Genomic DNA, 72,089 nt, shown 5'->3' on the forward strand with positions numbered 1-72,089 from the left:
TTTTGCAAAGAAATCGAGAACAAGTGAAGACGTGCTATTTGTCTTAAGAGCTCCATAAATCACAGACATGATTAACTGGGAGTAGACCGTGAACCCCACTGGTATCAATGGGAAATTTTGTAATGGTCAAAGGACTGGAGAGCCTTCCAAATGAAACATTCACTGGGGCTCTTCTGGTGAATCACCTTCCTAAAATATTTTTGAGGGAGCATTTGGAGGTGATATGAGGAAAAAGTTTCTGTATAGAATTCCTTACTTGTGTTCATGTAATAAATAGAAAACAGTGGACTGAGTTCTGTATTAACCATGAATCTGCGTCAAAGGCTGAAAATACTCAATAATCCAATTTACAGTTCCCTTTGGTAAGTCTGGGTAGAAAAACAGCAGCAGCACCATGGGCTCTGAACTGATTCACTGACTCAGCCAAGGATTCAGCAGAGAGTGGACAGAAACACTGTGGAAGTCACCCTGAGGGTCAGTCCCAGAGATGCACTTGGTGGAGCCTGGGCTCCAGTACTGCTATGGGTCACAGTGCGAACGTGCCTGTACAGACTGTGCTCTAGCCTGCCCAACCAAAGACAAACAGGTTCTGGAGTGCTAGCATTGCCACGCTGAAAGCTTGCTTCGCAAGACAGCGCTGTTTGCTCCAAAAGGCAAAATGCCAATGGATGGCAATATAGATCCCAGAGAGCTCTGGGCCCCAAAATCTTCATTTCTATCATGTAAAAAGAGTCTGTGTTCCACAATAAAAGGCTTCAAATGTAACTGTGATCTTCTTACCTGTCTCTTAGTCCGAAATTAAGAACAGAGTTGCAAATACCTCAGCTCTGACACCCCTGTGCCTTCCTGTTGAACACAGCTTCAGCTGAAGAGGGTTTGTCTGTGAAGACATTTGTTCAATCTGAAAAGCTTATTTCCATTGCAATGGAAATGAGTGTGAGACTTTCTGGTAGCCTTCTGCAATGGTAGATCATTGCATCATCTGAAGCTGAATATGTTCTGGTAATAGGCTGTGAAACGTGATCATGGAGACATATTTCCAAACTCTAAGAGACGTTTCCAAGGCATTTTTATCAGGACCAGTAATAATTCTTCCTAATTCTACACAGTATCATGGTGGAGACTTGAAATACTTTCTCTTCTCATGTGGATAATGTTATAGTAAAGCCAAGTGTTATGCTTATTATTGGTGCAATATTATTCTTCCCTTGTTACCAACATACACGTTTTAGTTTTCCAAGTGGATTTTAAGAGTGTTGGGGTTCTCACAAATACTGTTCATTTATTTAAGTGGAGAAATACTTCTCGGTCCTTCTCTTAAAAACAGAATGTTTGAAAAATTGCAAAGCCTATGCAGGAAGATACATTTCAAAATGCAAGATCGGGCAAGCTGGACCCCGTGATCCTGCCAGCTTTGACAGGGAACGATAGCATTGTATTCTAGCATGCTATAAATCAAGGTTTCTTTCCTGGCATAATTCTGCTTTCTTAAGGGGCAGCTTTTTCAGCATCAACATATTCAACATCCTGTATCTCCTCATTGTCTCAGCATCAGCACACACGTAGCCATGTTGGTGGCGTTTTGTACTTGGCTCTAAAAAAACAGTGGTTTATGGGGCAGTAGCAGGAGCATTATGTGATTCTGCTTACTGTCTATACCATAGCCACAAAACCAGTGAAACACTATGATTTTTATATTACAGTTTTTTTCATTCTCAAGTAGAAGGGCCCACATCCTGTTAAGCACAAAGCTCCATTTCTCCCTTACTGTGAAGAAGAAAAGCAACCTTAAAACAACACTCGGAGAACACAAAGAAAAGGTTTCTTTTTGCCATATGGCTTGGACAACTGTAAAGACTAAAAAAGCTGTCAAAACTAACAACCAGTATCAAAGGAAAGGGGGCAAGCTAGGGAAAACAGCCATCTCCGTCTGTAGCCTGAGGAAGGAGAATGGGAAGTGTACTGTTGTAGTGTACTAGCTCTTTTTCTCAAACAGGAGGCAGTGTGGTCTGCTACAAACAGCTCCAGAGCAAGGACCGTGTGTTTGTTTCCCAGCTTCAAAGCTCCCTGCTGACTATCTCGCTACAAAGATCTTGTCTTAGTTCTCTTAGTTCTCTTCTCCGGAGACTTCTGGGTGAAAAGTAGTAGGTAAGGGCTGTGAAAAATAAGCAGTAATATCTAGGTTGTGTTGTAGAGTGTGACATTATTTCAAGAAGACGCTGTAAAGAGGATCTTTATTTGGGAACCTCTCAATGGCCATTACTGGACTTCTCCCCTCATTTATAGCCTTTAAAAAGCAAAATATGCTCACCCACACTACTGAGCCCAGAAATAGTCATGAGAATACCATTAATTGAAACCCAAATGAGTTTGGTACAACCCAAAATGTAAAACTTGACTGAGAACTATCTAACCACAAACACTTCTAGAGAAGCTCTTAAGCAGTCCCACAGAGGAGCTAATACCCCATGACACGAACAAGTACAAGACCAGTTACTAATGCAGTTTGGACTCCATGCGTGAGGAGCTTAACACAGGCAGAAAATAAATTAATCTCTGTTCTACAGAGGAGGCATTTTTTAAGGAGCATTTAACCAGGGACTGGTCAGGAGCAAAGCCAAACTAGTTTCATTCTAATTGAATACATTGGTTTGGGGGCATGCTTTTATTCTGTAAAATGCACTTAAAAATTATCAGGAGCATTTCTTCTCACTATTGAAGACTGATTCTCTGTACTATGCTTTATTTTATGAAGTTTCCTGGAAAGAGTTTCCTGGAATGTGAGATCATTTCTTCATTTCTCCCATGGGACGGACGGACGGACGGACACACACACACACAAATAATAATAAAAAAATGTGTGATGGGTATCTCCTGTAGAAACAAACATGCTGCTCCTGGTGTGTACTTTCATGTATGCACGTAAAGGAAACAGACCCAAGTAAACAAACTGTGTTCACAACAAAAAGTAGAGAGGGCTTGAGAGAGCCTCCTCTCCTGCATGGTGGCAAGGAGGGAATGGAGACAGCAGCTCTGCGGTCCAGCCCCAGCATCCAGGAGGTTCACGCTGGTTACCCATTAATCCCTTTCATGCGTTTTTCCCTTTCCCTGCAGTGAAACTCCTGGTGCACACCAGAGAGCGAAGTTGTTTCATCTGTCCTGGGCAAGCCCAGATCTGGATAAACTGCCACCCAGGTGCCCTCAGTGACCGAGGGTGGGGGGTGGCTGGCTGGCTGGCTGCTGACTGCCCTTCTATTTGTTTTGCTACATCAGCAAGAGTGGACTTTCATGCCTTCGCTCTCTCCTTTTCCCCGGGCTGGTTTTTGCTGTGCCTTCAGTTCTGTCCCTCCTCCCCCACCTTCCTCCTCTCCATTTGCAGAGCGCCCCTCCTCCTGGGCTGCTACCCCTCCTTTTCCCCTCCTCTTTCACAGTCAGAGGCTTGAAAACTTGTTAAAAGCTCTCCCAGTGTTCCAAGTTAGAAAAAACTTTTACGAGGTATCAGCACTTTTCTTTCATTAGGGGGGAAGGAAGGATGAAAAATACAAAACAGCAGTAGACTTTTAAAGTTTAAATAGACAGGTCTGAGTGCCTGAACGTGCTCTTCCATTTTACTTTAACCCTCCAAAGAAGTATTCTGATCCAGTTTCACTGCTGAGCAGCAAGGGTAAGTTGAAAGTTTTCCTTTTTCATCTTTTTGTGTATCACTTCTTCTGAAAACACTTTTTTTTTTTCCACCCGAAGAATTTTGTGTTACAGCGCTGATAGTTGAACTTGTTTAAAAAGATACCTCTATAAAAGCGTAAGTTCTTTTAAAGTGCTAAGTTCAAACTTGTAGGCAGTCTTTGCTTTCTTTTGTGATATTTCTATACATTCCTTCACATATTACACTTCTACAACTTTTAACCATGTTCCACTGAAGGGAAAACTGCGGTGAAGTTGTAAGTGCAGGGCTGAGTTGCAGACTTGTTGCTAGTGTTTGGGTGAAATCGCTCCTCTCTACTTGCCTCAGACTAAATGAGCTCCTTTAAAGAAAAAACCGAGGTGCGCTTCAGTCTCCTCTGTTGTACCGAAATTGCATCAGAAGTTTGTAACAGGGAAACCTTGTCCTGAGTGCGTCCCGTTTCTGCCCCACGCTTTTTGCTTTCCTGTGGGAATCCTGATTGATGCCTAATGGTTTGTGCAGAGCAAGGTTCTTAATTAGGTGCTTTGTTAAATGCTGCAGCTGCTAAAGTGGTGACTTACACGTGGTCTTCCTGATAAGTTTTTCCCTTTTCTTTTAAAATAGATGTGATAAAATCCAGACGTGGGTTATGGATTTTTAACCTGGTTTGTGTATAGTTACTCTGTTTTAGCAACCTCGGTGAGGGATTTTAGGGAAGGAATGTGAGATACCATGATATGCCTTACCACGTTGGCGATGTCTGTGAAAGTCTTGGGTAGATATAAATGAAAGTTGTCCAGGAAGAACTGTGCAAGAATATCCACAATATGTGTCATATTCCAGTATGACACATTCCCTTTATATTACTTTGAAGACTTAATACCAAAACGCAGAGGAAAAAAAAATGCTTGAGCAGCATCTCTTGGAGAGCTAAAAAGCTTTTTACTTTGCAAGACTTGGAGTGATTCCTTATAGCAATTGTTACTTGCTGCTTGCCAGTAGTTAAAGAGCAACACGAGGAGGCAGGAAAAAGAGCCTTCAGCTGAAAGAGAAGCAGAGAGTCTATCTTATCGAGTAACACGTTCTCCTCTTAAACAAGAATATTGTGTGCTTATGTGTGTCCTCACATTTTGCCTTGAGATAACCAGTGAGCCTCCTGAAGTGGCATATTTCATCTGAGGAATTCCTTTTGATTTTGGATGTGAGATTTCTGATGAAAACCCCTGGTAATGGGGGCAAAAATGGGCTACGTACACCTTGTGCTGCACTTCTGTGTGTGTGTGCGCACATAGGGAGCAAGCTGGAGGACTTGCGTGAAGCTTTCATCCTGCCATTTTTAACATCTGGACAGCACACTACACTGCAGAATTTATGCCTCTAGTCTTTGGGATGTTTACTGAAGTGTTTCCTTCAAAAACTTCAAAGCCAAACACTGGCACTGACCCATGATACCTAACAAGCATACAAATGGGAGAGGGGTGAGCAGCAGGCTGAGTTCAGACGAGGGAAGAGAGGGACACAAGGGATTTGGTTTGGACGTAAATCTGAATGCTTATACACTCGGCAGCGCAAACAGATTCAACCCTGAAGTTATCTCAGCTCTCATATTATGCAAGCCTGAGAGATTAATTTTATTTGAATCTGAAATGAACGTCAGTTTAGGCCAAGGATTCCTGTGGGCATGAGGAAGGTTAGATGACGTTGAGCAATGTATCTGTTTCATCAGGTATGTTGCTCTTTCCCCCAGTCTCTGGTATCTCCTCCCCAATGTTACCCACTGAATTTATCTCTCAAGGAGACACCTGGTCTGTTTATGCCACACGTATGTTTTAGAAATCCAGATTTCAAAACCTGCAAGCAGAACCATCAGAGGGCCCGAGGACCCCTCAGGGAATTCAGCAATTCTTCTCTTAATTCCAAAGTGAGTCAGGAGGGGGATGAATCTGGGCAGTAACACAGAGGGTAGACCCATCTTGTACAATGAGAAAATGTCTAAGAAAGTGCTTACAGTTGCTTTGGGTCCTTTTGCAACTATACTTTAGAATTAAATTGGGTGGAGAGGGTACAATACAAGGAGAGACAAAGGCTTATGGGGTAGATTCTCTAGCAGCTGACCACCAGCAATACTAGCAGTTGTGACACTTTAAATTCTAGTTACTGCAACCATTTAGTGCGTCATCTTTGTCCAGTGGGTGAAATGAACTGAAGATCATCTGCAGAGCTACAAATGAACAGCACCTTCCTAGGGGAATGGCTGGAAGACATTTGATTTTTGTAAGATTTCAGAAAACTAGCCTTCCCTGTTCCAACCCATCCAAACCCCATCAGTTGTAGACCTCAGCTGTTTTCTCTGCAATGCTGGTTGCTTTTGGGAAATAGTCAAGTTGATTGATGTTCAAGAGCCAGAATCTTCTCTTGGTGCCTATTTATGTGTGTGTGAGCACACTGAAAGTAGGAGAGGTAGGAAAACCAAAGCTTTGGCCTGTTTCCCAGCTGCTTCAGCTGCAAAATCCCATTTTAGATCCCACTCTAACCCTTACTGCTCTTCCGTCCACTAGCGTATGTAACATTGTACTCAGACCTGGGCATGTTACCACAGCACTGAGTTTGCATTATTCTTCCTGGAAAATATGAACCAGATGACATGATGAATGCTGTCCATAAAAAATAGTTCTAGAATTTCTTAATTGTGGCTTACAAATCAAATTTCTTATATGTGGTCATCCAAAATGCACGCAGATGAATGCTGTCATATCTCCTGCTGCTCTATGGCTTTTTTTCCTGTCTTTACCCACACACAGTAGGGCCTGGAAGAAATCCATCTTAAAAGAGCTTACTAGGCCAGCCTTAGTCTGTTTCAGAAAAAGGTTATAATCCTGTAAAGTAATAATCAGTAAGAATTTAAGAAACACATGTACTCATCATCAGCCATATTCTTAAATTTCCGAAGTACTGAAATTGTGCAAATCGATCAGGTTATCCTGTGTCATTCAGTGAACTCAGTTAAGGGGTTTGGAGGTATTAAAAAGTGTTTAAGTCCAGAATGCTGAAGAAGTGTTTTTAAAGGTTATCTGCCATCGATTCCAAACTATTTACAAAGCTAGGATACTTAAATAACTGTTTGATACAAAACCTCTTTTTGTACGTACTAAACAGATATTGTAAGCAGTTAATTAAAATGGTCTTTTGGTGTCCTGAAAGTAAACAAGTTAGATCCAGTGAATGAATTTTTTCTACAAGAAAACAAAGTACTGTGTTTCATAAAGCAGCAGAATCCACTTAAGCAAAGGAATGATATATTTGTGCCACCACAAGGTTATCTGATTAACAGTACAATGTTTTGAATTGACGTGGGGGTTTTTATCACTGGCGAAGGCTAGCGTGTAACTGATCTCTTTAAAAAAAAGTTGCTTTTCAAAACTATGTATGAGTAATTCAGGCATGGAATGTTTCCTCCTGGAGTTTATATTGCCAGAGGACAAATGAAACTTAGCAATTTTGCATGCTGAAGCAAATTAAAAAATAGGTAGTAAATTCTCAAAATATTGCAGGTGTGGGATTAAGTGGGTCAAAACTGAAGTAAATCACATTGCATTAATGGACCAGAGTGGAGTGTAATTAAAAAACAAACAACACGTAACTGCCTAGAAATAACATGTCTCTGTTTTCTTAATCAAACTTTCAATCTGAAATAACATTTAGATGGTAAAATTGAGCCTGAGGAAAGTCTGTTAATGCAGTAGTTTCAAATCATCGGAAAACTGACTAATTAAATCAAGAAGCTGTTACTTGAAAAAGGCTCCTTCTGTCCACTTCCACTTCTAGGACATGGAGCAAACAGCTTGCTTTTAAAACAAACTTCACGTGTTGTGTAGTTACAGTCTGTTCTCTGTTTAACAATCCCAGCCTAAGGAGGAACGTGGTCACATTTCATTCCAGACTTTCCAGAGACCTCCGCGCTCGTGTGCCTGACTCCTTCTCTGCCACCCCCAGCCCATGAACACAAACTAGCCTTTCCCGGGAAGGACTAAAGCTGGGGATGGCTGAAGGGATGTGTCAGAGACAAACATGCTGTGTAGTCCTCCCAGCGGAGGCTTCCAGATTTAGAAGTGTGAAGCAGGTCTGATCCTTTGATGGGGCTTCATTCATATGAAGAACTAATTACATGAGGAAGGGTCTGCGCGCTGCAGTAGGTAAACTTCAGAGCAGCTGACTGAGCGGACTGAGGAAATGGCCCTGGGATATTTTTCAGGGGTTCAAAGATAATTGACATTTTGGAGCTATCAGAGCGAGTACTTTAAACACTTGTCTCCCATGACTCTCTCAGACTCTTTCCGATGGCAGGAACGGTGTGTTTTTATTTGGCATCTATTGTTACGACTGAGTTTGCCAGATTGACAATCTTGTGTTTCCAGTGACTCACTGCTTCTTGAAAGAAAATCTCCTTGGTGCTAAAATTTCCTATTTTATGAATTATCCAAAAAGGGCTTTTTCTATAAATGACCTTTGCTAGGGAATATATCCATGATGCAATGGGGAGGAAATCATTTGGACATCATCAAAACTATTAATACCAGGAAGGGATTACTCAGCATATACATAACAAATATCTGTACCTGGCAGCATCTACTTTAAAGGGGAAACTGTGATTATTTTTACTTTTAAGTGCCCGATTGCACATGCTTGTTCATGTGAGACAAGTTAAAATTTTTATGCAGATAAGATTTCTGCTCTCCAGTTGATAAAAATCCTATAGTAAACTATGGTTTTCCTAGGAATCTAGAACATCAACTAAACCATTTAGTTTCTTTTATCTCATCCTGTGTATTTCCAGATATCCGTGAGAAGCTGCCTATGTCCCACTTTAAAACTCTAGTCAAGAGAGACAATTTAAACTTGGAATGCAAACTGCACACCAGGAGTTGCCTTGAAAACAGAAAGAGCTCATTTACCTTTTTTTCTAAATCTTTTTTCTTTTCAAAACAAAATGAAGGAATTTAAATACAAAAAGATGCAAATACAAAGCTGAAACTACAATAAATTAAGCAAGCCCACAGATAAACAGGAAACCAGTTCCTCCAATGTGGTAACATGAGCCTAGTGTGCTTCATGTATTTACTATTTTTGGTTCCTTCATAAAACTATAGGTAAAGAATACTAACTTTGATCTTTGTGCTGCAAATACTAATGTATAAACTTTATTTAGATAGCAAGTTTTTTCTGAAGTTGAGTATCATTAGGAACTATACTGTTAAATGTATTACACATAATGTAGTGATATGCAAGAGCTCAGTTTAATGTTGCTGTAGGAAAAATAGCACGTGTTTTGCACTGATAAAATTTTAGGTATTCAACCCTAACATTAACTTAGTGTATAACCTTCTGTCTTTAGGTTATACTATGGTTCGCTTTCTTATTCTCTTAAAGAGTGAACATAAAAATTACCATGAACGGACCGCACTGAAAGAGAGAAATCTTTCACATATTCCTAGCATATTCAGGCAGTGGTACTACATACTTCCACACCCTGCTTCAGCAGTGTGTCACAGCAGTTTTCTACCTGAGGCAGGTGTAGATCATTGAAGTGAGGCTGCCACCAGTGAAGCTGAGCCAACCACAATGACGACTGTGGGTTGTCGTGGACTTCTTGAAAACTGGAGTGAAATTAGAAACCTCTTTTTTTCATTGTGCTCTGAGACATGATATGTTACTTTCTCTTTTCAGTTTCTCTGACTTCCTACTCCACCTGTGGACTAACCAAAACTCTGGTTTCTCTTCAGGTCATGTAAAACGCACAAATTAAAACAAAGCTGACATCACTGCTATATTAGCATTGATCTGTAATTCAGTGTATCAAAGGTGTTATAGCTCTGTCTTAACCATCACTATCTTTTTTTCCTTTGTGTCCTTCTTTAGCCAACATCCTGTGAAGATGGGTGATTGGAGTGCCTTGGGAAAACTTCTTGACAAGGTTCAAGCCTATTCTACTGCAGGAGGGAAAGTGTGGCTGTCTGTCCTCTTTATTTTCCGAATCTTGCTGTTGGGGACAGCAGTTGAATCTGCTTGGGGAGATGAACAGTCTGCTTTTCGGTGCAACACTCAACAGCCTGGTTGCGAGAATGTCTGCTATGACAAGTCCTTCCCCATCTCCCATGTACGCTTCTGGGTTCTGCAGATCATATTTGTGTCTGTACCTACCCTTTTGTACCTGGCACATGTGTTCTACGTAATGAGGAAAGAAGAGAAGCTGAACAAAAGAGAAGAAGAGCTCAAGGTGGTCCAAAATGATGGTGTGAATGTGGATATGCACCTCAAGCAAATAGAAATTAAGAAATTCAAGTATGGGATTGAAGAGCATGGCAAAGTGAAGATGCGCGGGGGGCTGCTCCGTACCTACATCATCAGCATCCTGTTTAAGTCTGTCTTTGAAGTGGCTTTCTTGCTGATACAATGGTACATTTATGGGTTTAGCCTGAATGCCATCTACACCTGTGAGCGAGATCCATGCCCGCACAGAGTGGACTGTTTCCTCTCCCGTCCAACTGAGAAAACCATCTTCATCCTCTTCATGCTGGTCGTGTCCTTGGTGTCCCTGGCCTTAAACATCATCGAGCTTTTCTATGTCTTCTTCAAGGGCGTCAAGGATCGTGTCAAAGGGAAAACTGACCCTTACTCCCACAGCGGTGCCATGAGCCCTTCCAAGGACTGTGGCTCCCCCAAATATGCTTATTACAATGGCTGCTCCTCACCGACTGCCCCCTTGTCTCCCATGTCTCCCCCGGGGTACAAGCTCGTTACCGGAGACAGGAACAATTCTTCCTGCCGTAACTACAATAAACAAGCCAGTGAGCAAAACTGGGCCAACTACAGCGCAGAGCAGAACAGAATGGGGCAGGCTGGCAGCACCATCTCCAACTCACATGCCCAGCCCTTCGACTTCTCCGATGAGCACCAGAATACTAAAAAACTTGCGTCAGGACACGAGCTGCAACCCCTCACCATTGTGGACCAGAGGCCTCCCAGCCGAGCCAGCAGCCGAGCCAGCAGCAGGCCTCGACCTGACGACCTGGAGATCTAAGCTTCTAGCTGCAGTACTTGCTCAACTATGAAACGACGTGCATCGGAAGATGCAGTCAGTGCTGATCTTGTTCCAGTGGAGGTGGTACTTAACAGTCTCAAGCAGGAGATTTTAAGAATCATAAAAACAAGCAAACAAACTTTTAAAATACTTGCTGTTTTGGGGGGGATGTGGGGCTGGTGTGGGGTGGTACAGTACACATTGGTATTTAATGTAGCTGGTTTAAAGAGTTTAAATACTTAAAAAAAAAAAAAAGGAAAAAGGTAGTCAGTACTAAGGTAGGGGGTTGTTTTTCTAGAAAGGCTGTAAATATCTGAGTGTATGTGTATGTGTGTACTATCATGTTTGTTTCAAAAGAATCTTCTGTAATACTAAAACCCAATAATAACTCACATTTGTCAGGGTGAAGTGCTGCCTGAAGATGAAAACATTTTTCCTATTCAACAAGCAGAAAAAGTCCAGGATTGCCTCTGATCATTTCCCTGTCAAGAACATTCCATTCTTAGAAAGTGCACTTTGAAGGTAAACTTTCCCATGTGGTCCTCCAGGTTGTCAAAAGGCTCCTGTGAGGACAATCTACAGCCTTTGAATCATTCAACCCAAATTTCAGACATGGCCCACCAAGAAATACTTTGGTCACCTGCTTTTCCAGCCTGTCACGCAGGTAGATTTTGTGATGTGCGTAAATGGAATGGCTCCACACTTGTAGAACCAGCAACCACACTTTCTTGCCCACAGCGATGTTCGTGTCCTGCTGCTCACGTACAGTCTAATTAGCATCGTATAAAACCCAGTTTGCTGCCACTTGCAGATTTAAGCCTTAAGACAGGCAAGCAACTGCCTTTAGTGAATTTTATCACACCTTTATGTGTATTAAAGGTGTACATATGTGTGTGGATGTGAAGGTAAAAGTATACACAAAACACCCTCAGAAGCATGCATTGAGAAATAAGCGCACACAGATTACTTGCAGCTGACACTTCCTCATGGATATTGTGAAGATGTGGGCCACTATGGTGTTTACATTCTCTGATTCCTTCAATGCAAGTGAAGCACATGTCATTATATTTTTTTAATTCTATAGAATATTTCCATGTATCCTAAATGGATGCTTTTTTAAAAATAAAAATTAAAATGGGCCTAATCCTGGATGTCTTGCTCTGGAAAATCTCTCTTTTAAGTCAGTGGGAGTTTTGCCTGAAAAAAGCTACAGGATCAAGCCCAAGATGTAGCGAACCATGTTCTTGCTGGCATGAATGATTTTCTTTTGTAGAAGTTAGGGGTGGAAAAGACCCATTAGGTCATCTAGCCAATCTATCTCCCTGATAGGTAATAATGATGCTTGAATGATAGAATATGTAGTACTGTAAGCGAGCTTTAGTCTTTTATGTGAGAAACTTAGAAGAAATGCTTTGTGCTGGATTAATAATAAAATATGCCTACATGACTTTTGCAGTAACTGGTATTTTTCTTGTTCTAAGTATTCACATTTACTGAACTGTAGTGTCCACTCCGAGTTTGACAGTTAGGTCCTTCTAGATGGTTCTAGCAACTTTAGTGTTTATGCTTAGATTTTGTTTGAATTGCAAGTGAAGTTGAAAGGATTTTTAAAGAGTACAATTCTAGCTAATTTATTTGAAATATATGCTAAAGAAATCTACCAGTTTCTTCAAATGCATAGCCTCTTAGCTGAACACAGATTGACCAAGGAGATACATAGCTTGGTTTCATTTTGCAGCAACACAGATAAGTTGTTTCATTTAATACATTATATTAATTTGCTTGACATTCCATGTTAAACTACTGTTGTGTTCAACTTCATTGCATGTATGCAACCATAGTCCGTCGGATCATGTTGTCTGGAGAACATTAGTCAATAAAGTTTTAATTTAGTATAAATATATTTTCTAAATGTCTTTTACTTGTTTATATATCCGTATATCTTTTGTTTCAGTCATATAATCCAAACTTCTTCCTTCCCTCTTCATTTTTCCCCAGTCACTCTGCATTTCAGCAGTATTCTTGATTTAATCCATCTGGATTTACTTTGAACTGAAATTTCACAGGACCAGATTCAGATACCCTCACAACACTGGAAAAACAAGCATCATTTATGCCACTCCTGGAACAAAGTCATACTCAGCGTGAACTACAGTAATTCAAATCTTGCCATGAGCCTCAGAAAATACATAACTATTTGCAAACTATTTTAAAAAAGATAGTACTAAGATGCTATAATGTAATTTTTCAAGCAATTTTTACATACGATCTAGATTCAACATTATGAAATTATTGCCTCTGGTTTACATTTCCCCATGTAACCGGAGTGCTTGACAGACTTCAGTTTCTGGAATTAAATCCTCATTCCTTCAGCGTCAATGCGAGACATACTGATTTTGATAAGACTGGGATTTCACATACTGTCTACTGCTTCACAATTTAGGTCCCTGTCAGTAACGAAGACTTTCCAGCACTAGACTCTAAAGGAAAGATGGTTTCAACTCTTTTTTTTTTTTTATCTGAAAAATCAAAATATAATGGTCATGCAGTTATCATACAGCTTTCTACTTTCAAATTCGCTTATCATTTTAAGTCCAAATTCTTCTCCCTGCTGTTAGTAAAGAAGAAGAAAAATAAGCAGGACAGTGGTAGTGGATTTACAGCTCTGAGAGATACTACACAAGCACCAACACAAGGAATGACTCCTTGAAGTATTCCTTAAATAATAACAATGAGTCATATTTAAGCTGGCTTGTCCTAGTTTGTCGGTACAAAGGGAAGGGCATTAGAAGAATTTTGTGAGGATTGTGCCCTTGGGAAGGTGGATACAGAAAACATCCAGAGAAGGGATTACCCTGAGACAAGATCTAGTGTCTCCTAGACAGGCTGATTGTTCGGTATGTCCCAAGTTAAGGACTCAGTTCCTTGGGGCATCTGAGACAACTGATATAAATTAGAGCTTCAGTGCCAAGGCACTCTTGAGTGATTTTTTTGGTGGTAATGCATGTGTGTGTGTGTAGAGTAAAGACATTCCATGGACCGTTTATCCCACCTAGATTTATTTCTGTGGAATGTATTTATTACACACTTAAAAGTCATCACCGTGACATAATTTTGTGTGCCATTCATCCAGTTCTTTATATGCTTTCTCCCAGTGCGTCTCTGCAGCAGCAGTTGCGTTATCTGCAGATGACAAAAAATAACGTGTGATACAATGCTAGTGCATACTTCTCAACCTCTGTAGGATTTGTTAGATATTGGATTCAAACTGGAAAAAGTGTTGTAAAAATACACGTCTCTGAAGGTACTTAAAACAAAAGCAGGGTTACAAACAACAGCAAGAAAACCCAAATTCCAAACCTAATAAGTATTTAAAATTTGTGTTGATGTTTTGTGTAGAAGTATTTTGAAAAAAGGCAAATTCATCCTAAGGCCCCCACCCTGCCCAATTACTTTGAAATGTTTGTAGAGAGTAAAGTTAGAAGGACAAGTTACAGACAGCCTAAAATCTATATGCAGATCATGTAATTTCAAGATGTTTTAAATACAGTGAGCACACACTGAAGGTTATTTCCTAATTTAGAAATGAGATTTCCATATTTAAAGTGGAAACTACAGTAATAGTTTGAGAACTGGAACAAACTTTGTGAATGTACCTGTCACAGCCCCTGAAATTGGTAATTTTTAAATGGTGTCCTTGTCTCACCATTCCAGAACCACGGCTGTCTGCGGTGCTGCTGTGCTACACAGCATCACTGGCTTGACTGTGCATTACCGCTGTGCTGGCATTTCCCTCGGAATTTCTCTTCAGCAAAAAAGTAGTAATGTAAGGAATAGAGTTTTGCAACTCAGGTCTTGAGTTGATCCAGATCTGAAGTTACCTTGACTGGTTAATGTGGAGTTCTTGGTATGTCAGAAGAAAACCCCCTCCAGTTTTGGTGGCAGCTGTTTCTACCCCACTGGGTCAGACTACTTTTAATTCTTCTTGTAATTCCTCCATGATTACCACTGCTCCCTTTTCCAGAATTTAAACAAAATAGGGCAGAAAATAGGATTTACCTTCCTCCTGTAGAACTTTTTCTATTTACTACTGATCCAAATCTGTCAGGACTGAGCCTTCTACTGAGCTCATGAACTACCCTGATATACAATATTTTTTTAACAATATTTTTTTTATCTAACAGATTGACCATAATCTCTTTGAAGATGTCTTCCTTTCCTTCTCATGCTATTGACTCCAGCCGTTTGCAGTTAGATCTGCCAGAGGACTCTATGACGACTGAGGCTGGGGCGCATGGCCGTTGAGGATTTCTCTGGGGAAAAAAGCAATCCTTAGATGGTACAGAGCTGTTGAAGCTACTCCTACATTACTTTTATTTCTACTGCCAACATGTACAATAAGGTCAGAAGCATAAGTCATGTCTGAGGAACCACTACCTAGACATAGTCTCTGGCTCAGTCCCTTGAAACTAGTTGAGGGTCCTCCATTTTATTCAAATTTATTGTAACATAATGGCTCCAGAAACACAGGGCTGTAAGATCAGCTCTGCAAAGAGATGACTGCCTTTCCCTGACTTAAACCATGTGCTTTTAACTGTGCCCAAGGACATATTCACACCCAGACTCTGTCAGTCCTGGAAAGTGTGTCAGATGTAAATTACATGATGCTAGCACATCACTAGATTGAAACAGGAAGAGCTTATTGGTTCCTGTACTTATTTAAAAGGTATTTTGATAGACACAAAAAAGAATGCTTGTCTTAAACTTGTCTTAAATACTTCTTAACGTACAGCACTACCAGGAGACCCTATGAAGCAATACAGATAAAGTGCATGTATACATGGCAAGTTTGTCTATGGGTACTATGTCTAGAAACGCTTTAAATAGATAGAGCTGCTTAGTAATTTGGTAAGACCAACCATCTCCAAAATGGCTGCCCTCACTGTTTGCTCATGGTAGTCAAAATGCTGCACCTGGCTTACTGGCTTGTTGGAATTTGCAATGCAAAGGCACGTTGGGCAAAGACAGACATGTTTTTACAGTGATCCTTTTGCATTAACTCCTTTTAAGTGCTGAAGAAGCATAGTGCTAGAAGCTAGAGGCAGAGAGTCTGGGACAGGCTATACTGGGTTAGTAATACACAGTCAAGGGAGTCAACCGGTCAAAAGTAATGGCTTTTTTGGTGACTGTGGGCTCTGCCATCACTTAAAAAGACCGAGTCTCTGCTACTATGTTGAGGAAATGTGCATAACAAAATGAGACATGTGAGCTTAGACCAGTATAAAAGGGAAAATGTTCAGACATTTAAATTGCTCCTTGAAACAAGCCTAGACCACAGTTGCATACTTCCCATTAGAACTGACAGAAAATGCTCACATGAGTTCCAGGGTTTCAGTCATTTAAATCAATGTAAAAGTTCCTCTCTATTTCAGACATAAATAGATTGGATCCAGGAAGATATATTATGACAGCTAATTTTCATTGATATAACTGCAAAGGGAAAGCTTATGGGTGTAAGCTACAAAGTCTTGAATGGTGACCAGTTGAATATGTGTAATCATACTATTTCCTCACAACTTTCTTTTTACTGTAACTCAGTGTAGAGGCGAGTTTATGAAAAGTAATCTAAAGGTTTGCTTTTTTTACAAACAGACGTGAACTCTGTAAAAGTAATGAAATACATCTATGTGATGTCCATGTCAAATTTACACAGGACTACATAAGGGAGTGTAGGATGCTCTATAACATGCATCTAACTCTGCTGGGTTGGGCAGCTGAGGAGTGAAATCTTCACTTTGACTCTCCTCATCCCTGTTAGAATGTTTTTCATATCCCAAACACCTGAGCAGTTTTTCCGTGCTGCTGAATGTGCCTCTGTTCTCAGTATCTCTTCTGTGAGGTTTGCTTGGGTAAGAGTCTTTGCATCCTCCTCTTTCTCCTTCTTTTTCCATCTATAACATAAACTCTGTAGGGGAAACCATGAGCAGCCCCATATATGTGAGGAAATACAATGACAACTGATAGCAAAACAGTACAATCATGTAATATGCAGTAATTCTCTTTTATACATCTGATACTAACTGAATAGGAAACAGCATGGAAAATAGCTTAAAGGATTAGAAAAGCCTCTGGATACTTTAGCATCTTAAACCCACCAGTCCTTGCTGAAACAGGCTTTTTCAGTCTCAGCTTCTGCTGAGTCATAGAGTTTGCTGCCTTTGAAGGTTGAAGTAGCTTGGCTCAAAATTGAAGTTGTTCTGGAAAAGTTCAAACCTTCACTAATGACCATATTTGCATGCTATTCTCAGTGGTATTAACATATAATAGGACACCCTCCACAGGGAGGCCTCTTCAAAACACAGGCTCTGCTTACACTTTGAATTTCCCTATTCAAAGGGGAATCTTCAAAATTATCTATGCATCATTACTTCAAAGTGTTTCACTGGGAGTACTCTGTCATATATTTGGGAGACTCATCATAGTTGTTTGAAAGTTGAATATATAGCCAACTGTAAGATTGTCACCTGGGTTTTGTGTGTGGAGGCAATGAAGTATTACTCAGGCAAGAATCCTACCTGGTCTGACCTGGCATACTTCTGTTGAGGACAAGTAGTTTCTGTTGCATGACTTGAGATGAAAACCCTGCTCTGAGCTTTACTTAGCACCTTCTTTTATTCAAGTCCCTGTAGTGTTATTTCAGGAGCACACAGAGGATCCAGCCGTGAATCCATGGACCTTGTGTAACTTGCCGAGGTCTAGGACAATCTCTCAGGAATTTCTTCTGCCTCTATGTTGGTTGTTGGTACCCCCAGCTCTGTGGACTTTGGACAGACTATAGCACTCAGTCCCTCAGTGGTAGGGTGGATGTTCAATTAGTGCTGTCAAAGGATGTGCAAATAGAGAAAGTGGGTCTGGATTTCTTCCTGTAGCATTTCCCGTAGAATTGAGACAAACTAGTCCGTTGCCATTTCTCGTCCTGAAAAGTGTAGCTGTAAAGGTGTGAAGGGATTTCTACATGGATGATAGTGAAAACTGTAGATATTCATCCCTCTTCCATTCTGGCTGGGGCTTCAGCTGGAAGCTGTAATACCCTGTTAATCTTCATCTTCTTCTCCACTTCTCCAAGGCAGCCATCCTCTCCCACTGCCCACTTCTTTTCTGCATATCACTTATGCAACAGGTATTTAATGTTTTGTACTGAAGAAAGCTTTCTGTGGTGATTATTTTTTCCTTGCATCATGTGGTAAGGAACACTCAAATATCTTAGAATATCCTGCTCCATTAAATATCTATTAATTAACAAGCTGGTGTTTCTCCTATTTCATTCATTCAGAATGAGTGAATTAATTCTATTAATTGCATTCAGAATGAATCTTACAGGTGTTAACTACTATAAGTTTTGTCTGACAGCTTAAAAGTAATTTTGTATCTCACCTCATAGGAGTTCACATTGCTTCAATCACTTTCTTTTTCATAGTATTTTATAATTAAGGAAAACAGCAGACAAATTCAGAATGCTAGTTATCTACCTTTACCAGATGCAGTGAAAGTGCGAGGACATGGAGTTTGTCCAAATCTTCCTCCCACTTTATTCCCAAAGGGACTTAAAGCTAGGCTTCTTCTAATGGTTATGTATGCTATATAAATAATAATAATACTTGGAGTTGCACCGATACAGCACTTTTCATCTTCAAAGTACTTTGAAAACCCTATATAATTAGTGTGCTATAGAGTCATCTCCTATGATACTGCATGAACTCCAGTACTACCCACTGTGGGAGCCAAAAAGCGAATCTGAACAGCCACAGAGATTATACATAACATCCATTATCACTACAACATGAAATCAAAAATGCTGAACAAGGGTATTTTAGTACTTCACGCAGGAGGAGGATCCACAACTAGCAGGAAACCAGTCTCCCTAAGATAAGGAAACAGGAATATTTTCTCTGCTGGTAATCTACTACTTCAGATCTCTAAACACATTTTACCTTGAACTATGTCTCAGTCAAGCTGGCAGCAGATCATAGGTAGATTATCTCATTACATGGAGTCTTCATCTTCATGCAACTAGAATATATCCATCTTTTTTTTTTTTATTAAAAAAGCTTCAATTTCATGCAGCCAAGAGGGGTGCAGACATAATATATATAACATTAAATAGGTTTCTACAGACTTTAGTGAGACTCCAGGGGAGCAACTTACCTGGGGTACACCATTGGCAATTAACAATCCAGCTGAGCACAATTTAAAGATTGTAGTATCTTCCAAGTATTTCCAGCACAGTTACAACAAGTCCTTGTGAACGTTCAGGAGCTTGCTCTTTAAACCATTTTGGCATTTGATGGAGATTATCATCCCAACATAAGTTTGCAAACAGCCTTTTCAAAACTACACCATTAAGAAAAGAGAAGAAGAAAAGAGCATTAGCAGCCCATTCAATATGGCAAACATAACAGTGCAAAGGAACATAACATTCTGGGTAAAGCAAACTTGGAGTATTTCTGAACTTTAATAATTTCTATCTTCCTCAGGTTTGCAAGCTGACTAGCATTCATTTTCTCAACAGAAAGACTAATGTGCTTTATTTGCCTTTTTCAAAAAAATTTTTCTTATAGACATTTAACAGGACAAATGGATACCCTTTTAAGTCATAGTATTATATTAATGGTCATCTGAAGAATAGTCTTGAGACTAGATTTCAAAAGTTGTTATCAGGCAGAAGTAACTCTGCTTCCCATGCAATTAATGGACACATGCATCCATATGCCTTGATTTTTGCTCCATTTTAAGATCAGTATATTTTTTAAAAAAAATGGTGTTCTTCCCTGTTATATTTAAATATCACACAAAACCATAAACATAACCATATGTCAGAATGAGGTTTTTGCTGATGAGCGATGGTTTGGACTCAGTCTCTTTGCTTTTATTTTTACTGCTTATTCCATTTGCTTTAGGTGAAATAGATTCTCTCTGTGTGTTATATTCAGCATATTTTTAGCTACTTCTGGACTGCTTAAGAAGTCAGCAGATGAATTCAAGAATATGAGAGGGACCTCCTAAAGCTTTCTTTTCTCTTCCCCATGGTACATCAGAACAGTTTCATCAGCATGGCCACAACAATCAGCTATCTGCAAATAAGAAATAATGTTTTGGAAAAGCAGCAAAACAAGAAAAGGGCTGAGGAAGAGCACCAAGATGAATTGTTTGGGCAGTCCTTCCACATTTCAAGCAACCACAGCTGTCTCAGTTCTCTAACATGACAACTTAGCCTTCCACACCAGCTATTTTTACCGTGGTGGAGCTGAGCAGGAGGAAGGAAAGGGAGTGACCAGGCACAGCTACATGAGAGGTGGTGTAGGAAAAAAAGTTGACAACCGGGAAACGGATGTTTGAAAAGAAAGAGTTGCACTACAGTAGCAGTTCTGTGATCTTCCCATATGCAACAATAGAGGAACTTTGAATTTGAGATTACAGCGTGGAAGGTGTTGGAGGTGAGAAACTCAGAGCTTCAGAGTCTCCAGGAATTCATGGAGTTTCTCTGGGCCTGACAGGGCACTCTTTTGAAACATATGATGAATACATATCTCAGCATACATGTGGTTTGCTTCACAATTCTGTCAAGCAGCATACAGCCATGCTGAGGCATGCTGTCCAGTTCAAGGGTAGGAGGAGGAAACTTATTCTCTTTTTTTTTTCTGGATTCAGATTTCTCATTTTCAAAACCATTTGTACAACTGTGTTTTCACACTGCCACTCCCTGTTGGAGCCCTGTTTGGCCCTGCTTAGTTTATTATTTATCTATCATTGCTTCCTTTTTTTCCTCCATTCAGTGGTCAGGTACACCCTGCATGGCTGAGCATGGTACAACCATTCAGAGGTACAGCCAACACTGGGGCAATATTTCCACATCCTAGCAATGTTGTGGATGACTCAGTGTCTCCAACAGAGAAGCTGATGCTACTCGTCGGGGCTGGGTGCCATGGCAGCATGGCTACATCACTTCTGGAGCTGTCACACCCTGCTGCGCTGAGTCACCAGGATGCACTGGCCCAGGCTGCTGCTGGCTCAGAGGTGGGCAACCTCACAGAGCAGCACCAGGCTGTTGCACACAGCAGACCTGCCCGGCATCTTCTTCTATACTGCTGGCATCTTCTTCCATACTGCTCCTTCCCTTAGGTTTTAGTTATACTCTTTAATCCCATCTGCACTCTGTGGCATCTCACCTTTAAATGCCACTAACTGTTCTCTTCTTTGTTCTGTTTTCCATTGCTCTGGGACATACTCAGACAAGTTTTTCAAACTGTGAGCTTTTCAGGCATTCCCTATCAAATGTAAATAGGACATTGGCAGTGGCATGCAAATTGAGTAGTTGGTTTGTTAATGGGTAGATGTATTGGTCAAAGGAGGAAGATTTATTTTGCAGGTTTTTAGATCCAGAGTATCAGAGAAATTATTCTTTTGGCACCTGCATGCTCTTGGGCCCTTCAATAAATTTAAAAGTGAATGAACTGGAAGTCTTATGTAGCTTTCTCTAGGCAATATTCATCATGAATGTACATATTGCTCATAGATTTTTTCCTTCCTTTGTTCACTCCTCAAAAACTTAAAACTGACATACATTTTCAAAAGTCTTTAGTAAAATTTCCCAAGGTGACCTGATGTCACCCATGACACTTAACATCTGAACTGTGACTTGTCTGAGCCAATAGCAGTGACCGCGGCTCACTGGAAGAAGACTCAGGAAATCTCAAGTCTGTGACTGAATGACCCTAGTGCTGGATTTCCTTTCTGAAAAATACTGATTGTACTCCCATCCCTTGTCTGCCTTATATATGAAAATTGTAAGGTTTGGGAACAAGGAGATGACTAGTGTTATGCAGAACTAGGCTTAGCTGAGACCGAGGGAGAGCTAACCTTTAGAGAAGGGTACAGTCATTGCTCTGGGGTCTCTACCTGGTCCTCATGGCAGGAAGATCTGGCTCACTGATCAGTCAGTTCCTGCAGAAATTTCATGTGTAAATCAGTATTCTAAAGCAAGTTCTAATCAGTAATCATTTAAACCAAATCTCACTGTAACCTATTGGCTCAGGAGCAGATGCATGAGTTGGTCTTTTCTCTGTGCAGTGCAGGTGGAGCAGGCAGCTGAGCATCTTGTCTGCCATCCGTACTGACAGCACCATCATTTGACTGTCAAAAGTGTATAGACAGAAATTCAACTACCAAAAACCCCTGGTACACTTGAGTGCGGCTGGTCAGAACGTTTTATGTTTTCCATAGACATTTAATTTTTCAGGAACAGAAAGGAAAGTGGAATTCAGTGGAATACCAACTGAAAATGTTAGTGACAAAGGGGGCGTGCTCATTTGGAAAAGCTACCCAGGTCTTTGTGGCAACTGCTGTCTGGACTAAGCTCTCCTGTCTGGGTTCCAGGCTACTTTAAAGGTCCCATGATGCACCATGGCCAGCCCTCTTGTCTGTTCCCATGGTGTGTTCTGAAAAATCCAAAATATGTTGTACCGGAGGGAATATTCTTTTCCATTCATTAATATTCACAAATACTCAAAACCCAACCTGACCATGGAACCTGGTATGTAAAATGCCTTGCAAGTTTCTTTCATTAAATGCCCTGATTAACTTGTATGTCCTAATCAAGAATTCTAACACTTTCATGTTTCAGGCTGATGACTGAAAGTAAGCAGAAAGGGATACAAGGTGAAACAATTAGAGACAGAAACTGCCTTTACCATCTGGATTCATGACATCTTATGCTTACTGAGGTTTTACAGTGGTGCAGACAAACAAAACTCAGCATCAAAAGCTACAAACAAACAAACAAACAAAAAGTAAAATCCTTTCTAATACTGCTTCATTTTTAAACAGATGCTTCACAGGTGGAGAAATACTGCACATGGTGATTGTCATGCTGGGTGCCAGGCTTGCCACAGGTAGCTTGATGAGGATCTTGTGTCCCCACAGAGAATCTGATTGAAGGGAAGGCAGTTGGCTGAAGTGCAAAAAAAAGTAAACAGGTTTTAACTCCTGCAGGGAACTCCTGCTGCAGGGTGGGGAGATGCCGTGGTGATGCTTATGTGCCTGAAACCTCTCCAGCATTGGTCGTCTGGTTGCTCCTGCACTTGATGAATCGGCTCTCAGCATCCCTTCTGCGCATACCTTTTCTCAATGCTTTGGGTGAGCGCTACCTCAGTCTATTTTTAACAGCTACACTTTCCATGATTAGATTTTAATGCTATTTATTTATTTAAACCGAACCAAACAATTCCACATAAGCTGAACATTCCAGTGGGCATCATGCTCCGCCATGCAGAGGAGTCTAAATCTAGTTTAAATTACATTCCTTGAATGGTAGAGAAAGCTGGGTCATGTGCCAAAGCTCGATGAGGAATAACAGAGTCATTCTTTCATAGACTGCAAAAACTTTATTAAGGAAAGATAAACAGGTTAAAGGTCTCTCAGTGACTGCACTGCCCATATGTAGCAATTACCCCTCACTTTTTCCCCCTCCCTGCTCCTAGTTGAAGGTGTAATGCTTACAGTCTTATCATCTGCCATAATGGAGTCAGGTCCCCTATATGTTCACTGAAGTTAAAGGGAATGAAAGGCTTGGGATAATTAGACTCACTGTCTCACTCAGTTATGTCCTTGCAGACATCGGGGAGTGTGAGGCTTTTAGCTCCCTTCCTCCTGCACAGGTAGCAAAGGCAGGTATGAAAATTAGGCATCTCTCAGAAACACCTTTTCCCAGACAAAGAGAGCGTCTCCCCAGATCTATGGCATCACTGTTTACGAGGCTTTGTGTTAGGCTTCCAAGGCTTCCTGGTAGGAAAGGAGAGAGTGTTTACCATTTGCATCCATGTTAATAAAATAAATTGCTTGTGTTAAAATTAGCAGTGGGCAAACTGTTTCAGTTAAAACAAGAATTGTCCTGGCTTGGTGCCAATCCTCAAACTAAATTCAAGCCAATTTTATTTTTAAGTTTTAAAAGTAATAAAAAATAATAAGCATGCAATGTGTATGTAGACATATACACAGAGAATAGCTCAGGGATTAGAAAAAGATGTATTTCTCATCTGGAGCCCCAGTTTTGCACATGCATATGCATGCAAGTAACTTTACTCACGTGAATTATCCCCTGGTGCCATGCACTATTTCCTGTCTAATCAGGCAGCAACATATACAAAAGGCTTTAAGGCATAAGAGCCCTATAACCTGCAGAACATCATGGCTTGATGCATCAAGTGAAGAAAGCTGACACTTGTTAACAGGACAAAGCTGGCACCAATTAAACCACGTCCAGCACATCGACTTCACTTGCTGGAAGCAGAGTCATCCCCAAGTGTTGTGTTAGGGAGTACAGCCAGCCCTGCCTACAGCAGGATGTGGCTTCCAAATATCATGCATTGCATATAATCTATTGCGTAAACTGAAGTGGGGGGATGAAGGGTGGAAGGGATGAGGCTCCACTGGGCTGTGGCCTCAGAGAGGAAGATCGATTGCATGCACATGGGGAACACGGGAGTTATTCTGAGGAGTGGGGGGAAGGGAGCGTTGTCCACATACATTATTTCACACATCATAAACTTCATTTCTCAGGGATTTTATTTTAGCAGCCCAGAAACAGATCATTCCCATGTGAGGTTTCACAGCACCAAGCTGTGAACATAAGGGTTGGGGTTTTTTGTTTGGATTTTTTGTTTTCGACTTCAACTGCTTCAGGGTGGGTGGGTGTGTCTGTGCCTCTGCATTCTGTGTATGTGCTATAGTCATGTGTGAGGGTGTGTGGATGCCTATCTTAAGTTTAGACTGTCTGCCTAAACTTTAATGAAAATAGTTTCACTGCTTATGTAGCTCTGACATGGCCCATGGAGAGTGACACACGGTGCCACCCAGCACAGCCAGACATCTCACTCCTGCATGATTTCTCTTCCTAGGAACAGGTCAGCAAGGATATTGCCCAGGGTGTACCCTGACCTCTCAGGAAAACATACGTATCTCCTTCTTTACAGGTTCAGAAACCCTTTCACTACAATTGCTATCCTGTATTTCCACCAAACTTTTGGCTCTCCACAGCTCTTGCTTAGATATATCTTCTAGAGTGGAAAAGTGGCCACCTTCTTTTAAATTCATCATGAACATGCTTAACATGTTCCTGTTCTTCTAAGAATAGTAGGGTAACACTTTGGCTCTGTATCTAAGTGTGGATGAACGATGGAGCCTGCTAGAAGAAGCACCTAAAGATATAGTTCTAACTGTTGGATTTGTATAATAAATGCCTTGAAAGTTCCAACACACACTAAAAGTGTTTTCCTGGCTGTAAGGGAGGACTGGATGAACTACTTGAAGCTCCTGCAAGTATTGGCAAATCAGCTTCATACCAGCTATACAGGAGTGAGGACATTCAGAGATGAGGTCCCAGTGGTAAAAGAACAGGAACCTCTAGTTCTGCTCTGGATCTGGATGATGCCTTGATATCCTGTGGCTTAAATCCTAGCATATCAAGTTGCCAGATTATTCTAAACATGAGTGTTATCTGCCTTGTGTACACTTAGTATTGTGAAACAGTCAATACTATGAAGCAGCTTCTTGAACAGCTCTCACCCTGCCTTAGTATGCACAATGTATGTTGAACATAAGACCTTTTTGTCCAAAAAGTAATGAAACACGGTAAAACTGCAGGAGACCAACTTGTAAAATGAAATTAAAATGCTGCCTGAGGACCTCCCTGGATCTAGCTGAGTTACAAACCCTTCAAATGAATATTAATTGGGCCATATGGTCCATTATTTAAGCAAAGGCATGTATTTTGTTTGGCCAGAGTGTTCAGGAGAGACTTTAAGTCAAAGTCTTCATGGCCCTGATGAAATTTGTGATCAGCTGATGGAAATGTTTACCTTACAATAAACTTGAGTTCACTTACAATAAACAGGAGTTCACTGTTGTGTGGCTCTGTAAAATCAGCTGCAATGTCTGTATGTGTTTTGTTACCCCCAAGTCCCTTGCAAAAAAGACAGGCTTCTGAGGCATTGCCCAGAAGAAAGGATGGTACAGGGTTTATCTCTCTTGATGCAAGCCTGCAGAGGAAAAAGCCTTTTAGAAGCCTGCTGGCCACTGTCTGTCATGCGGCATCTCTGATGGGCTCTGCACAAGGCAAGCCATCGTAATGCAGCCACTGCACAACATCGCTGCATCCCCCACCTCCCTGTTTTGTAGACTGTGGGATCCTCCCAGGTGGCAGTGAGACAGTGTGAGCTGCACTTCCGTTTGGTCTTCTGTGACAAAGATCAGCCAAAAGCAGTGAGAAAGACCACCTGCACCAGCCCAGGCAGCAAATAGGTCCAAACTGAGCAATTCAGCATGGAAGCCCTTATGCTGCCTGTGAATGAAGGCAGATCAGGGAGTAGCAAGGGGAAGGCTGTTGCAGGTTGAGCCCATGAGCTGCACTCACTCCCCAGTTTTGCTGTTAACTCCAGGGTGAAAGCACTCATGTACACTTATGGTGGATGTGTTTCCTGTTGTATTTGATGCCATGTATACATGGGAGGTGATAGTTTCTATTTTTATGAGAATACTTGACCCAGGAGAAGCTGAGAAGCTAAGCCTATCAGGATCTTTTTCTTTCATCTCTGCAAAAACAAAAATTATAGCTATTTAACTTAGGTTCATTAGGTGACTCATTGTGTTATACATTTAATATATTTCACATGGACAATGTTACCTCTGTTTTCAATAAGTAATTTAAAAGAGCTGTCCATGACATGCAAGACACAAAGTCTATCTGTGAGCCACTGTCGTATGTCCTGATCAACCCTGTCACATTTTCTTGTTTTTAAATTCCTCATCTTAGAAATGAGTCAACATAAATAGCTTTGAATCTGTGTTACCTTATTAACCAATGGCGGATGACTCTACCCGTAAAATATTTACATAGACAACAGTCTTGTGCTAGTAATGTGTTTTCACATTACTTAGTAATTTAAAACATGTCAACCCCTTCCAAATAGTAGAAACAATCCAAACATGGAATTGATGTTGACCTTAAAAGGCTGCTCCTCTATATTTTAAGTCAAGCAACAATCATTACCACAGATTATCGCTGTGCATTCTTCATACAACTCCTTATCAGCAATGCCTTCAAATAGAACTCTAAATGGTAAGGAAAATAGTAGATGGAAAGGGCTGATGCTACGTCAACAGCATGTCCTTTAATAGAGCTTGTGGAAGACTGTATGGAAAATATAACATTTTAATATTAATGAGGTAAATCAATGACATATATTTGGCTGTTTTATAAAGTTAATGAATTGTGTGTTTGACTATCTAAATCTGCATCTGATCTTTGCATCATAAGTGTGCATCAATATGCATATGCATTTATTTATATTGATTATATGTATACACATGCATGAATGTTTCTCTATAATGCAGGTGTGTATGGGATACAGTTTTTTGGTTTCTTTTTTTCTGTTTTCAAAATCCTGTTTCTTATTCTGTTATTAGGGGACCAGGTGATGGAATAGGAAGGAGGGCATTTAGTTGTGCTCTGGAGTACAGCATGTGCTATAACCTTCCCGTAACCTAGACTGGGAAAAAATACTGTCCTCTTTTTTTCCCAGGGCAATCAATAGAACCAAATTTTGGCTTCCCAAGCCGCAGTACATTGACATGGTATGAGCTGGAGCTGGTAAAAGAATTGATAAGTTTAATCTATTTATTTATCCTATGGATGTTTATATTATACAGGATATTTTGAGTGTGTTCAGCAGCAAAGGATGATAGACCCCATGTTGCATAATAGATGACATGTGTCTCCTTTGGCAGATACTTAGCCCATTCAGCCAACTAATTAAAATGCTTTACTTAAAATAAAAAAAAAAACCCAAACAATAGCAAAAATTCACAACAGTCTACCCCTTTACAGCTTCTCCCTGTATCTCAGAGCATTTTTCCAGGGTAAGCAGTGTAACTTGGAAAGTTGTCCATTAAAGGTAGTGTCTTAATCACACTATTTCCTGCAGACTGGAGCAGATCAGAGAAACAATAAAACCTCTGTCATGTACAGCACAGAAAACCTGATAGCACCATGCTGCTCAGGAGACAGACAGATATTGAAGACTTTTGGGGCAGTTTTTGTGATCTAACTAATTGTTCTGTTACTGTACCTCAAGTTTGTTATATATTTTAATGTTGGGAGAAAAAAGCCTTTTCAAATATTATATTTTCACCTTTATCTCTGTATTTCACCTATAGTGGTATGGGAATTATATATAATATTTTCTAGAGGAACATGCAGAATTCAAGAGAATGAATATCAACATCTAAAGCTGTTGGGGCTGTGAAAATTTTCAGTTTGGATTTTGCCTTATTTTTTCTCTTTTTAATATTGTACCATTACTAGTAAGATTTCTACTGGTTTTCATCTTGATCAAACAGTCCATTGAAGAATTGAAGTGTATGAAAAGATTCATACTGAATTCAAAGGTTTTTGAAATAAGTGGAGACATTGTTATTGGCCCTAACAGGTAAAGTTCACACAGTCTGTCCTGTGATAAAGCAAGTCCACTTGCACTGAACCTGAATAGAAGGGCAGGCTGCTTGATGGCCATAGTGAGAGGGAAGAAGGGAATAGTAAGGTATCTGCAGTGATTTGTTAAAAATATCATTAGTTGAACCCAGGGCAGAGAGCAGCGCAGTCCTCTCAAGTGGAGGGGTGTAAGTCTCTGGGATGAGACCCAAGACACTCACCTCTAGGCCATCCCAGGGCCAGAGGGGTGAAAATGACTAACATGGGATCTGTGTGGTGAAGGGGGAAAGAGACAGAAAAGGAGAACTCACCTACTCGTTTCATTAAACTGGCCCTAAACTATGCCCCTGTCACTTGAATGGCAAGGGTGCTGAGCAACCCTGGCCAGAGCAATGGAGACTTGCAGTTGCAGTGTCCAAATAGTTGGAGCAGGAAAGCTCCCAAGAGGTTCTGTGACAATCTACATCTAGCTGACGTTGAAAGATGGACCTTAGAAGCCCCATAATGGCAGATACCACTGGAGCAGAGACACCTGTGACAGTGTGCAGTTCTTGTAAGTGTTAAGAATGATGTTTGTAGAGGGGGAGCTCTGCATAGTGATGAGCTCTTCTACAGAAACTCTATCCGAAATACTCATGGTTGAGGTAGGAAGAAGGCAAAATAATTACCTTAGCTGATTTATCTTTTATTCTTCCTCGTCAACCACTTTACTTCTAATGCAGGTAAAATTCCTAAATTCAATGATGTGCTGTGGCAGAAGAAATAGTTTCCTTTCTTTTGTAGACCTTTCATTTTCAAAGACAAAATGTCAAAATCAACAACTGGTTATGGGACTGGTGACACAGCCAGGGGTTTGGCTACTTAGACCATGGGACTCGCCTTGAGAAACCTGGTCTACTGGGGGCTGATGGGGTCCATCTGTCAGAGTAGGGGAAGAACATCTTCAGTCATGGTCTTGCCAAGCTGGTGAAGAGGACTTTAAACTAAAGTTGCTGGGGGAGGGGATCCTCAATCAATCCCATTCCTACTGGATTGATGCCAGTGCCACCAATAGATGCCCAGAGCCTGGAGAGGGATCGTAGGGCCAAACTTAAATGCCTCTATGCAAATGCACATAGCATAGGGAATAGACAAGAGAAGCTAAAGTCATGCACATGCCTGCAGGGCTCTGATCTTATTGGCATCATGGAGACATGGTGGGATGGCTCCTGTGACTAAAGAGTTGGAATGGAGGGATGCAGGCTCTTTAGGAAGGACAGGCAGGGGAGACGAGGAGGGTCTGTCTCCCTCTATGTCAGTGACCAGCTGGAGTGCATGGAGCTCCACCTGGGGATGGATGAGGAGTCAACTAAGAGTTTATGGGTCAGGATTAAAGGGAAGGCAGGGACAGGAGATGTTACAGTGGAGGGTCTGTTACAGGCCACCCAACCAGGAAGACCGAGCAGATGAGACCCTCTATAGACAGATAGGAGCAGCCTCATATTCACAAGCCCTGGTCCTCATGGGGGACTTCAATCACTCTGATATCTGTTGGAGGGACAACACAGGAGGGCACAAGCAATCCAGGAGGTTCCTGGAATGTGTTGATAATAACTTCCTTCTCCAAATGATAGAGGATCCAACAAGGATTGATGCTATTCTGGACCCTGTTCTCACCAACAAGGAGGGGCTTCTAGGGAGTGTGAAGCTCAAGGGCAGCCTTGTCTGCAGTGACCATGAAATGGTGGAGTTCAAGATCCTTAGGGCAGTGAGGAGGGCATGCAGCAAGCTTTCTACTCTGGACTTCAGGAGAGCTGACTTTGGCTTCTTCAGGGATCTACTTGGAAGAGCAGCATGGGATAAAGCCCTGGAGGGAAGAAGGGCCCAAGAAAGCTGATTAATATTCAAGGATCACCTCCTCCAAGATCAGAAGCAATGCATCCCGACAAAGAGGAAGTCAGGGAAGAACATCAGAAGGCCTGCATGGATGAACAAGGATCTTCTGGACAAGCTCCAACACAAAAAGGAAGCTTACAGAGGGTGGAAGCAAGGACAGATAGCCTGGGAGGGATACAGAGCAGCCAGGGATCAGGTTAGGAAGGCCAAAGCCCTGATAGAATTAAATGTGGCCAGGAATGACAAGGGCAACAAGAAAACTTCTGTACCGAAGCTTGTACCTATAAGGTACATTGGTGATAAAAGGAAGACTAAGGAAAATGCGGGCCCTCTCCAGAAGGAAACGGGAGACCTGGTTATCTGGGATATGGAGAAGACAGCTACTCAACAACTTTTTTGCCTTAGTCTTCACTGGCAAGTGCTCCAGCCACACCACCCAAGTCACAGAAGGCAAAGGCAGGGACTGGGAAAAAGAAGAACTGCCAACTGTAGAAGAAGATGACCATCTAAGGAACATGAAGGTGCACAAGTTCACGGGGTCTGATGAGATGCATCTGTGGGTCCTGAGGGAACTGGTGGATGAAGTGGCTCAGCCACTGTATATCATATTTGAGAAGTCGTGGCAGTCCTGTGAAGTTCCCCCTGACTGGAAAAGGGGAAACATAACCCCCATATTTAAAAAGGGAAAAAAGGAAGACACGGGGAACTACAGGCCAGTTAGTCTCACCTCTGTGCCTGGAAAGATCATGGAGCAGATCCTCCTGGAAACTATGCTAGGGCACATGGAAAATAATGAGGTGATTAGTGACAGCCAACAGCGCTTCACTAAGGGCAAATCATGCCTGAAAAATCTGGTGGCCTTCTACAATGGGGATACAGTGTTTGTGGATAAGGGAAGAGCAACTGATGTCATCTACCCAGACTTGTGCAAAGCATTTGACACTGTTCTGCATGACATCCTTGTCTCCAAATTAGAGAGACATGGATTTGACACATGGACCACTCAGTGGATAAGGAATTGGCAGGATGGTTGCACTCAAAGACTTGTGGTCAATGCCTCGATGTCCAAATGGAGAGCAGTGACGAGTGGTGTTCCTCAGGGGTCAGTGTTGGGACCGGTGCTGTTTAACATCTTTGTTGGAGACAGTGACAGTGGATTGAGTGCACCCTCAGCAAGTTTGCCGATGACACCAAGCTGTGTGGTGCAGTTAACATGCTGAAGGGAAGGGAGATGCCATCCAGAGGGACCTTGACAGGCTTGAGAGTTGGGGCCTGTGCAAACCTCATGAAGATTAACAAGACGAAGTGCAAGGTCCTGCATGTGGGTGAAGGTATTCTCATGCACAAATACAGGTTGAGCAATGAGTGGATTGAGAACAGCCCTGAGGAGAAGGACTTGGGAGTATTAGTGGATGGAAAACTGCGTATGAGCCAGCAATGTGCGCTCGCAGCCCAGAAAGCCAACTGTATCCTGGGCTGCATTAAGAGAAGTGTGGCCGGCAGGTTGAGGGAGGTGATTCTTCCCCTCTACTCTGCTCTCGTGAGACCCCACCTGGAGTCCTGTGTCCAGCTCTGGGGCCCCCAACATAAGGACACAGACTTGCTTGAACAGGTCCAGAGGAGGGCCACAATGATCAGGGGACTGGAGAACCTCCCTTGAGGTGGAGGACAGGCTGAGAGAGTTGGGGTTGTTCAGCCTGGAGAAGAGAAGGCTCCGGGGGAGACCTTAATAGTGGCCTTCCAGTACTTAAAGGGGGCCTACAGGAAAGATGGGGAGGGACTCTTTATCAGGGAGTGTAGGATAGGACAAGGGGTAACGGTTTTAAACTGAAACAATGTAGATTCAGATGAGATATAATGAAGAAATTTTTTCTTAAGAGGGTGGTGAGACACTGGAACAGGTTGCCCAGAGAAGCTGTGGCTGCCCCCTCCCTGGAAGTGTTCAAGGCCGGGTTGGACGGGGCTTTGAGCAACCTGGTCTAGTGGAAGGTGTCCCTGCCCATGGCAGGGGGGTTGGAACTAGATGATCTTTAAGGTCCCTTCCAACCAAAACCATTCTATGATTCTATGTGGAAAAGGTCTAATTCTTCAGTAAGAAAATAAACCTAATATTTTACAGAATCATAATCTTTACTTTTAGTCAACAGTGGGCACACTTTGAAGCAGGCAAGAAAATAATTAAAAACAGTTAAAAAAACCCCCAGATAGTAATAGTCCTTCCCTGCAAAGGGAATGGACTTTTTATCTTAGTACATCAATGCTATACTTCTAATTTTCATGTCTATTGGAGATATCATTTTTCACAATGCTAGTAAGTGTTCCGATATTAGGTTGGAATTTGGATGATGAGACTAGTAAAGTATTTAAAGGTCTTTGTTGAATCAGATCTTTTGAATGGAACATGTGTGGCCATTCTGATTTTTTAAAAGTAATATGTCAGTTATACAATTTGTGGTCTAGAAAATCTGACGCTGAAATAAAATCCGCTGCAGAGACAGGTATTGTAAAGATGATGTTCAGCAGGGGCAACAGTTAGAGAACAGCACAATAGTTTTAGATGCAGAATAAAGTAGAAATGTGTGTTCAGATGGATTTTTTTTAAAGGCTAGTGAACATTTTTCAAATACATATCAGACTGACAGTCCTATTCTTCTAAAGCAAAGTCCAGTTTTCCTTACTGTGCTCATCATTCTATGTCTACTTCATCTAGTTGCTCTTGGCTTGCCTTGGATTTGCAGGATATGAGGCAGCTTTCAACTGGATACAAATATAGTAGCACTGAATTGCTGGTACAATATTTTATTTCAACATGGAAAATCATCACACAGGAAGAAGCCTAGTAAGTCCCCTTCACAATTTATATCATGGTTTCCTGTCATAAAATTAAGGCCAAAGGCTACCTCTGATTGAACATGGCAAGAGTAAGACATGGTGTGGTGTAACTGGGAGATTCCCATCTGTGGAGAGTCAGGGTGGCACAAGGAGGGAAAGCTGGGACATCAGACAAGGAGTTTGGAGCCTTCTGCAACTTCTGTTGGTCATGTGTAATAAAAGACTGCACATTATTATCCCTTGCCTTCTCCTCTTGTTACAGGTAGGAATTAAAGCCTCCTAATATACAGAGTGAAACCTGACCTGATAAAGCAGATGCCATTCTCTCCCAAAATGTGTGGGGAGGAGTATCAGGAGGTTTTCATTACTGTCTGGGCGGTAGATGAATGTATGTTCCCTAAGCCATTCTCAACCTTCTCCTGTTTCACCTGCCTGATTCCTTCAGTTAAAGCTCTGAATCTTTTTGTACAATCTCCCAGATTTTTTCCTAGTTGTATAAAAAGAATATGACAGAGAGATAAAACATGGGGTTAAACAGCTTGCCCTAGTCCTTTCTGATACTCCTAGAAACATCTATGTTATCTTTGTTAAACTTTTTGTGGTGTACAAGGTAAGGTTCAACCAGTCATTCTACCTTTTGTTGTCAGTTCTTGACCTGTGGTGGAGTCCCTTGGAGGAAGAATTTTCTGGAGGAACAGTGTGGTAATATCAGTGATTAAAAACAAAACCTATGTTAAAAAAGGTAGATGAGTAATGCTGCCGAATGAAATACTAATGCCAGGAAATAGGGCTGAATTAATTATCTTACATATACATTATAATTTGATTTTTGATTATGTGATCACATATCATCTTTTTAAGAGGATCCTTGCCTGATTCAGTGCATCTGATGGGCTGCACTCACGTAACATACTAAACAATGTTCAGCTTCATTCTCCTTGTTCAGTGTGTGGCTGGATGCCTTATTTACTGCATTCCCTTCTAAAATTAGAACTATTAATTTCCTCACAGGCTTTGCTGTGGTGCTTGTGGTGGTATTAGAGAGCTTCGGAAACTAATTAATGCTTATCTTTGTCAGACTGCTGTGAAATAAACTGGATTTACTTCCATTTAGAGATGAGGAACCAGAGCATGGAGAGATTAAACTAGAATAATCTCTGATCTCTGACTTGAGGTATGTAAAACCTGATTTTGAAGTGTTTTGTGTTATCCGGCATGATGTATATTCAAGCACAACTCCCATTAACCTTGTTTACAGCTGAAAGAGCTCAGAAGTTTTCCAAATCACATGTTATTCTTCATCAAAAGATGAAGACGGCTACTAGCCATTTCTCAAATGGTGAGTGATTTGGTCAACTTTTAAAAATTACACAGTAGAAACACACAAGAAGAGCCCAGTTCCCCAGGCCAGTGTCCATCTTGAAGAAGAAACTACTTCTGCAGTCCCTTGTGTCATTCACTACCCATTTTCAACATCTATAGTGACTAACATTGGTAGGGATCCTGCAACTCAGGTTTTCTTTACTGCACAGTATTGATGCAGCTCAAGAGGCCACCATTACCATCTTGTAGGGGGAAAATAGAGATAATGTATAATTAAAGTCAGTAGCATAATGCATATACATCAAGTTTTAAGTACCTGAAAACTAAGTTTTGTGTTGGGTATTCCTAGATAATGGTATACCAGCTCTAGATAGTATAACAAGAATTGCAGATGCCACCTTCACAAAGATAACTTATGGCCTAGGAGTTGTTCCAAAATCCATTTGAAACATACTGAAGCAAACAGTCTTGAATGCATCTTTCTTATCTTCGTACTTCAGTGAAAGGTTTCTTCTGATATAGTATCTAAGGTCCTCACATCAGAACTGAACACTGCTGATGTTATAATTTCCACACACAGGACTAGTCTGTGTATAGTTTTATTCATCACTTTAAAGGCATATTGCATTTAATGGCACCCACCTACAAATGTTGTTCAAGAAAGTTTTGTTCTGCTTCTCCAGGATTTCCAGGATATGATAGTTCTAATCCTGAGAAAAGACACTAACACTACTGTTTATGTGCCAAATATTTACTTAGTGGAAAACGAGTAACACAGGACCTTTCACCAATATCTGCCCCTTTTTCTGGAATTGTCTGTTTTTCTAAAATGTTTTTATAAAAATTATCCATTCCTATACGCTTAAAAAGCTGAATTCCACAGGTATAAGGCACTATGTATTTGCAACCATTGTCCATAGTAAAAGGAAAAGTGTTTTCTTTCCTTTGAAGTCATTTACCATGTATTAGAGACAGGGAGTTTGAGCTTTTACATGTGAAGACACTGCATAAAAAGAGAGCAATCACATCTCAGCAGCCATGTTGTGATGTAGGGACATCTGGGGGCAATGACCTTTGGACATAAAGGCCTGAGATTAAGTCAGGGAAAGAAGACTGTGGAGTACTACAGGAAGGGCAGCCTATGATAACTGAACCAGCACAGTAACTGCCAGCATGAACTTGGTTGGTCATTATTTTTGAACATAGTTGATCTGGCACTGTGAACTGATATCAGATCAGTGTTTTGGACCACATGGCAAGTATCAGGAACCCTTAAACTGGATTTGCAATTTCATGGAGATGTGGCCTGGGATTTTACCTCATGGTTTTTACCGTACATGAAGTAACATGTGCCACTGGTTCAGATCTTAATAGCAACTAGGATACCTACTCATGGTGTGGGTGTGCTTTCAAGTTTTTAACAAATTTTGGTGTTTTTAATTAAAATAAATTGTTTGTGAAAGGAGTGTTGGAGCAGATTTTTTCCCAGGCCCTGGTGATTCTGTATTTATTATCAATATTTGCTGAAAGTAACATAATTCCTGCTGAGCTGTAACCAGAAAGTTCCTTGACTGTCCAAATATTGACAGATGTTAGAGAAAATGTTCTAGTTTATTCTAGTCTCTTCAGTTTGCTATTCTATTATAGACCTACATTTGTAATGATAAGATTATTGATTGTCTTTTGTCGGTATGACTGATAGATGATACTTTAAAGTTAGAGTTTGCTTTTGTCTCGTGATTCTTTGGGTTATCTGGACCTTTTTTTTTGCATTGTAAATATGATCTATCTCATGAGTTTTCTGTCATTTCTGTTGTTTATTATGACAATTAAAACAAGCCTTTTTCTCAGTATTTTTGGACATTGGTGTTCTGACTTCATACTGAAAATAAAAAAACAAATCTTAGCTATTTTGTTAAAAGTCTACATGAAAATCCAGTTTAGTTATGTATGACTGTACAAAGGGGCTATGGCAGTGAACATGTATTCTCTAGCAGCATCACACATGCTGAATGATTGCATCCAATCCCAATCATTTCTTCCACTCCCTCCATGGCTAACAGTTACAATGTCCTAATGACTTTTGAATTTTCTAGAAACTTTGCTCTAGCCACTGCTCCCTAATCTCTTTGGTTGGCAACATGGTGCCAGAAAGGGATGTGTCCTTTCTGGGAGAAAGAACAAAGAGGTCGAAACATACAGCTGAGAGACAGGAGAGTATTATCTTATGTACAATGAACTAATGCAGCCTTGAAAAAATATTTAACGCTCTGTGTAACACGTACAGTGTAGGTAAATACATAAATTAATATATGGAGAAGTTTCTAAGTGACAATCATAGAATAATAGAGTAGAATAGAATCACAGAATCATTTAGGTTAGAAAAGACCTTTAAGATCATCAAGTCCAACCATAAACCTAACACTGCCATGCTAAACCATGTCCCTAAGTGCCACATCTACACAACTTTTAAATATGTCCAGGGATGGTGACTCCACCACTTCCCTGGGCAGCCTGTTCCAATGCTTGACAACCCTTTTGGTGAAGAAATTTTTACTAATATCCAATCTAAACCTTCTCTGGTGCAAGTTGAGGCCATTTCCTCTCATCCTATCACTTATTACTTGGGAAAAGAGACCGACACTGACCTCGCCACAGTCTCCTTTCAGGTAATTGTAGAGAGTGATAAGGTCTCCCCTGAGCTTCCTTTTCTCCAGACAAGTATGTTTTGTGTTCAATTCTTAGTGATCCTCACTGGTAGTCAAGTACGAATTTGCTCCTCAGCTTTCAAAATACTCCCATCTACATCACCTAAGAGAGTAAATTCAATACAATTATTTTTGTGGGGAAAACCAACAAAATCCCCTTGAATTCTCTTTACAGGTTCTTATTTGGCTTATTCAGAGTATTTGGCCAATTCTCAACTATTTGGGGAGGTAGTTACACAAATTTTAGCCACTGTTATGAAGAGTCATACCACTAATTTGTTCTTTACAGTTACTTGGGAGCTATGTTTAAAACGTTATCATCCAGTCAGCAAAAATAAACTACGCATGTGATTTAGTTGACTAATCTCACCAAAAAAATAGTGAAGAGTCATAAAAGGGTCGTAAAACCATCAAGTCATAAAAACATCAAAAAAACCCCATAAAAACAAATATATTATCAGAAAAGTTTCATAACTACCTAAAGTGTATCTAGACGGTATGCACTACTAATACATTTTCTTTGCTATTAATAGATACATAAGTTTTACTGATGAACCTCAAAGGACTGTTATGAGCTTCATGACAGACACTGAGAGTGAGTAGTACTTTACTTCAAAAATAAGTGGCTAAGTGGAATGGCACAGACTGAACAGTTTATTCAGTGGGATTCAGAGTACCAAAATCTTGCCATTCATGAATTAGGGTCAGATCAAGCCTCCCATTGACCTCAGTGGGAGTTTTGCCATTTGCTTCAATGGAAGTAGGATCAGGCTATCAATGCTTTAAAGTAGTTCAATAGAAAGTGTAATTGAAATGCAAATGTACGTGTTCTCTTAATCTAAACTTCCCATCTCCCCATTCAGTGCTGTTTGTAGAGTGTTATTATGGGCTGTTACTCTGGGACCTGTGTTAAAGATTTTGATGTGCTCATCAGAGAAATACCCTGTAGTACAGTGGAATACAACTGCAAATTTTGTAATAACAATTCTAAGCAAATCTAGTGAATTTAGTTTGAAGAGCAACCAAGCCTTGTTGTATCACCAAGCCTGAACAAAGATGAAGTTGTCTATGCTGGTGAGTACAGCACAGTCATTTAACACTTAGTGTGAGCTAACCTGGTCTGTGTCATTAAAAAAAAAATCTTCCAGGTATTCAGTTGCCTGGAGACACTACTTGCAATGGTTTCAAGTAACACTTAAAAGTACTACAACTGAAAAAGACTTGTATAGAGAATAGAGAAGTTGAGTTCATGTATTTGATGTAACTTACTGCTAGCTCAGTTTCATTCTTTGTGTTTCATTCTAATAAATGTCATTAACACAAATGAGTGGATAAACCACTAAAGATTCCATTTTATTAAGATTAAACCATGCCTCTCTCTTCCTCCTGCCTACCATAAGTCCCCTTCCTATTGAAATGCCTGGTTTCTTTTCCTCCTTCCCAGCAATAGTAATTACTAATACCAAACCAGTTGCACTGGGGAGTAGGCACATCCTGTTTAGCTTGCTTGAGATCTTGAAAAGCAGTCTAGAGCTCTCAGCTGCAGCCAGCATCCCAGCATGCATATTTCTTCTAAGCTCAGTCAGAAGTGTACACACATACACACAGTTGGTTGCTTGCCCAGACAGGAAATACATACCTTCTGACTGGTGGCTTCAGGGCAATGTATTGTCTCTCAGCCTCCAAGGGGGGCAGGTGCCAGTATCACTCTTTTTGGAAAAAGACCAAAGGAATTATTTTGTGAGATATGTGTTATACAGGCCCAAGTCAGCTATTTCCCATTGCTCTTTGAATACAGCAACCAAGTCAAAAGAAGAGGGAAGCATTAAAAAAATAAAATAAAAATTCAAAATGCTATTGCAACCACTTCATGATATAGTGATGGTAAACAAGAGCTAAATGTGTTAGCTTAAACTCTTTTTTTTTCTGCTGACTAGGTATCAAGTTGATGGCATCACTTGGACATAAGAGTAAGGGACACTGCTGATCAAGTTACAGTCTTATTATTGCATATGGCAATCATTACAAATTTAGCCTTAGTGGCTGGTATGTACTAAGCTAATTAAAAATACAATTGGCTTGTTCATTGTGATTAAAGCACTAATAATAAGATCTCTTATTTCCCTATCAGTAATATTCTAATTGCCAAGGACATATGTCACAGTGCCACCTGCTCATTTTGCTAGGACCATAGGTTGCATCCTTACTGTAATATAAAAGACAGAGGCTTGATTACTCTCCCATAACTATCCACACTGTTTAGTTTTTAACATACTTTCTGGCATGTTTTTGGCCCTTGTCCCTCAGATGTGTCCTAAACACAATTTAGAAAGAAGCTTGGCCAATCACCTGCTATTGACTGCTGTCAGTAAGCTGTATGGCTGAGGCTATTATGTCTTAGGGTGGCAGGGAGGCAGAGGAAGCCAAACAGAAAGCGTGCAAATCATGAGCTCACATTTACACTTGAGGACAGAGAATGATCCATAAATAGTTTAATTTACTAGGCTAGATCTAGTGTATGAATTCCCACTGTCATGAGACATGTAATTCCCATTAGAACAACTCTTGGTCTTGCAACATCAATAGCACTCCACAAAGAAGGAGGAGACAGGGAAGAGCTTCCCTAGAGCTATTTAAAAGAACATGTTCATGCTACTTACACTCTCTTCTCATACTTTTGGCCACAAGTCAGTTGGATTTTGTGCAGCTGAAGAGGATTGTAAGTGCATGAAAGCAGTGGAATTACTCCAGAGAGTGCAAAAGATCCTGAATGGCCCTGGGTCACAGTGAGGTTTAGAAGAGAGATCACATTTCATGCACTTCAATTCAGTGTGTATTCTTAAACTGGAAGCACTGTTGGGGGACCTTTGGGTGGCACTGAGTTATGATGAAGAGGTTAGAGTTAGGTCTGCTTTGCAAAATAGTAAGATGAGCATCATGGGAACAGATGTGTGATTTTCTTACTTTTCTTACTATAAAAGTTCTTACTTTTATAGGTGATCCATACATACCTGCAAGCTTGCACCTATGAGTTACAGAGTAATGTCTTTCAGTACCACTTGTTTTAGACACAGTTATTTTCCCAGTAGCACAACTCTTCCTCAGATCCAGCATGGGTCCATGAGTCCAAGAGGAGTGCTACTTCTGCTGTTATTAAAACACTGCTTGGAAGCTCTGCAAGCACCTGTGCTTGTCTTGGAGAACTCCCCACTGAGTAACTTTGCTGAGCAGGCTTAGCCCTGCTTCATTTATGAGATCCAGCATGATCACAGTTGAGGTGATGTAGCACCTAGCCAAGAGAACAAAGCAACTGCATCTTGCATATATGAAGGTGTTAATTTTGTAAAAAAAAAAAAAAAAAAAAAAAAAAATAAAGTGAAATTGAGGAGTCTTTGGGGAGAGGTCTTTTTTCCCCCTCTTTATAACTAACTACACTTTGTTCACCATTTTGAGGGGATTTATTTTTAACTTTGGTGAAACTCTTGTACAGCAGTCTGCATCTTATGAATTCCAGCCTTTGTTAGGGATGGATTAAGTCCTAGAGACTCTGACCTTGTGATACTACCATGTTTCTGCTAAACAAAGTCCAGTGTGCCAAACAAAGATGTAGCAAGTAGTTACGAAATGGCATGGCTATTACCCATGATTTTGATTCTCATTGTCTGGTATTTATTTTGGGATAATTCTGTTTTGTGAGTGGAAAAAACAGACTATAAAAAAAAGGAGGCCTACAATAAATACATTATGCTACACAGTTCTCAAAAGGATAATGGTGGGCTCCTCAGTGAGTGTCTAAGAGATAGGAAAATTATTTTCAACAAGGAAAGAAGGCAAGAATACTCTGGGACAACATGACAAGTCAGAAAAAGAATGAGATTCACCCACTTGCGCAAAGCCTGAGTAATTTGCTATTGCAGCTCACAGTCTGTGTTGTTTCCCTCCTACATAAGGTTTCTGGGTCACTGGCTCTGCTGTTGTTCTAAACCACACCGCTCCACTCTCAGCTCACGTCCCTTCCCCTGGACAGTTGGAGAATATCTATTGCAACTTCCAGGAGATGTTGATTTAGCCAGTACTACATTTCTGTTCCTGACTTCTCTCCTATATTGCTCCACCCATGAAACCTGATGATAGGAAAGGGAAGAAGAGGGAAGGGAACAGATCAGACTAAAGGTCAAATGAATCCAAAGACCTTAAAGAGCATAATAATAATCCAAAATCATATTCCAAGGGATACTAATGCCATTTTAAGATGAAACTTTTGTTAAAGATGTGGATTTAGCTCTAAGTTCCAGAAAACATCATCTAAGCTATCTACTTGTATTTTTATAGCTCTATAAATCTTAAAGTCCAAAGTCTACCCTTCTACAGATGTAAGACTCAATTTATTCCACAGGGAGTAGCACTTGCATATCAGAGGGTAAAATCTGGCCATATTTTCTAGATAGCAATAGGAAAAAGGGGAGGTCTTTCACTTTAAAAAACATTTACTGTATCCTAGCAATGTGCAGCAATGCTATGCAAGCCTGACAAAAGACAAATGGCTTTGAAAGATATTAAACCTTACAGAAATACTGTAGGAAGACAGTGTGATAATCTTTGGGAGTCTGTAGGTAGTGCAGGTTCCAAACATTTTCTTGATTCTAGGCACAAAGCAACTAAGGTAATATAGAAAGAAATTTCTTAAACACTTGTGTTGAGGTTGATGCAGAGCTCAACAAAATCTGACTGTCCAGCAATGAAAACAAGCAGAGAAATTAGGATAAGTAAACATTTTGTTCTCAAGGTTTTGTAACTCAGAAAAAATTCAATCTTTGTTGGAACGAGACATCATTGTTATTCACAAAGGCATGGTATGGCTGCGCAGGCAGCCTACCACTATCTATGATGCCAAGTTGACTCTTGAATAGGTTGTGTAATTACCAGAGAAGGACAGATATGTGGGAGTCTGAAGATGACAAACAATTTAGAAACTGACAGAAGGCTGGTGGTTTCCACAAGCTTGACTTCTTTCAGCAATCTGTAAGTATGAATAGAGAACAGAGTAAAACAAAAATGGCACTGCTGAAAGATTTTCTATGGGAACCTTTAAACAATTTTCTTTCCATCTTCTAAAATGCCATAGGATGTGTTCCTAGTCTTCATGAAGAGGTTCTGCCTCTTCCTCAACTTACCTTCTTCCAGTTTTGAATACTACCATTTGGTCAGCATTTATCATTGCGCATTCGTGCTCTACCAAAATCTTTAAAATGAAGTGTCTCCCAAAAGAATGTGCTAAGAGGTATGAAAGAAAATTTGGGAGATATGAGACAGGGAAAGACTAATCTATAGTCAGACCACAGTTCCTATAAATGCAGCATCTTGGTATGGCTTCATATTTTATTGACTTGCATATTTGTGACTTGACAGCATCATGCTCTGGAGCTCAGCTGTAGAGATAAAGGGAAGGAACAGAATTTCCAGAGGGAATTGCAGTGCCTCCAATGGTGGTGGCAGGACACTCTGCTCATTCCTTTGAGCAGAGTTGATTTGACTTTTGAAACAATTACATCTCATATTCCTACTGAACAGTACAGCAATTGTAAATGAACTTTAGTGGAAATGGAAGTTGAGAGAGGAAACTGAGTGGGTTTTTTGATATAGATCAGCAACAGATTTGGCACAACTTTTTGGCAAGGATCAGATGTTAATATTTTAAATGGTTGTTATGAGATATTTACAAAAAAATTAACTCTCATATCCAACTGGATTCATATAATGATCAAATAATTTCAAATGCACACTTAGAAAACAAATAGAGATACAGCATTGAGGACTTCTTCCTTCTAAAATCACTTAGGAGAGAAAAACATAAGATCGTTTATGGAAATCTTAAAGCCATTTTCCCTCTAAGTGCAGTACATTTGGATTCATGAAGAGGAGATAAAGGCATGGCTCTTCATTCACAGATATTTTTACATCTACTGACTGACTGTTTTGGAGCCATTACATTTGAGGCCCTATCTCATGACAGTCACCTTCTGCTGCAAACAACAGATATCTAAGACCTTTTTCTACTCAGGCTACTTCCCTTCTTATGATTTTACCAATGAATTGGGTCATTCTCTGTGCCCAGTGATTTTGTGGTAACTCTTTGCTTTAGAGTCCCCCAGAATTATGTCTTTAATGTACTTATGAAACTTCTTCACTCGTAAAAAATGTGGGCTAAGCCCAAAACCAACACTGGCACATCTGGGGTGTCTATATATTCTGTCATCACTTTCCAGCACAGCCACATAATAATTAAATATCTAGCTGATATCATACCTAGTCTGGATAGCTGTTTTATCAGATATTAAATAGCAGAAAAACATACAAAAATAGCAATAGCAATCTCTGCTTTATATGATAACCACAGAATGCATCATATAAAATAAGACATTATTAGCTCTTACTGCTGGTTAAAATAATATACACATTTCTGTGGTAGTGAAGTCACTGAACTGATAGCAATGGAGTCCTAATAATTGGGTTCTGTGGATTCCCCTGGAAGCTCTGGTGTTGAATATAGGTATTCCTGGAGGCAGCCATGATGGAGGTGGATGGGCTGCCAGTGGGGTGACATTTTCTTCATCCAGGGACTAAGAGAATGTGCTACATCTGACAATGCCAAGGCAGGGGCTGAAGTTTCTTTTGCCCTCTTATTTCTTAAATCTGTGTCTCACGGTCCATTTCTAAGTTGCTACTCATCACAGCCATTCTGATTGTTATTCTCCTTATCACTGACACTGGTAAGGCTGAACGAGATAGATAATTCACAGATCATTTAATCAAGCCAGACCCTCTAATTTCTGTTTGTGCTTTGTTTTTCTTGATACAGATTATCTGCATTAGTTCTCTACTCCATCACTCTGCCCTGTCCATTTGCAGCAGACCTAGTGCCCCACAATGCCCAATGTCTCTGGACAGCGAATTATTCAGTCTTGTCATGGTTCTGCCACTTCCTTTTCATGTAAATTTGCTGTACCTCCATCTGCCACCTGTGGAATGGGGTTAATGAAATCTGCCTCGCACACTGGGCTTCTGGGTAGGGCTTAATTCCCTGGGTGTGTCTCTACTGTTGCTTTATTTCAGATCAGAGCATGCTTTTGAAGTGGACTTCATCCTCCCCAGTTACCACCCTTTGGTTCACATTATGGTGCAGTCTCACCTCATGCTAGCTGGGTCCTTTCTTGTGCTCAGCTGCAGGACACTCTACAGCTGCATATCTGATGTGGTCCAATCAACAGGAATGGATTAAAGCTAGTCCAAAGTAAAACCCCCAAAGTATTTAGTACTGAGGACATTGTGTCCTCGGTACTAACCATTTTGCTCTGCAGGTCCATTCCTATTGTGTCACGGTATACAATGGAGGCATAGACATTATTATAACTGATGGTCGCCTTTGTGATCCTTGGATGAACAGAACAGCAAAAGTATGAGGTTTTGTGTGCATTTCAGAGAATAAATACAGCCTTTGTGTTTTAACCCCAAATTTTGGCTTTCTTTCACTGTACTATTTTAGTGGGAGATTCCATAGTTTATATAAGAAAGTTTACCTTAGAAGATCTAATAGCAAATGGAACCTGCTTCTGCACTTATGTAAATAAAATCTATTCACGCTGAGCTCGTTCTGGTCCACAGACATTAACCAGCAATGTTTATTTTTTTATAGTTGGCAAATTTCCCCGAAATTTTCGTTTTGAATAGATGCAGAAGGTTAACACCAGTAGTTTATTTTGATACTCACTCTATACACATCCTCAGATATTAAGCTACACTTTGGGGTTATAGTAAAGTTAATTTTAAAGACTTTGTACTCCAAAATAATATTGCACTTACTCCACCACATGTTTGAAATGGAAATATAAATGCCAACGAAAGAACCCTCATATATGTCATTTCGTTGCAGCATTTCTGTGTTTTACAGCACGACATTTTTACTGATGCTATCCTGTGCTTGATTCTTATTCCACCTTCAGTTCCTTCACTCTGATTTAATTCTGATTGTCTCTGCAGTATTACTTTTGATATAGAGAAACATATGAAGAATCAGGCCTAGAGAATTAATTTTTGTTACTTGCTTAAGCCGCTAGTTTTTCTTTTGTCCTGTACAAACCTGTTCTTTCTGTTTACCATCACTACTGACAACATTACAGGAACCCCAGGCTTTCCAAATATCGCACAGTATCGCTCAGCTTTGTGCACATGATTTTATATGCTGGCTATGCTCAGCCAGCCGTCACACCAATAAAAGTCTCTCCATGTCTCTTAGCCAGCAGGAGGTGCTGAGGAATGATGCAACAAGTATCTTTTCACTTGAGATAGTCAGGTTCCCTCTGTGCTCTGCACAAAGATTTTCATTAACTTGTGAGTTGGATCTAAGCATTGTCACATCAAAGTGAGGATTTTAGTTCTATTTTTAGGATGGCATTTTATCTCTGGCTAGAGCAGAGAGATTCTTCTTTTCCTCATGCTTTAATTAAATAATCTTTAAGACAAGTAAGCAGGAACATTCAACCCAAAGCAATGCTTTCTATTACTCCAAGAGGGAGCAGCAATAATGCACAGCATTTATTAAAGACTTTGCTGTTCTCAAACTATTTGGGATAGATGGCAATATATTACAATGATTGAGGTGGGATAACCAATAAAGAGAGGAAATATTGCTAATCCTTAAACTAACTAGCAAGATAAACTCTAATTACAGCTTTAGATGTTGTATTATGTTAAGCAGTGATCAAAGAAAATACAAAGAGGATAAGGAAAATATTTTAAGATATTCTTGTTGTCAGATAATAATCAACTGCTCGTTATCATACAGAGCCCTAAAACTTCACCTTCATATTTGTTAGCATTGGTCCTAACATAATCAAAATGACTAGTGAACCCTTGAAACAGGAATCCCCTTCCCACTCCACTTCTGCTGCTGCAAGTTTCCTTATATTGACTGAGTAAGTATCCTCAGTACTATTCTAGGGAACCATTAGTAAGAACTGGAAAATGCAGATTGTTTCTCATGTCACTGTATTCCTTCAAGTCCTTGGAGGTTTCAGTTCTCAGTGTGTGATGTGGACACCTTTTTTCCAGTAAGTTGTATCAAACCATATAGCCATCTAACACAAACACTTTGTTAACAGAAACAGGCAGGCATACACACCTTGCAACACTTCATCAGCTAGCCAAAAGCAATCACTGAACCATCAACATGTATTTTAAAGAAAATACAGATTATCATGAAAGGTACCAGTGTGAGAGAATGTCTGCTTTAACACCTATCTGTAAAAATAGGAGCCAAATAAACTGTAGATGCCTAGAAAGAGAATCATGTTACCAGACAAATCCTACAATACTACAGCATGTAATCAGTTTGTGAACACTTTGAACATTATACAGTGATAACGAAGTACTGCATGGAATTATCAGAAACAAATCCATCTCGTTTTTCTTTGACAGAGCAATTGGCCAAGGGGGTAAGAATGAAGAAGTAGACTTGCTAGATGTCAGTTTTAAGAAGACTTGCACACAGTCCTACATGCTTTTCTCAGAAGTAAACTAGAAAAATACAGTGTAGATGAGCTCACCATAACAAACACATGGAACAGATGTCACTTCTTGGTTTACTTCTACTCAATATTTTTGAGTGACTTGGAAGATGAAGCAGTGGATCTTCAAGTTACACCAGCAGATAGGAAGTGTTAGCACTTTGGAGGACTAATAGGGTCTGGAGAGACAATCTGATATGAATAGCACAAATTCAGAAAAACAGACTAAGTGTAATTTTCTACAGATATCAACTGCATGAATACAAAATGGGAAATATTTATGTGGGATGTAGGACAGGAAAGAAACCTGAAGACTGTACAGCCCCTAAACAGAGTAAGAGCAAGCTGCATCATATGTCTGAGGAAAGTCAAATCTCACTGTAGTGCATATGAGTAAGATTATCTTACGTAAAATGTGGATTGCTGTTCTGTTTTACTCTGTTGGCACTGGGGAGACTCAGCTTGAGTACTGTGTCCTGTTTTGGGCACCACGTAAAAATGATAGAGACAAACTGGAGAGAGTCCAGAGGAGAAGAACAAGAATGATAAGTGGTATGGAAAACATGCTGCATGAGGAAAGGTCAGGAGAATTGGATCTGTTTAGTCTAGAAACAGAAGACAAGAACAATATGACAGCAGCCTTCCTGTATATGGAACTAGCTGTTCTCTGTGTCCATGGTGGGTAGACAAGAAGGTGTTGATTTAATTTGCAGCAAAAAGGCTTTGATGCACTACTGAGGAAAAAGCTGTAAGTTGAAAGACAGTGATGTGGTGGAATAGGTCCCCAGCAGAGCTTGTGGAATCCACTGCTCAGGACAGTCTTGTGCAGGGGTGAGATGTCTCTCCAGCATGGTCCACGGGACCAAGGATGCCTCAAAGCAGGGAGAGAGAGCATCCATCTGACAGTGCATCTGTGCTTTCTGTCATTCCGCTTTCTTACGAGAAAATAAATTCCTACTGGATTTCAACTTGTGACATAGAGTTTCTGTGCTCTACCAGTATTTTTCTGATCTTCAAAGGATTTAGAAACATAGAATCGTAGAATCATAGAAACACAGAATGGTTTGGGTTGAAAGGGAACTCAAAGACTGTCTAGTTCCAACCCCCCTGCTATGGCAGGGACACCTCCCACTATATGAGGTTGCTCAAAGCCGCGTTCAACCTGGCTCTGAGCATTTCCAGGGATGGAGCACCCACAACCTCCTTGGGCAACCTCTTCCAGTGCCTCACCACCCTCATAGTAAAAAACTTCTTCCTTATATTTAATCTAAACCTCCCCTCCCTCAGCTTCCACCCATTACCCCTCATCCTATCATTACAGTCCCTTGTAAAAAGTGCCTCTCCAGCCTTCTTGTAGGCGCCCTTCAGGTACTGGAAGGCCACTATGAGGTTTTCTGGAGCCTTCTCTTTTCCAGGCTGAACAAGCCCAACTCTCTCAGCCTGTCCTCACAGGAGAGGTGTTCCAGCCCTCTGATCATCTTGGTAGCTCTCCTCTGGACTCGTTCTAACAGTTCTATATAGTTCTTGTACTGGGGGCTCCAGAGCTGGGCACAGTATTCCAGGTGGGGTCTCACGAGGGCAGAGTAGAGGGGCAGAATCACCTCCCTCGACCTACTGACCACACTTCTCTTGATACAGCCCAGAGTCTGGTTGGCTTTTTGGGCTGCAAATGCACACTGTTGGCTCATGTCGATCTTATCATCCACCAACATGCCCAAGTCCTTCTCCCCAGGACTGCTCTCAATCCACTCATTACCCAGCCTGTATCTGTGCTTGGGATTGCCCCGGCCCAGGTGCAGGACCTTACACTTGCCCTTGTTAAACTTCATGAGACTGGTCCCTCTGGATGGCATCTTCCTTCGCTCCAGCATGTCAACCACACCACACAGCTTAGTGTCGTCAGCAAACCTGCTGAGGGTGCACTCCATCCCACTATCCATATTGCCAACAAAGGTATTAAACAGTACCGGTCCCAGTACTGATCCTTGAGGGACACCACTTGTCACCGGTCTCCACTTGGACATTGAACCATTGACCGCAACCCTTTGAGTGCGGCCTTCCAACCAATTCCTTATCCACCGAGTGGTCCATCCATCAAATCCATGTCTTTCCAACTCGGAGACCAGGATGTCATGCGGGACAGTGTCAAAGTCCTTGCACAAGTCCAGGTAAATGACATCAGTTGCTCTTCCCTTATCTATTGATGCTGTCACTCCATCATAAAAGGCCACCAAATTTGTCAGGCAGGATTTTCCCTTGGTGAAGCCATGTTGATTGCCATCAATCACCTCCACATTGTCCATGTGCCCTAGCAGAGCCTTCAGGAGGATCTGCTCCATGATCTTGCCAGGCAAGGAGGTAAGACTGACTGGCCTGTAATTGCCTGAATCTTCCTTTTTTCCCTTTTTAAAAATGGGGGCAATGTTTCCCCTTTTCCAGTCAGTGGGCACTTCACCAGACTGCCATGACCTCTCAAATATGATGGAGAGTGGCCTAGCAACTTCATCTGCCAGTTCCTTCAGGATCCGTGGAAGGATCTCATCAGGCCCCATAGACTTGTACACCTTCAGGTTCTTTAGATGTTCTCGAACCTGATCTTCACTGACAGTGGGCAGATTATCCTTCTCCCAGTCCTCCCCACCTTCAACTTCTACATTTATTTACCCAGTTTCCATGATTTCAGTGTCCTCTCTTCTTGCTCAGACTGCTCCCCAAAACTCATGACAAAATGTATGTTACTATCACTCTCTCACTTTGGATTTATTGCTCACATTCCCCTTTTATGTAATATGAAGAAACATTCTCACATTTAAGAGTATTCAATATACTGATAACAGTTTAAAAGGAAAATATTGACATTAGTCTGGTTGTGATAATGCAAACAAGTAAATATTTAGCCGACTTTATAGTAGCAGGGTAGTCAAGAAATGCTGTACAACCCAAAACCAGATGTATAACCAGAAGATTCAGTTCACTTCAGTCCTTTCCCAGCTTCAGATCTAGGTACTAGTGCAGAAGCAGTCTCAGCTGCTTTCCACATGTCTAGACATGCCAGTGTCTCAACTCATCTTACTTTAAATGCCACTTTAAAATACATCTGTGCTGTAATGCATAAAAGGAACCTGCTGTGCAATAACATCTTATGTAAATTGTAACCTGTGGTTGTTGCTACAGCTCCACTAAGCATTACAAGCACATTTCACCCCTCCACTTTAACTGGCCACTGCTTGTCTTAAACACCTGCCTTGTGTTTGAGATTGCAAACTTTTCAGGTCAGAGTTTACCTCATGTCTGTACAGAGCCTCACACACTGCCCTCCTGCCTGTCATTCCCATTTGTACCCTAAGCATTATCCACACTGTCTCCTTTAGTTCTACACATCCAGGCTATGTCTAAACTCTTCTTTGTAACACCTTTAAGAAAAAATTTTCCTGTCAATCCAGAGTTTTCCTCTGGGATCATTATTAATGCACCTTGAACCTTTATACTGCAACATTCATTTTTTTTCAGCTAATGCAATGCTGTCCTACTCCTATGTTTCCAGGAGGCTTCTGCAGTGCCTGTTCCTATGGCCCTCTCCCCCTTTCTGCTCTTTTGCAGGCTCCTCCTTCACTGCCACATTGAATGAACTACCCCTTGCTCTTCTCAGACTGCCTCATGGCTTGCTGCCATGCTCCCTAGCAGCCTGTTCTGTTCTGTTGGCCAGCTTTCACCACCCACATCCTAGACTTTCAGACATGTACTTGCACATTCCCAGCTCAAGGTTTCTCAGCAGAGTAGGCAAAATCAAATTTTGCTACCCCAGCAAATAGACTGCTGATGTGCTGGTACTGTTGATAATGCTTTTTAGTAGTTTCTTCTACTCTCTTTTGTACTGACAGTCCATATCAATCTCCTCTCTCTCTTGCCCACCCCACCCGCTTTTAGATTGGGCATTTATTGAAGAAGGAGCCATTCATTTGTTTTCCTATCCAGCACAATAGGGTCTTGGTCAATGACTGAAACTCACAGACAAGTCATGCAGTCATCATTAACATCTCAAGGTTTCTGCTTTCCATTGAAACATACATGTTTTTAGCAAGAACAACAAAGTTACTCCCAAACTTAGATTCTGATCATGAGCCATTTCTTCATTTTCTTTTAACACTGAGAGATCCAGCTCTCATTTCATTATCAGTTCAGTCACTCTAAATCTATGCCTTATAAGCACTGCCTAAGACTTTCTATTTTTCTTTTTCTTTTCTTTGCTGGTTATTTCGTCTTCTTCAACAGATAATCCTTCAATCATAATTCATCCTGCTTGGTTAGTTTTCCATGTCCAGATTATATTACCAATATTTTTCAGCCTAGTAAATAATATAATCAGTCACTACTGTTTCACATTAACTCTGAAGAGCATTACAATGCTCAGACGAGTTGTCCGCCTATTTCATAGACAAGCTTACTGGAGTCTGTGGTGACCTCTGATGCCTGTAAAAACCCTATACTGAGTACAAGAATAGAGGGATTTCTGGGTTTCCCACCTTTCTGTTCATCTACAGAGAGCACAGTGAGGACTTCTAGTGCTGTTCTTTTTTACTCAAAGTGCCTTCTACTGTTGCTTATCTTATTTAACTATTATTTTAATACTCTGAAGGAAATCATGAAATATCTAGAAGGTCAACAGCATTCAGGTACCCTCAGCTGTGCATCTTCTTCACTTCCAGAGCTGACAATCCAGGGGCCTCAACACTTGGCTGAAATTAGCATGTTCATAAAGGTCAACTGGCTAAAACTCATAGTGAGCAAAACAGAAGCAATAATTTTGGGAAATGGAAAATATTTGGCAGAACTAGCCAAATATTTGGCAGAACTAGCCACAGCATTTCCCATCATGGGGAGCTCTGCTCTGTCAGATAACCATCTGTAATTATCATCTTTATGGATTTGCAGAAGCATGTTGGTGTTGTTGGTGAGTGGCAGAAGTGCTAGAGCTACATATCTGGCAACTTGGTCACAGTAACTTCCCTGTTGCTGGGACTTCCAGCAACTTTCAGCATATTTACTGCAGCGTACCGTGCTTGGGAAGAAGCTACATCCACCCTGGAAAGAGTCGCTACAACAGCATTTGTGCCTGCAGCAAAACTGGAGATCTCATTGCTGTGCTTGTTTTGCCAGATGGCTCATGAATGACAACATGCTTTGAAGTCCCAGCTCTCCAGCTGGAATGAAGGATCTTCAGCAAAGACGTACCTGCTCTGTGCAACACAGCATGTAAGCTGTTAATAAGGGTTCTTAGTAAGAACTCTTTTCATTTATTAAAATATAACTACCTGTACATGCAGTGGCAAATGAAAAGGAAGGCCAGGCAGAAACCACAGCTGTCATTTTAACACTATGGCACTCAGATGAAAAAAGAAACGGAAGTCAGAAAAGAGCATACTTGGTGAGTCACACTCACAGTTTGTGGCTAGGACAGAAAATTAGGATTATCGTTACCATATACAAGGTTGGTCTTCATGGGGAATCATAAAGATTACTTTGGAATTATGAAACTGCAAAACTTATGTTTTGGACAAGTCCCAAAATCCCTTGTTCAAGTTTCACTGTCTGAAGGAAAGTCTGACTGAGGAAGGAGGCTAAACCCAAATGACTTGGGTTCAGATCTTCTGGCCTCTTGATCATCTTGCCCCTTTGTAGAAAAAAATGTAGCATATGAACCATTTGTTGAGAAGAAAATACTTCTGTCTTTGCTTTTTACTCAACAAGTGGGAAAAATTGTCAAGCTTGGTAAAAATCATTAGTGTTGGATAAACACTGCAAAATATATCTGCAATGATTTCCTTAATTATAAAGATTAAGTCAGAAGTTTACCTATTTTGTTTCTACTTGGACTCAGTTTTGAGATCTCAAAAGCCCCAGGTCCAATCTCTTGACTCAACAGAGAGCTGTTTTAAGAAAATAAGATTAGTAATCCCTTATAATTTTTTAGAGAAAGCCACTATGTGCTCATTAAATGAGAGGACTACTCTTCCATCCTTTTCAAGACCACTTTTCCTAAGTACTCTAATGACTGAGTTTTACTGGCACAAAATTTACTGGAAAACAAATGCACTGGTGGCAGTCTCAATTTATATTTGCAGCCCTGGAAAAAGTTTCAAACAGCAATTTGAACTGCACAGGAAATCCACAGATGTGAGTGTGAGCTAAAAATGGCACTACTTGGGGTAGTGGTTTGGTACAGAAGCACTGAGCAGACATAGAATATTTCATACTCGGGATTACAAAAAAGGGGAAAAAAATCTTTGAAAAAGCAGTGAGTCAGAGGATCATTTCATTCAGAGAATAAAAAAAATATTAAAGTTTTATGTTTTACTTAATGCAGAAACAAAAGAAAATTATAAAGGACTTAAAGATAGTGAGATTTTTTAAATGAGGGAAACCAATTATGAAGTCATCTTTAAGCATTTTAAAGCAGGTTCTTCATTAAAAATCAACTATAAGTAGGATTTGAGCTGTAAAAAAGAGTAGGGAAAAGGCTACTTACTGTCTGACCGGACATTTTCAAAAGAATTTTCCTATGCCAGACAACTATCAGAAACAGGAATGCAAACAAAGGCCTCCAAGAAAAGCATCAAGCCTATGGCACGTAAGCAAGTCAGGAAAAATTTCCAGAAAATAAAAAGAATAAGAATTATGCCAAACAAGCAACAATCTATGTGATGGGGCTGTCCACATGAGAAATGTTCATCGTCTGATGCATATGTGGAAACTCCTAATAAGCCAAATTTGCAAAAATATGAATTTGTTAAAGACATCAGCAGAACTGAGGAGTTCAAGGACTTCAATGTGTGACCAGGCTAGAATTTCTTTATATCAGGTAGACAAGGAACTATGCTGATTCACTAGTCCATACTGGGGGGAAAGGCTTATAGAGAGATGTTTCTAACCTAACTGATTGAAGAACCAGATTTGGATATTAGAGATAGGAGTGACAAAAGATTTTATCAGCTAAAAATCTGGTGTTTTAAAGTTTGAGAAATGTCAAAGAAAAAGTGAGTATTGCTAGAAGCTGAGATATGTTCAAATTTGCAAAGAAAACTGGAGCAATAACAAAAATATTTTTGATGGTTTATATAAAGAGCAAGGAAAGAAGAGGCTTCTCATTAAACATGTGGCAGTAATTAGTAAGCAGAGAGCAGATAATGTAGGTTTGGCCCCTAAAGTAACTGCATAATTTGCCTCTGATTTTGGAGGGAAGGATGATGTTGGGCACGAAGGCTGGGATGGAGGAGTTAATGGAGGTAGACTCTTCCAGACGTGGGGAGGAAAAGATGTAGAGAACTTGGTTTGTTCAAAGCCTCCGCAAAGGTCAAAGAGATGTTACAGAGCAAATAGCACTGTCTTCAGTACAGCAATTGGGACTGACAGTATTTGAAAAACTCCTTTGTATCAATGAATTCAGATATGTCAGGCACTGCTGAAGTCATTATCTGCCATGGGGCAGTTGCCTAGTGGGAGGCATTTAGTGCTTATCACAATTCTTTCCCACACAAAAGTGTATTTTTCAAAAACACCTTTCCTGCTGGCATCCTCCCTGAAAAGGCCAGTGCCTGAGTGAGCCTGAAACTTGGAGACGTTTATAATCAGTGAGTGAAACATCAAAAGAGATCATCTACTTGCCTCTTGCTATTCTTATTTCTTTAAATGTACAGAATAGCAGAAGACTGTGGACTGTAAAGGTATTAGCTAATTATAATTGCATATTTTAGGAGTTTCCTTTAAGAGAAAGCATTCAAGAGCTAATTTAGAAGAATCTTCATTTAAAATGCCTTCAAGCAATTGTGCAAGAAAATACTGGAGAAATATTAGAAAGAATAGCAAGTACAGTGGAGTAATTTTAACAATTAATAGAAACAATTAAGCTGAAATAAATATAAGCAAAGCTAAAAAGAATTACAACATAAAACATGCGCATGAATGCTATGATTAATGTAAAGAGAGATTGCATATTCTATTATAAATGCCTAGTGCCTTTATTTTTAACGTTGTGGTTTATATTATGGGTATAATGACCTTTCAGAAATGGCAGATAAATGACAATTTCAAGCTAAGAATTTTTCAACTACTTAAGGAAAGTTTGAATGCCAAGTTTTCTTATGATTTTTATTGCAGTATATTTACATTAAAAGCTACAGATATATAAACTAGAGCAAAGAACCCTTTACTCAGAAATATCATTTGTTTGGAATTCCTGTGGCTCTGCTCTCTTACAGCAATATGCATACATTTAAATAATCACAATAAATCTAAAAAACAAAATCTCAATGTTAACAGCTGAATGTACATAATATTTCACATAACATTTTTATGTTGAAAGTTAATTTTAAAATTCAATTGATAGAAAAGAGCCTATCTATGAAAGAAATAAAAAAATATTTCCTAAGCTGTTTTTTATAGATACAAAGTAATAGTCTGCTTCGTACATTTTTGACAGGCATATGTAAAGGCTACTGATTAATTTTTTGTATTTTTACATTACTACTGGTGAATGCATTTCATAAGACATATATTTCCTTTCAAGACTGGGGCAAACGAATGAAGTGTTGATCTGATAAAATACAAAATACACTGAAGTGTGATATAAGATCGCCATGACTTTTTTCAGATTGCTGGAAAAATATTTCCTAAAAAAGGAAACAGACATTTTTGGGGAGTATTTTATCACTATGGAAGTCAAAACCCAGTTTGGGAGACCTCTTGCATAACAATACTGGCTCAGTCTTAGCACCACTGAAATGTAAAATGGGCACTATCGTGATTACAGATATTGTGAAAGACCCAGGTTGAACTTAATGGCCCTGCTGAAGTCATTCAACTTCACCAAGGTCTTCAGCTGGAGCAAATTAATGCGATCACTGAAATGGATTTTGCTATGATCACATGGACTAGATGAGGTGCTGTGTTATGATGGTGCTGCAGAGTGATGACATGAATTCAGGGCAAAGAAGTATTGGACTGAACAACCTAATGCAAGTAATAACAAACTCTTTTATGTGTGTGTGTTTGTGTGCTGCCTGCAGTTTAATATACCTTCCTAAATTTTATGTTTCCTCCTAGCATTTGATCTAGAGCTAGGAGAGATGCTATCATATGCTGGAACTCTCCTGGTATGCTGTGAATGACATAATTCACCACTGATATGTGAGTTCATGGTGAAAAATAGAAGGTTACTCTGCTTTTGATCAGTTCGTTATGCTGTTGTCGAGGCATTACATAAAGCCTCTTGGGCAGAGCAATTAAGCGAGTCAAAGCATTGATAGAAGACTGGTTTGCTGGGAGCACCATGAGGTGACTGCACAGGACCACACACTAGATTTATGATGACCTAATTCAAATTTGCGCAGCTGCCTGGCTTTGTATAACTTTACTTGCTTTATGCTGCATTATGTGCGGCGCCAATTCTCTTGGACTGTCAGATTAGTTTGGAGGAGGATCTGGTATTGTCTTTCCAGTGTTTTAAATACTTTATTATATTTGGAAATCGTCAAGTTTAAATTAGGATAAGAATCTAGTAAAGTAAAAAAGAAATCAAAATGACAAGCAAAGTAGATAAATGTACCTACTATTCATCAGTCATTTCAGTTTCCAAGTGTTTATAAGCCTTTGGCCAGAGTGGCTATCCTTAACGGAGGCTGATGTTCCCTAACTAACAGTTTCTATAGTAATGTCCTCCAGCCTTCCTTTAATGAGCATCTGTTATGCAAATGCTGGCAGTGGCATGATAACTGCTTTTCTATGACATTGCATTTTCAGCAAGTGGGACTTGTTCCAAGTGTGGGAGAATGATACCACGAATTTTCAGCTACAGTGTACTTTGATTTATGCCAAATGATGTAGTTGTGTTTTACTTCTTCACTGACACCAATCTTGATGAGGGAAAAATAACTAAGGACTCTGATATTTCCACAGTTAATGTTGTGCTTCACATTCAGGGTGGGCTATTAAAAATATATATATAATAAAAAATAAGACAGAATGATTCAGAAGCACAAATCTAACTGGTTTTCACTAGGTTGCCAGTCTGCACTTTTTAGTGGAGTGGAGGCTACCTGTGGAGCTGCAGGGACTATCCAACATAGGTAATGGGGAGCTAAGAGAAACACAGAGTAGCCATCTACACCTCCCCCCATCCTGAGTGGACATGGAAAGGGCTGAGCACAGGTATATTCCTTGTTGCAAAAGAAAATTGACTGCAGTTTGTAGAAAAGGCTTCATTTTCAATCAGTATAAAATACTGTCATTGCCACACTTTGTTTAATGTGTTTTAAGCAGTAGACAAACTGGGTAACTGCTTTCCAAATGAGTTGTATTTGTAGAGGGTTTAGTGTTCTTAAGGAAGCAGTCTGCAAAGATTTAGTGGGATCTGTGTAAAGAAGAGGCTGGGATCAGTTTCTGTGTTCACTGATCTGTGTATTTTTTGTGGGATTAATTTGCAGTGCTTTACATGTTTCTATTTCACTTCTTGGATTGACTGCACTGTTATGGCTCATTTCCTGCTGACTGGCTTTATGAAGTTTTCAATCTGGAGTGATTAATTGGAGATTAGGGTACAGGTAAGGTTAGGGAGGCCTATTTGTTAATGCAGCCTCCTTTTCCAAAACCCTCCTTAACGCTCTCACAGGACAGGAGCGTTAGGTTATACAGACGAGCTCTCACGATTATGAAGGCATCATCAAAGCTGTTGACTAGAGAGCAGCCGAACCTGCCACCTCAGGGAGGTCTTGGTAGCTCCAAGATGACTCTAGGGTTTGGTCAGAAACTGGAGAATGCTCGGATATATGACCTGCTCCAGGCAGGAAGTTGCTCTCAGCACTCAGGGCACTAAGAAAATTAGGATTCCTCTTTAATATAGTCTATTTTCTTATTCTGTGCAATATGAGGGTGGTTCTGAGTGTCTTTCAGGTGGATGGAGCTAGGCATACAGATGAAACCATAATTATAAGGCTTCTCAAGAAATTGCTACCAGATAATAATGGCCGGTTCTGAGTTCAATTCAGTTCAGAGATACTCATGCATGGCTGCTAACTTCAGTGGAGATATTTGTGGCATGGATGTTTTTTCCAGCCTGCCTGCTCAAGAAGATAAGAAAAGGTAAACACAAGTGTTTTGCTGAATAAGAGTAGTACTTAAATGATTGTGTTGAGTGAATACCTCCAAAACAAGACTTATGTTTCCCACGACCTTGTCCATATTATCAAATTCTCACTTTCTTAGCAAGATAATGCTAAACAAATCAGAGTCCTTGAACACAGATTTGTAGGGTGGTTTTGGTTTTTTTCTGTCTTTCATGGGATTTGCAATTTTCTCCACAATGTCATGTGATGGAAAATGTTAGCAGAGCTGCCCTCAGATGGTAATCTGCATTCACCACAAATTCAAGCAGTTTGAGTGAAGGCTGAAGAACAATGGTAAAAGCACCTGGAAAAGAGCACTGAGTAACTTCAATATATTTTGTCCCCCATTAATGGGTTACCTGGTGCAGAGTGAGCTCAGGCCAGCCCCCTGAATCAATAGTAAGGGTGGTAGAGGTATTGAGAGATAGAATAAAGACTAAAAGCTATGTACCATCAGCTCAGGAATAGATTGGGGCAGCAGGCTATCCTGACACCCAAAAAGGTGGACTCCAATACCTTATTGGCACTGTTACTCCCAGACTGGACGCCCTTCACTTTCACATACATACATAACTCCCAGTCAATACACTATACACAAAAAGGGCTCCAAGGAAAGAAGACTATAAGGAAAAGGTGATGGAACTGGATTTTTTACTATCTGAAGAACAGGCGATTGAGAAGAGATGTAATAATAGCATGAATTCGCCTCTTTAAATGAAGCTCTGATGAAAATGAATGTATTGAAAAACCTGAGCGGCTCCTTCTGATGGGGATCCACAACCAGGCAGGCCTAAGTGAAGAGAGAAAGATAAGTTGAATTGCCTGTAGTTTCAAAAAATTGTTCATGATCTGTGAACATATATGATCCTTAGGATGGTCCCCTAATAAAACTGAACAATAAAATGTCTGATGCCAGCTGGGCCTTTTGGACTGCTGATCGTAGCTTAATGGTAAATAATAAAAATGTTTGGTATTACAGCAACACCTCAGAGTGCTCAAAGATGCAAGCAAACATTACCTTCATAAACACACTTGGGAAAGGAGAGTCACTGAGTAATATCTTTGCCATTCCCAGACAGAAACAGCACACCTGGCTTGAGCAGATAGATCTCTCCTTGAAGCTAGTGAGAGCTGCTGTGATAGCCAGAGCTGAATGTGGCCTGATGTGACAAATATCTGAGAATAGAACAGAAAACCCCTGTTACCAGTCTCATGCTTCAACCACAAGAACATCCTCTCTACCAGGAAAATGTATCCCCTCTCATATAATCCGACAAATATGTCTTATTCCAAAGAAAATGTTTTTTTTGGGAGAGAAAAAAAAAAAAAAGAAATGTGGAGAAATTCAATCGGTGTTACCTAATCTTCCTCCCTTCATCTGGATGTTCTCAACTCATTGATATTGCACAGGCTGTGTTAGAACAAACAAATCAATCACACCATGGCACTGTTACTGGCTCAGCCTCTCTCCAGCCAATGATAAGTTACCTATTTTTTTTTTTCCTTTTTAAAGAGTGCATTTCTTCCTAGTGGGAGAAACGCCATCAGTCTTACTAATGTCAGTGCAGGTGGAGACACTCCACAGTGCCGTCCTCCCCTCTCTACATACCCCCGTATGCCTGCAGACAAACTGAATACTAAGAAGTGTTTTCCTTTCTGTGCTGGGATCCTTCTAAGAGGACAACCGATAAATAAATAAAACCAGTGGAGTTGCAAGATCTCACGAAGCTGAAGAAATGTAGCAAAGTGGGCAAACTGCAGGGTTTAGTTTCAAGTCAGGAAATCAAAATCTGTGCAAAGCCATGTTCTGCAGCAGGACCATAGCTTTTGTCTATAATACTAAGTGGCTGCTGCATAATAGTGCTTCTGCTGCTAACCCAGTGCAAAATTTGTTTTTTTTCTTTTGTGCCAGATTTCCCCTATTGTTCTGGTGAGTTTTGCCTGTGTAAGAACTGTGCAGCTCTTTCTTCATCTACTTAAGAGCTGTATTATAACAATTCAGAAGAATGAACTGATTGTATGATTCAGCTAATTGAGACCAGTCTAATTTCTTCTTTTTTTTTTTTTTTTTTTTAAATCAAAATATGTTTTAGAGATAGAGAAGTCTGAATGTTAGGCTTGTGTACCACCTTCATGTATAAAAGTGTGTGAAGAGGGACTAATTTTTATATCATATAGGTGCATGTGTGAGAGAGAGTACATTTTATCTGTTTTTTTTTTTTCTCTTTAACACCTGTACTCTGCTCTTAAAACTTAGAAAGTTCAATAATACCTGCTCTAATAAAATAGAAAACCTGCAGAAGCCTAACACTCCCCTCTGCTTCCCAACTAGAGTGAGCTTCTGCTAAGTGGTCTGAAAAACAAGGCATGTGTTTGTGGACCTTTGTTTCTGTGGATGCACCCCAAATGTTCCTGCACTCCCTTCTTCCACAACTTCACAGTTGCATCCGCAGCCATATGTCCGCTGGCTGCTGGACGTGAGCTCCATCTTGTAGCACTGTAGAAAGAAGTTACAAAATGTGAAGTGGGAGTTGAGGCAACACTTGGCTATTATGTGTGATGAGCTAAAGTCTGGTCACAGAGTACTTCAGCTAATGCCTCCTTCAGCTTACCTTGTTCCAGTCTGGTCTGATTATTCCTCAGAGCCTTCCCCTGTACTTTGCTATGATGGGAGCAAATCACTGTACGTTCCACATCTTTGCCACGAGGCTTTGCTCCAGCTGTGCAGCACATGTCCAGCCTAGAAATGGTTTTCTTTATCAAGCAATATTACCAGTCACATTTGGGTTCTAAACCTATATCCATTCTAGAAATCCTGCTCTATAACTGAGTCCTGCAGACCCCATATTGATGTGTCTGGATCTCAGATTTTCTTCCCTTGGTCTGCTTTTCCATCAGTATTTCTTGTAACAGTCTTCCCTTGGTAATAGTTTTCTGAGTGTCTTGGAAGTCACAGAAGCTGAGGATCAGCATCCATCAGGTTTAATTGATGCATAGTGCTCCCCTAGATGCCTTTGAAAGAAAGAGTAGAAGTGAACTAATTTGAAGTGTGGTAATTCAGTATTAGCCAACTAATATAATGCAAAATAATGGAAAAAGGTTCTTGGACCCAAGACGATGTATTCTGCTTAAGATTCTGTTCTCACACATTTCTTGCCATATCTTATCATTGTCCATAGAAAAGGCATTCATAATAACAAACAAAATGAGGGTTATAATATGCGGTTGACCTTTGATGGAGATAATGATATATTTTCTCTCAAAATCTGTGTGAGGCAGAGTTATTCATAGCTTCGAGAAAATGCCCTGTTTAAAACCAGTGTATTTTTTTAAGGGAAAAAAAAAAATATTTCACATTTGATTATAGTTTAGAAATGGCACAGTCCTACCCTGCACACAATAGGGGAGCTACATTTATGTGGAGATTTGACAACAGAGTCCTTATAGAATAAGAAGTTGAAGAGGTTAAGATCAGTTTTAAATATAAAATAAATACAAATAAATAAATAAAAGTAAAAACAGAAGCAAGTTCATGTTTTGCATGTTTTTAAATATGAGATTTAGAAGTGGAGTCATCAGATAAACTTATGAATGGAGCAAAAGCATAAGACTTTGTATACTCTGTACTATTTGGCCTTAAACTCTCTCCCTGAATCATGTAACACAAGTTTGGTGCATTCAAAATTCCAGTGGAGCTTCATATAATTTACTTTTATTGAGGTGTTTTTCTCATCATATAAAGCACATTGTCTGCCTTTCAACCTCTGAACAATATTATACATAACAGCCCTGATCTGTACAATGATTCTGAAGGGTGCAGCCTTGGTCAAACTATCCCTATTGACAAAGTTAAAATCAAGATAGAGTTTATCTGAAGATGTCAACATCAAACTCTTCATGAATTAGTCCTATTTGGCTCAGAGACTTTTTAATAGATACAAAGTATTCATGCTAGCAATTAATGTAGAAGTAAATCTGCTGGGAGACTGATTTTATGGGCAGAACCAGTTATAATATTTGTTTTCTTCAGTTGTTCAGACTTGTTAATTTTCCTGATGTTCTGCAATGCCTCCTGCAGTTCTGCAGCTACCTCCATTTTTTTTTTTTTGGATGGGATCACAGGTAGTAAAAGGTGCAAGAGGACAGTTCATGTCTGCCGTGTTGTGGAATTATATGCCTCTGACAGTCAACAGGAGATTTTTAAACATGTTTGTTAAATACTGTGTTTAAATATTGAAAAGGGGTACTTGGAGAATGGAGGTTGACCATATGTAAATTTTCATCCCAAACACAGATTAAAATGAATTTTATAAGGAAGGATCTATTAATGAAAGAGTTTAGGAGCTTCCACAGGCTTCATATTAAATTTGTGGCATGCTCCAAACAATTTGTTATTGAGAATGAATTAAGTACCTAGCTGATAACAGACTGGGGATGGAGGAAAGGAGAGTAGAGAACTGAAAGTTTGGGTACCTGGACGGTTTAGGAGGTGGATTTTGGATTTTGAGATAAACACGGTAGCCATAAGTGATGCAAAAATAATGAGGACTAGGGTATCAGCTGAGACAACTTTCAGGAGCAATTAAAATGTCAACATTATCACCCAGTCTACATAAATAGGGCAGGCTGTTCAGACCTCGGAGTTGCTAGGTCTGATATTTTACTATGTTATGATTTATAGCTGTTCTAAAGTAGTATAAACTAGGTATGAGATCTTGCCACATCACTTTTCTTGAAAATATGGCCTTTTGCATGAAAAATACAGAAGAATTTATTTAGGTTTGTAGAAGCACACATTTAAGTACTTTCTAAGCAGGGATAGATTTGTGAATCACTGTACTGGATAGTGACTAATTAGGCCTCTAATATATTGTGTGCAGTAGAAGTAATATAGCCTTTCAGGTACATAAACTAAAGCTAGAAATTGATTTATTTCAACCTACCTGCCTCTGTTTCCAAGAAATTCAAACATCCAGAAAAGTTTTCCATCATCTCAGGCTTGTTGTAGTTTCATTTAGACACAAGGTTAAAAATAAAAAGCTATGAAATTCTGATGAAATATTCTATACAAATTTACACAGACATACTGCTACGATGGTCCTAGAATCTGTTTCCTACTCCTTTCCAAGACATACCTGAGAACTTTTTTTGTTAAATAAGAAGTTGTGGTTTTTCCTTCTTTTTGTCAGGGCGCAGTTCACAGGCAAATATAACATTTTAAAAAGATTTTGTCCAGACTTCAGTATAAACTCAGAAAGAAAAAAGGACAACTCAGAGCAGATGGGAAATGATCCACCAAAATAATCACTATGTGGTGTCTTTTCATGCAGCAGAAAATGAAGGGTTCAGATTTCTCAAGCAAAGAAGGAAAACAAATACATTTGTGCAGATTCTCAGCTGCTGTAAATAGATTCAGCTTCACTGACCTCAGCAGCACAATCAGGGCCTGCATTTAATTTTATTATTCACATTACAGTGTCACCATGAAGATATGATACGGTCCAGAGGTAGAAAGAAGAGAGAGAGTAAGGGGAGGATCCTTTTCTCAAAGGAAGGTCATAGGAGGTCATAAAGGCAAAGACTGGGCAGAGGGGCAAAAGCAGAGTTAGCAGATGCTTTCTGCTAATATCATACCACAGTGAAAGGTTGTGCATGTCAGAGCTCACGTGCTGGCACTACGGTTGAGAAGTGTGGAAGCACCATCCAGCACAAGCATGAAAGCACAGGGCTGTGATCCTTCCAGCAGCAAAATCCTGAATGAACTTTCCCCCTTCAGACACCACTTTTAATTTTACCATCTCTCAGGCCCCTGAGGCTGTACCTCTGCACATGCAGAGCACAGGCTTTCTCAGTACATGCCCAGAGCTGCCCTGGTCTTGACAGAAACAAGCAGCTCCAAGCCAGTGACTCCCAAATTTTTTGCTGTACTGCGCCTCAGTTTCAGTGGGGCAGGTGGGTGGAAAGTTTTATTGCTATCCCACAGACTGATATGTGGGCTACTCTTCTGAGGATGGTGGGTTTGAACTCCTCAGCCTAAGAAGGCAGATTAATTCCATTCTCCTACCACTGGGATTGTATATTTGGGAAAAACAAACAAACAAAAAACAACAAAAAAGCCCCCAACAACAAATAAAAAAAAGCGTGGCGAGCAGTTGTTTCTTAAAGGCAGTTACAAGGAGAGCTGTTTGGTTCTTTGAAGGAGTTTCGCCTCTCAGCTTTCTCAAGGGCTGTTTGCAGGCTGAGCAGCAGCGGGCAGAGATGGCTACCTGCAGCTCTGTGCCAGCTGCGGGTTTCAGATCGTCCCCTGCCCTTAGCGCTCCCTAATAAGTAGGTTTCAGCAGCTGCCTGCTGAGTGTACTGATTTTAGGCAGGTCCAAACTCAGCATGCTGGCTGTTCTGGATCTCATTCAGAAGTACCTGGCTCTCCTCTGAAGATATATGGGGGTAAAGATTTCACTCCTGGACCTAAGCTGGGGGACAGTGCTTTCCTGGGGTTAGCCTTTATGTGCCCCCTGGGAAAGGAGCGGGGATCAAAACTGACACTTAACAATATTCGTGAACTCTTGCAGGATAAAACAGGGGCAGTCCACAAATTCACTCTTCTGCTGTAAATATATCTCCCATGAAAACAGTCACAAAATATTTCATGTGTATTCTTGTATGTGCAACATGTATGCAAAGTCTAAGTCTCTGTACCTGAAAATGTCAAAAATCTGTCCTACCAGGAGAGGCTGTTGTGTAAACTTTCACGTTCTAAAGCTGCTGTATATTTTTTCCTGTGTCTGAAGATCCTTTCACCTCCATTAGTAGTTAGCACAGATTAATTAATTCATAAAAGAAAGCCACATTTTTGTCACTTTATCAATTACAAAGAGCACTTTTATACAACTGATAGGCTGTATTCTAAATTGATTTAAGGCATCTCATCTCTGTTGGTTTTAGTATAGGCTTGTTGATTTATGCTTGCCTAAAGTCTTGCCCCAAAGTATCTGCTGCCACATGGAGTGATGCATGTTCTAAAGTGTACTGAAGGGAAAACAGCTCTGCTTAAATGGCTGAATATAGTCCTTTCTGATGGAAATTTCATGAAAATGGAATTAGTTTGGAATCTACAATGATCTCTCCTTAGCTGAAATTTTGCATTTTTCAGATGCCATTGCAAATATGTTCTTTCTCATGCAAATACAGTGTTTCCTAAAATTAAAGGGACAAGACATCTCATTACTATATGATCTAACATTATTCAAGTAGTCCTCATAGCTAGCGCTTCGCAAAGCTTCCGGATGTAGTTTTAAACTATTTGCCATGTTTCCATTTTATTTACAGTTTTATGTTTAACTTCATCAAATCTCACCTCCCAACGTGGGATGTCATGAAAGACGTTACTGAAATCAGTTAGTCTGTAATCTTGCTTGAAGAAAGGAGGCAGTAATTTTAATCAGTCACTACCAAAGCTAGGATGTGAGTCAGTCTTACAAGAGCTGCTAAATATCAAACAAATAGATTAACAAAAAACTTAGTTTAAAGCCTTACAAGGTACTACTTCCCTGTCAGTGCAGCTAGCTCATTTTTTTCATAGAATAATAGAAACTTATAATCACAGAATGGTTTGGATTGGAAGGGACCTTTAAAGATCATCCAGTTCCAACCAGCCATGGGCAGGAACATCTTTCACTAGATCAGGTTGCTCAAGGCCTCACACAGCCTGGCCTTGAACATTTCCAGGGAGGGCACATCCACAACTTCTCTGGGCAACCTGTTCCAGTGCCTCTCCACCCTCATTTTACAAAATGTCTTCCTTATGTTCAGTCTAAACCTACCCTCTTTCAGCTTAAATCTCTTGCCGCTTGTCTTGTCACTACATGCCTTGGTAAAAAGCCTCTCTCCATATTTCTTATAAGCCCCATTTAAGTATTGAAAGGCCACAATAAGATTTTTTCCAGACCCTTCTCTTCTCAAGACTGAACAACCCCAACTCTCTCAGCCTGTCCTCATAGGAGAGGTATTCCAGACCTCTGATCATTTTCGTGGCCCTCCTCTGGACCCACTCTAACAGGTCCATGTCTTTCTTGTACTGTAGACCCTGGGGCTAAACAGAGTACTCCAGGTGGGGTCTCGCAAGAGCAGAGCAGAGGGGGAGAATCACCCCCCTCAACCTGCTGTTCATGCTTCTTTTTATGCAGTCCAGGATATGATTCCAAAAAATATTTCCCAGGCTGTAAAAACACATGAAAACAATGGGATCTTCTGAATGTTCTTTGGTAATATATGACCAAGGAGATTCTCTTTAGACTGAAAAAGCCATTCAGTGCTTTTATTACTATCTGTAAGTATCAACAAGGCCCTCTAGCTTGAGAAGTGCAGGTGTTTAGTGCATGAAAATAACAAAAGCACAGCCAAGTAGTGTATAAAGGGGCACAGGTGCGACAGCTTCATGATCCATGCTAGCCATGGCATTGAACAGGCCCAGAAATTTCCAGGCCATCCTCTCCACCCAACAGGGTCCTGCAAGGACAGTGCTCTGCAGGACTGACCATCTAGAAACAGACTGGTCACGGTCCTCAGCTCTGAGTAGGACACGAGGAGTAAAACAACGAGGAACTGCAGACTGCTGGAACTGCTAGAAGCCCTTGCCAGGGCTGAAATGCTCTAGAAGTGTAAGGGATTGCTGGAGGAGGGGTAAACAGTAATTCACTGTACATGCCAGCAGCACCTGCCAGCCCAGGAGAAGATATACAGAAGATAGCCTTATTGCAACAATAGTCGACTCTGCAGCGTAAAATATATTGAAAAGGTTTCAGTTTAGTCATGTAGAGGAGGCTAGCATAAAACTTTGGTAATGAAATGTTAAACATCTGTATCTGCAGAGCAGTGCTGAGATCCCCAGCTACTTTTAAACAGGCTTTGATATTGGCAAAAATCTGGCCATAGCAGCCCAGAGCTCAGCATAGGCTGATTTATCCTTGTCAGGGGGAGTATTTGGAAGTGATTATAGTGTAGTCAGCTTCTACAACAAAAAAATGTTATGAATACTGCAAACCACAGGAAAAACAAAACATGTATGACTGTTACGCTTGGAGAATACCAAAGTTGGAGAGACAAGCTAGCAGCCTTCGTAGTGAAAAGGGTTAAAATTAGATGAATGTGACCAGATCAAAATGAATTCCACAAACAATGTTACATAGTTATTTATGGGGTGGGTATGTATCCCTAGCATTAGTAATATACCCTTAACCACTCCTGAGGTAGCTATAAACAATTGCCTCCAGCCAGGTCCAGCCCTTGTCCTCACTTGGTAAGCTGCACAGGATGCATTCATAAACCTGTTTGTGCAGTGCCAGCCCTCTCAAACACTAACGCCAGTTCTGTTGCTAGCCCTGCACTAAATAATTCTCTGGACAGTAGGGAAGCCTGCTTTCCTACCTGTTTCTGTCTGTAAGTTGAATAGTTTTAATGAAATTTTCTGTTATCTTTGTATATCTCTAACCTGCTTCTGAAGAGCATTTTGGCAATGATATAAATGTATTGTGCATCACATATACACACATTTCACTGCAGAAATCAGCCGGCAATACCTGTTGAGGAGAACTTGCGAATGCTCAAGCCCCATCTCTCCTGTCAGACCTGTATCTCCCTGTCAGATTTCTTTGACATCAGACAAAGGAGGCAAAATGCACTGTGGATGGCACAGATATGCAGACAGACTGATGTTGCAAATTTTACTTCCACTGGAAACATGCCTAAGTCAAACAAGCACACTGAAGATCAAGATTTAATCTTTGAACAATGCACTTGGCAAGCCAAAGGAGTCACTCAAGCTTATGAAGTGTAGAATCTGAACTATCACATGAAAAAGGACACAGACTGAAGGGGACTTGAGTGTCATGTGTGACTTCACTGCTAGAAACTGGAGAGTCACTGGAGACTTCCAACAGTCAAGGCAAAACAAAAAGCTCAGTGTGAACTGGGGTCCCAGAGGCTGCTACCACTTCGCAAAAATTACCCTGGGAAACAATGGTTGCTAGCAGAAGTGGGCAGCCCCAGGCTGGCAGGGTTGTCACCCAGATAGATGCATATTACAGAGAAATAAGCAACTCGTTCTCCAAAACCCCTGAAAGAAGAAACCCAGATCACCATTTTCCTCAAACCATTTGTCAAACAGACAATAGCTTCAGCAAGCTGCGAGGGCAGAGCTCCTGGACCATGGGAAATGAGGACAAGTGGCATCCCTGCCACCTGGCAGCAGGGCTGCCGTGGGGGTGTGGGGTGCCTGCTGGCCTCTGGCCAAGCGGCTGCAGCTATGGTGGCGTGTGGGTCTGCAGGGCTTCTGGGAGGTGGAGTGTGACGGTCATCATATGTACTTGAAATGCTGCACTGGGTCATTCTTTGATGATGGTGGTGTTTTGCTTCTCTGGGGAGTGGAGTTGTTGAGAAACTCAGCCTTCATGAGGCTCTTGGGAGAGCCAGCCAAGAGAAGCTTCAGCAGGGCTTAGAGACTCCAACAGCAGCATCGACCAAGAAGGGGTGACACAGGTATCGCTGCCAGCTTCCTTGGCATGCCATGGAGGCACTTCCCACTGGGGAAGCCCCTTCCCATATGTGTTCCAAAAAGACCATTTATACATTTGACCTAGGACATAATACCCAGAAACTCCTTAGGGGAGGGAAGCAGCACCAAAACCTCCCTTGCCTTCTTGCACAAGGGCAATAACCCCTCAAAGCATCGTGCTCACTCATGTTCTCCACAGCTGTTGTGAAGCTGTGGTTTGCTCCTGTAAGGTGGAAGAGCTTCAAAGGGCAGGGTGGAGAGCACTTTCACCCAGAACAGCCCCATCCTTGTGGCAAGGGCGTGGGTTTTGATCTCTGTGGGTGCAGAAGGGTGTAAAACCCAGCTTTCCCACATCTAGGGTAAAAGCTCTGACCAAGGAGCTCTTGTATGTGGCAGAGGAGAGCAGCACTGCTGCCACTGCACTTCACAGAGCAGCAGCTCTCTGTGTTTTGGGAATGTTCACTGGCTCTACCCCTTGGGCAAGATGGGTGCAGGTGCAGGAAAGCTGAGTTCATTGGATCTGACAGTGCTGGGGTGTGAGCTAACTCAGCGCCATGACACAAAAGGCATTTCTGGACATGCCCACAGCAGAGTTTCAGGAGTCTGGGGAATTTTAATGTGAAAAGCTGGCGCCTGTGGAGCTTAGGCACCTCCAGGGTGTGGCAACAAATGAGCAGGAATTAAGAAGACTGAAGTTTTGGATGTAGGTGCTTAGTCCCATTGGAAATACCTACTTTTGGACAAAGTTCCCTAAACTTGCCGGCACCAGCAGTGTAACTGGTCCTTGCTGAGTAGGAACAGTTTTTCTCCAGTTCAAGGGGCATTATGCCTGGCAAAAGAATGAAAACTATCAGCAGAGATGATGCCACAATGTTCTGACTCTATAAGATTTATGGGGCCATGGGAAGCCAGTTTGGATGAATCATAAATAATTGCATGTAATATATTAATTTAATTGCAGAATAGGAGTGAGTTTAGCTTTATCCATTAATTCAAAAGACTCCCTGTGAGCATTTGGGAAGAGTAATTTAGTAAATTCAATCATAAGTCATGGCAACTAAAAATAGAAAAAAGCCCTCCTAAATGGCTAAAAATGAAATGAAAAAAAAGAGTAAGAAATAAAACCTGGTGTCATAATTTAACAGCCCATTTTACACAAAGGAAGTTTTCATAAAATACATGCATAGTTGTTAATGTATTACTGAGCAACAGTTATTTCTGGTTTCATAAAGATACCATGTGTCATTTTAACACTGAGTATAAACTATGCGTTTAGCAATATGTACAACATATTTACTGATAAATGTTTCAGGCACAGTGCTGCTGGAGTCAGCTGTCTTTGATATTAACTTCACATCTCCCAGACTCATAGTGTTGTGACAGCAGATTTTGACCTAATGCCTAAACTCCATACAGCCAAGTGGAAAAAAAACACCAACAACCATCCTGTCAAGTACTGGTGTTTCAAAGGTTTGATGTTTTGCACTGGGGGCTGATTTTATCACACTGACCTTGGCTTATGCTGGTATCCCTCTGTGGCATCAAAGAAGTTCTTTTGGTTGTAAATAGTAACAGTATCAGTCTCTTAACTGGAAAAGTTCCTGAGGATGAGAAAAGCCCCATCCTTTTCGTGTCAAAGCTCTAAATTTATGCAAGGAGACAGAACTGCCTGAACAATGGAGATGAATAAGAGGGTTGCACTTGCAACTAGAGGCTGAGATCTGTGCTGGAAGCAGCTCAGTCCCATTTGCTAGAACTGACTCTTAAAAAGTGCTCCTAAGAAGCTCTTATCCACACTGCTGCAGCAACTCTTCCTACCTTCCTACCCAGATCTAGGCTGAGAGATCCCTACAGCTCGACATTGCTAATGCAGCAATACTGCTACCATGGAGTGTCCAGGGTTTCACAGAACAGCTACAGATTTTAAGGGAATGCTGTTATGCCAAGTTTTTATAAGTTAAATAGGCAAGACACATAAGGGATACAAAAAGGCAAAGAGCTGGAAAGTAAAGCCCAAATCCGCCAGTGACAGAGCCAGGACTAGAACATAAATCTCCTGCTGCCAACTCAAAGACTGATTTTTTGGATGACTCTGCCTGTAATTCCACATCTGTTTGTTCCACCAGAAGGATGCATTTAGCATGTGATTTGCCCAACAAATATGGTTATATTTCCTCCCTTTCATTTTTCCCTTTCCAGAAACAAACTTACAATTAGAACTGGCTGGGAACTTTTGACAATGTATTTTTGCACACACACACAAAAAAAAAAGTTTACGAGTCCATAGTGTGGGATTTATTGTGAAAATGAAAATGAATCCACACTATTAAATATATTACTTACCTAGGAAGTAAGGCACCTGGGACCAAGCCCATAGCCTATATAAGGAAGAGCAAGGGTTTGAATCCATTTTGAATGCTCAATGAAAGCACATTCTAGGAAGGAAGGAAGGGAAAGGAAAGAGAAAAAAAGTGAGAGAGAAAGCAGGAGAGAAAGAGAGAAAGCGAGAGAAAAGAAAAGAAAAGAAAAGAAAAGAAAAGAAAAGAAAAGAAAAGAAAAGAAAAGAAAAGAAAAGAAAAGAAAAGAAAAGAAAAGAAAAGAAAAGAAAAGAAAAGAAAAGAAAAGAAAAGAAAAGAAAAGAAAAGAAAAGAAAAGAAAAGAAAAGAGCTAACATCCAAGTTTGGGAGATTGTTTGCCCAGTACTATGTATTTTTTAACATCTGTACTTTTCGAGTTTAAAATCACAAGTGGAAACTTTCTCAAATACATGGATTTTGGAAACGCTACTGTGTAATTGTTCTGAATAATTCTTGGCCTGCAGATTAGTTGCAATTAGTGTGTTGTGACTGTCATGTATTCAAAAAGAGAAGTTTGAGCTGTTTTGATTATGTGAGGTGGGAGAAACAGGTCATACAGTGCACTTCCATTCTGACTGGCTGAGGTCTATGCTCAGATCCAGGTTCCTGTTTTGGAACTCATACTCTGCACACTGTTAATGACCACCAGCCTGTATTTCAGCTTTTCTGTTTGAAAATATCTGACAGTAAAATCATTTACTTGAACAGAAAAGGGTATAAGCAGTGTCATTTTTTTTTCTAAACGTTTGCCTGATTACTTTTGCAAATTCTTTTTGCAATGATTTCCCAGACAGTTTAACATCCAGATAAAGCTCCTTGAACTTCTGGATGGGAACTCAATGTGAAGAGACATTAAGGGAATGAATGCAGATGTAGAAATAGATTTGAAGCAATGCAAATTAGATGGAAACCGGTTTATCCAGATCCCCTGCCTGCCCAGCGGATATCACCCAGAATTTGGTACTCTGGTTTTCCACCCCTCACTCCCAACTCTGTGTCATGCTGTGTAGACTTTAGGTATGCTGCACAGCTGAGACAGTGTAAAGAGAACTGAGGCTACTCAAGGCTCTTTTTAGGACCAGACAGATGCCTTTGGGGGTGTTTATGTCACTACAAAAGGACTGACATAGTCAGACTCCACTCACATTTATTCCAGATCTGGTGTAGGGAACCTGCTGCAGAAGCAACACAATGCTTGAGCAGAAGCCATCTGGAACCCTGAAGGAGGAGAGCTGGGTTTGCAACACTCAGGCACTAAGTGCCTTTGTTGAACAGGCTACCTGCTCCAGTGTTATTTATACCACATTCCCCTTTGGATGGTGCAGTCCCCCATCCTCTGTAGCTTGTCTTTCCTCAAAAAAAGAATGGGGAAAGAGATAGTCCCAAAAGACATAAGATCAAATATACATGATAAATCTATACAAAAGCTATATGAATGTGTGCAG

At 40.5% G+C, this 72,089-nt stretch overlaps 1 protein-coding gene across 1 annotated transcript; it reads left to right on the top strand.

Moving 5' to 3' along the window:
- Positions 1-3,473: 3,473 nt before the first annotated feature.
- Positions 3,474-12,638, top strand: GJA1 (gap junction protein alpha 1). The gene is made up of 2 exons (XM_074862396.1): positions 3,474-3,664; positions 9,578-12,638. Exon 2 carries the CDS (start codon positions 9,594-9,596, stop codon positions 10,737-10,739), a length of 1,146 nt encoding a protein of 381 aa, XP_074718497.1. The 5' UTR covers positions 3,474-3,664; positions 9,578-9,593; the 3' UTR covers positions 10,740-12,638.
- The last annotated feature ends 59,451 nt before the right edge of the window (positions 12,639-72,089 follow it).

This window comes from Strix uralensis, chromosome 3 (assembly GCF_047716275.1).
Source record: "Strix uralensis isolate ZFMK-TIS-50842 chromosome 3, bStrUra1, whole genome shotgun sequence".
NCBI lineage: Eukaryota > Metazoa > Chordata > Aves > Strigiformes > Strigidae > Strix > Strix uralensis.

What these genes read in the sequence shown, in the direction of transcription:
- GJA1 (XM_074862396.1), top strand. Translation starts at nt 9,594, where the DNA reads ATGGGTGATTGGAGTGCCTTGGGAAAACTTCTTGACAAGGTTCAAGCC.